The sequence below is a fragment of the Pterocles gutturalis genome, unplaced genomic scaffold, assembly GCF_000699245.1.
Source record: "Pterocles gutturalis isolate BGI_N339 unplaced genomic scaffold, ASM69924v1 scaffold16129, whole genome shotgun sequence".
NCBI lineage: Eukaryota > Metazoa > Chordata > Aves > Pterocliformes > Pteroclidae > Pterocles > Pterocles gutturalis.
The window spans coordinates 1-70,231 of NW_010130964.1; the positions used below are offsets into that span (position 1 = coordinate 1).

Genomic DNA, 70,231 nt, shown 5'->3' on the forward strand with positions numbered 1-70,231 from the left:
ATATATATATATTTTTTTTTAATTTCAGGGGCCCAAAGACATGAAGTGGCCTTAATGAATGGGCTAACCGTTAACTTACACCTCCAGATGGTACGTCTTTATAATGTATATGTAATGTTGTGTTGGAAATATTTTTTTCCTTTCTTTGTGAGTGTAAGCAAAATATTTTCTGAGGACCTCACAAAAGCTTTTTTTAAGCTTTGGGAGTTGTATCTTGAATGATGCTTTGGTTTGTGCAAGATCTGGCTCCACAATATTAAGCAGAAAATCTGGACAGAAAAAATATTTTCAAGGACTCTAGGGGAAGTCTGAGCTGTTCTCTCATGTGCTGCGTGTCAGTCCTCAGAGAGGAGATATTATTTAAGAAACATTTCCAAATAACCTCTCAATTTTGTATTTCACATCAAATTTCAAAGTGGAAGAAATGAGATCGACTGTGGGCAAGGCAAAGCTGTAATTTCAGTCAAATTTAAAATACAGCTGCATACAAAAGATGACATTTTGAGTTATGTTGTTTTACATACACCTCTAAAACTTGGTAAAACATCTGATTTTGATTTTTATGACACAGTGGCCATCAGTGTGCTTTCCCAAATGGTCTCTCGGCTGTTATATACAGCCTGTCTCAGGTTCTGTAGTGTTTCCAAAGACTTGGTTCAACTGAATAAACCCATGAAGCTTCATTTTGTGTGGTTCATCCAAAAAGATTTATGACTCAGATCCACTCCTCTGTGACATGTCTCTGACCTTTGTTAAATTAGGAAACCTGAAGGAGGGAAGGCTGGGGCTAAGTACAAGTCCAATTTACCCGGCTGCTCTGAATTACGTGCAACGCAGTCAGACTCATGCCAAAGGTGGGTACACAGCCCATACTGAGCTCTGTGTAACCCTGGCTAGCATGAACAGGAAGGTTTGTAAGTCTTCCAGTTCTCCCAGTATGGGGGCAAGCCCAACTTGCCTCCAGACAAGGAGTTGAGAAGGAAAGACCATTCATCTACAGGTGGTGAGATGGGTGAGAGCTAGGTCTTTGTAGAAGTCTTAGTCCTTTGGTCAGGCTTATTTCAGAGAAGGTGAGGATTTAACAACTAATGTTTTAGGGAAGGAATGGAAATTCAACTCCATTGCACTTTTTGCTACTCTTCAGCTGCTGCTTTTGCTTGTGGGATGGAGCCGGGTGAAATCCCAGCTTCCCCAGCCATAGTCAAAGCTTTTCCATTAACTCCTGTAAACGTAGTTTTTCGCTGCTGGATTTTGGTGGCTTTTGTTATGGATATATGAAACACAGTATTATAACACTTTCCGACTTTGATAAATGTTATATGGACAAAGAAATATTTATAATTCCTAGGGGATTCTCTGTAGTCTGCATGAAAGTAAAGCAGTCTTTATTAAGTTATACACTGGGAACATCTCTCTTATCTCTGCTTAGATCCATTTCAATATATCTTCTTTTTTTTTTCGTTTTTAACAGCTCTCTTTCTTTAAGCCTACTCCAAGACGTTGTAAAATTTTTCTAGAAGCCAGAGCCTTTCCCTCTGACCATGTAAGAAATTAATATTTCACCATATTTGTATTATTAATCATATTTTTCCAAAGAATATCAGTAGCCTGATTTGAATATTTATTACCTCATCTTGTCCGAGTAACATTACAATAAAAAAATCTGTCAGAAGCTTTGGAGCTCAGCGTATTTTACAGATTGTAGCTTTATTCCTTTTGTTCAAATAAAAAAATGTTACAAGAGGAAAAGATTGAATGAGTACATTGATTTATTAGTCTTTCTTAAAGACGTTGAGCAAACTACTGGCCTAAATCAACTGAAGTTGTAAATGTTTTATTAATTCTTGTTGCTGTTTTACTTTATGAAACCAAATCAATACAAACTCACAACATTAACACTTATATATCCCCAGATAGAGATGGAAATGTTTGTTCTTAGCACTTTAGATTACTAGTTCAAACATAATTTGTCTGCTATAAAATAGGAGACAATAGCCCGTGTGTCACAGCTTAGAGCAAATTAATCTTTGGGTTTGTGGCCCACTGCTGCTTTATCACCAATGCCATAAGCTCATGGAAATTGCTAAAAAATTTGATCTCTGAGGTGTGATAAAAATGAATCAAGTTACGAACAGGTTTATTTGTAATGAAAATGGTGGCACAGATGTATAAACCTCAAATTGCCTTTATTCGAAGTAATGTTCGTATTAATCCCCCGTTTGTTCCAGGCACACTTGTACATTTGGACTCCATCTTCTTAAATTTCTGCAGCACTTCAGTAATAACCTGCGCAACTGCCATCACTTCTGTTCCTGTCATATAATTTTAAACTATTTTATGCTGTGAATTGATGATTTTTATGTTATCTCCACAGCCATTATTTTTTAACAAAATCCATGGGTAAGATTTTCAGAATAACCTGAGAGTTTAGACCTCTCCTTTCTTCCCACCTGTGCAGCAAATCGAAGACATGAGAATAACATGGGACTGCATGTATGTGGTGGCCAAACCTCCTTTATGTTGACAGCAGTGTCCATGTGACAGCCTGGGAGTTAACATGTGCCACCAAGCAAAGTAGATACCCAGGGTCCCTAGAGAGGCAACGTTCAGTCTTCTCCTTGGCTGTCATCAACGCAGGCTTTGCTTGCTGGCAGGAGGTAAAACACATCCTCCACCACATTTCCACCCTCGTTCTGCTCTGTGAACTTGTCCTGTAGGATTTAGGCTTTGACTTTATCCTTGCTGTCTGATGATGTGAATTAAATTCTGATCTTTAAAGGAAAGGAAATCTAGAAAGTTTTTAATGGAATGATATTAGGCTTTAAAGTGTTAATTTAATGAAAAGCAGACATCTGAATCCCCTTTCTGAAGTTCTGATGTGTTTTTGTTTTAGTTGTTTTTATCGTGTAATTGTGCTAATGTTCTCTGCATGGAAATCTCTTCCAGTACGCTATTGAGTCCCAACTTCGACTTCACGGGCTTGACGTGGAGAAGTGCATGCTCATGATCCAGCCACGGGAGGTGGGTGAGAAATGCGTCAGTTCTGCTTGATAGCTGGCAAAGGCGGAAGATATTTCATATGAGAGGAGCATGCATTATCAAATACTCTTGTGTCTGCCTGCAGAAGTTGTAATCTGTTTGTTAATACTTTTAGGTAAAATTTATGAATTGGATATTCTGTTTCTGTGGTTTGTTTTTTTAATTTATTTTTATTTTAATTAGAGACCATTTTATAATTGTCTGGTTCAACTATTGCACTTGCATTAACAAAAAAAAATGAAATTATATATAATTTTACCCATTTTTTCCTGTGTGCAAAACCTGAGAGCATCTTTAGAGAGCTTCAAAACGTCGTAGATCATTGAGAAACCCCACCGTCCTTTTAATGTCCTTAAAGGTAAAAGCTTGCCGTAACACAAACAACTCTGTGTCCGCATCAGCACAGACGAAGGGAAAGGTCTGCTCTGAGCAATATGCAATTCAGATTAATTTGAAAGCCTGCCTTTCTTCGCTGTTGTGGTATTAAGAACTTTGCCACCTAACTGTAAACTGATGGTGACCTTTTGCTTCTGAGATCTGAGTCATCTTGTGAGTAAAGAGCCCGCTCCTGAACGCTTGATAGATTTGCAAAGATTGTTGAGATAATAACAGCTACTTGCAATGCAACAATCTTGCCCAAGCTCTTTTTGGTAACAAGTCCAATTTAATTCTAGGTTTTCACTGCCTAATTGATCCCTAGGTGGTGGTATGTTTTACATGACCCCTGGCTAGGAAGATGGGAGGAGGATGAGGCAGTAATTTTCCTATAAAGAATTAAGAATGAGGGTTGTGTGGTTTGGGGTTTTTTTTTTGTTTGTTTGTTATTGAAATTCCTCTATATTTAATGACCCCAGGTTTGGGGATTTTTGTACTTTTGATGATGTGGGACTTATTGTTTTTTGAAATATAATAACTTCCTATGGGGTACAAAGTTTATCAGAAAAGTAGAGAGTGTAGCTGATAGACAACTTTCAAGTCTTGTGCGTCTCACTAGTTTCAGATGCCACATAAAAAGCATTATATAAGATGTTTGCACCAGGATTTTTTTTTAGTGTAAATTAAAACTGTCTGAAATATTATAGAGTATGAAGCATGCTAGAGTATGAAGTGGATAGACTTTTTATAACTGAAACCTTCAAGATAAATTGGGTAATTTTTTTCTTTTTGGAAGTAACTTACTCATAGGCTAATTCATAGCGCTACCTTTGTGTATCATTACATGCTAAGGACTTGCTTTTGATCTCCTTATGCAAGCAGCCCAGCTCACTGTAAAATATAGATTATGAAATAAGAAATGACAGTTTCATTACTGCCAGAGTTGATGTAAAATGTGCATTTTAACTTTGTTTTAGGGGGAGGAGACCTTGAGGACTGAAGATATCCTTGCTGTAATTGAGAAGGAAGGGGACTCCATCGCTGTCATTCTGTTCAGTGGGGTGCAGTACTACACGGGACAGTTGTTTGACATCCCGAGAATAACAAAGGCTGGCCAAGAAAAGGTAGGATTCCTCCAGACACGTCCTTTTAACACTGATTTTTAGATCAGTTTTCTTTGTGAAATTTTTTTTTTTTTGATGTTTTGTGGAAGAGAATGGAGCACACGTGGAAATCTGTGGGGCTCTAATGAAAAGTAAAAGCACTCCGTGCCCAGTTCTTTTGGGGATGTGTGCTGCATGAAGAAATAGCCTTGTGAGAACAATCTTGCAGGTGTGACTTAAAGTACACAGAGAAGATAATTCAGAACTATTAACTTCTGTAGGGCTTTTCTTGAAGGATAGAATTTCAAGAGATTCAGTGGAGAAGGAGGAGGAGGTAATCACAGCTCTAATCTCTCTTTAAAAGTTTATTTTTAGATTTTTGCTTTTTTTGGGCAGATTTTCGTGGTTTTCCTCCTTTCCCACAATTTTTGCCCCCAAGCAAGCAGAGACGTGAGCTCCCCATGGAGTCAGCAGTGTTCAGACTCAGCTGATTGTTTTTTTGGAGACAGGCACAACACGGAGCACATGAACATCACCAGAGGGCTGTATTTTAGTGATGACTCAGCCTTCAGAGCTTGCAGCCAGTGCACTCTGTAGACATAGCTGTAAAAATTCTTTAACATCTCAATTGCCTCAGAAATCCTAGAGAAAATAGTTCTTAATTAAGTTGTTTGTTTTTTTTTTTTTTTTTTCTCAACAGGAGGTCACCAGATTTTTCTATAGGGGCAATCTTTCACTGGATGTACTTTAAAAGATTAAACCATTCAAGAAAAAACTTATTTAGTATCACTGGATTTTGGCAAACCAGTTAACTATTTAGATTTGTTGTTTTAACTCTCTGGAGCCTCACAAGAGGCTATGGATCTTCTGTTGCTGTAGGTTTGGCAGTGGAAATTTTTCTGGAGGTCAGGGAGTAAGTTATGCTGCTGGAAAGTGATCGTAAAGTCTCCCCTGGGAGAGCACAGCAGGTGCGAGAGTGAGAGTAGGGCCCATGGGATAGAAAAAGGGAATGTTCTCAGAGAGCAGCACCTGGCGACAAAATTAGTCCTGAACACAGCACGAAACAAGACCGATTCCTGACAGGGATGTAGAGAGCCAAGTGAAAAAAAGAAATGGAAGGAGTCAGCTGCAGGGGGAAATGGGTCTGTGTGTTAGCTCTAGAAGCAACACCCTCATGGTGTTTTCCCTGAGGCTCGTCCAGTACTTTGCTGACCACAAATAATCCAAAGGCAATGCTGAAATGTTTGAAAGGCAGGTTATTCATAGGAGGGTGCCACCCGCTGCTCTGTTCACTCTCACTCCTGGTGGCAGCAAAGCTTTCGCTCAGCTGCCGGCACCTACGTGCCTGTAGTGCTTCTTCCCCGAAATCCGCTCTGCGGTGCGTCTGAGAGGTGTCTGCGAGAGAAATCTTTGTTCTCTACTGTAAATATGAGCAACCTGGGGAAAGCCTAGCACTTTACTGCCTCTCTAAAGATGCTCTCTGGGCTGTGGGACATGTGCTTGGATGAGTGGAAGTGATGCAGTTTCACTGGAAGCTATAAACTACCCCCAAGTGGCTGAGAACCTGTGTTCTGGGGAAGAAGAGTCAGTGATAGATCATTACAAAGTGGATTTGATGTTTGTATTATTTAAGATAACCAGGACTTGGGGAAGAGAGCTTAAAATCTCTATAAGGCAGTGCAAATAATAATATTAACTCAGGGGGATGTGCTGCCACATGGGTATGCACAAAAAACGTTGCATACTTCATACAGAGACTGTATGGTATTACTGAAGTGGAGAGAAATTCCTGACAGCAGTTCAGCAGGCACGGATAGATGTCAAAGACCTTTTTCTACTTGTATGCCTGTTAGAAATGTCGTAATGCAGAGTGGCTCTCTTTTTCCGGAAATTTTTCAAAAGGGCGGAAAAGAAGAAATTAATTACCAGCTTCTTTGTGGTGAGAGCGGGTAGGACTGGGATCCAGGTAGATTCATGACCTAAAATACCATTAGTGTATTAAAAAAGAAAAATTAATTCAACCTGAAGAACTGCTTGAGTACCCATATGGCTTGACATGAGTGCCCATAAGGCTTGACCCATAAGGCCTGAGCCAGCCCTGTTTTCATTTCCTTACTGTCAGATACACTCAGCTCCATGTCCTTATGGATTCTGCCCCCCAGATTAAGAGATGTTCATACGTTTATACAAACCCACTGTGTAACGTACTGTTACACCACAATTAAACATCTCCATATGGCAAATATTTACTTGAACAGCTACAAAATCAGCCATTCATGAAGAATTTGCTCTCTTAATATTGGTAAGAGGTATTCCTCTATCCTGCTGCTTCTCTTCAGGGCTTCTGGTTCCCAAAAAGCCAAAAATGTTCTGTCTTCAAAAGCAATTGGCTCCTCTCCTCTCTTCCCAGGTCAGAGCTGATGTTGGGCTAGAGGAGAACAAAGAAACCAACAGGTGAACCAGAGTCATTAGCATCTATGTAACGTGCATGGGCTTCATTTCTGTTTGGTGGCACCCAACCAGTCCCTGTCCCCATGCTGACAAGCTTTCAGGACAGTCAGCTTGTGGACTTAGATCATACCGACTTCAAGAGCTTCTGGACCTGATGAAACCACTAATGGTTAGAATAATGGTTTTATACATAACATGTCACAGAAAGGCTGGAAGTCCTTTAAAATGTATATCAAAGGAGAATAAGCCCAAGAAGTCACATTCATAGCAAAAAATGGAAGGCTGCCCTTCCTGGTGATGAAGGGTGGTGAATGACCCCATGTCGTGAAGAGAAAATAAGTTGGGGAGAGCTGACAAGCAAGAAAGTCAGAAGGGGAAAATAGAACGTGAAAGTGTCATTTGAGAAGAGGAGGAAAAAAATCACTTGTCAGACAGTATAGCAGAGAGAAAAGTCCTACACAGATGGTCTTAATGATTCTTTTAATGTACAATTGAAATAAAATCCTGTAGCGTTGTGCCCTATCAGGGCTTGGCTGGAGACTTGAGCTGTCAGCTCAGGAGGTCTGGAAAATGTCCCAGGAATCTCGAGGTCAATCATTTATGAATTAAGTTACTGATTTCCTTTTACATTTTTTAAGCCAATTTCCTATGTTCTCGATGTACGTTAAGATTCCTCCCAGAGTGAAAGCTCTGCACATAGACAGCTTCATTAAGTCATTAAATATTAAATGAACTAAATTAAGCTTGAAAAATTACCTCAGGCTATTTTTCTATCTTGGGTCTCTCAGATAAATCAAAATTACTACATATTGTACAAGAGACTCATCAGCAGGCTGAAGAGGATGGAACAGTTTTCCTTGTTTCATACTTTTGCGCTTGTCCTGGAGGAAGGAGGGGGTTGATGTCGTTTTATTCTTCTACAAGGGAAGAAATGTCTGACTTTTAGGAGACTTGAGCTTTCAAATGCAATTTTCATTTCATAACTTATATTGTACTTTCCCCTGGCTCTGTGCTGTATGTAAAGTATTTTAATCTCTTGAGTCCCAGTAGGAAGAGCTTTAAGATCCTTCATCTTCCTTTCTTTTCCTGTCTTTTTTTTTTTTTTTTCTAAATGTCCCAGCTTGGCTGGTGTGAAGCTGTCATTTCTCTCCCTCTCTCCAAATGTCATTGTCCATGCTGAGCTGTTACCTGCTGGTTATCAGCAGCTACCCAGACACTTTGCAGAAATGACTTTTAGATGTTAGAATAAAACGGAAGAGGCAGGGGAGAGAGCACACCTCCTCTTCTCCTCCCGGAGCAGATGGAGAGCTCTGTTTTCCCCCTAGACTGGGGAAGCAACATTCCCACGCAGTCCTTGTTGCGTGAGGCTTGTGTGGGGAGAGCTGTTTCAGTTTGTTTTCCTTTTTCCCTGCAATCTGTGTGGCTAAACATTTGCTGTTTGTGCGACTCGAGTGCCAGACACCTCCCTGGGAAAGCAAACCAGCACCACCCATCTTGCAGATGACAACTTAAGCAAAATGGTACGAGTGGGTGTTTCCGAGACGATGCGGGAAACCTGCCAGCACTGGACTCGGATTTCCAGGCTATGCCTTGTTAGCGAGTTAAATAGCACCTAGCAGGATTTACCAACCAATTTCTATGTGTTGGGGAGCAGTCAAAGAAGTTCAGGAGTATGACCCATGGGTGGCTGAACTGTTTGAGAGCTACGAGTTGAGGTTACAGGTATGGATGTGGCTATGGAGCCTTGCTATACGAGCGTGACTGTGAAAGCATCCAACCTGCTGGTGCCCAAAGGAGTCTTGTCCTAACCCTCAACTGCTGTCTTTTCCCCATTTGTCATCTTGTGCTTGAACAGATTGTTTTGTGGAGTTTGTCGCTTACTGACAAGGAAAGGACGACTGATTTTAACACAAGACTTACCATAGATTTAATTTTCTCATGCACTTTTTTAAAAAAATTAAAAACTACTGTCTTTTTGGTTGTTTTAATTTTGTTAATACACTGCCAGACACATTCATTCTGCAAGACTCAGCATATCATGCTATTCCTGGTTTCCACTGCAACCAGTGAATCTCTCACAGCTGTTTTTCAAAAAAGTTTGTGCGCGACATATGAATAAAGGGATATCTATAAATGTTCAAATCCAGTCAACTGAAGTTTGGAAGTTAATGCCTTAAAACCCTGTGAAAACCTTCTCATTCAATACAGATTGGCTTTAGTTTGCTGGAGCTTATTCCTCTGAACCAAAGCCATTTTATCTCGGAATGAGAGCGTTCCCATGGGCATTCAGTGTGCTTCAGCTTCGCCATCTCAGTTGATTTGTCTTAATGCACTCCTGCGCATCCCTGTGAAGACAAACCACCAAGGGCTTGAAGGCTGGACTAGTTATTGGAACTTTGGTTCTGTTTAAGAGCAAATGTTTAGATCATGCAAATGCTAAGGCAGTGGGCTTTCTTCCCATCATTCTGGAGCAACTTCTCGAGCTGATAACTTCACCAGCTCCTCCATTAGAATTAGTATGTCACATCTTCTTAAAATGCTGCTTCATTCAAATTGTTATCTAGTTTATACAGGAGATTAAATACACCAAAGTACTGTTTAAATAATTTAGCTAAGGCTCCCTTTGTGCAAAAAACAGCAAGAGATCCTTAAAAAAAATCCTTTGCTTTATTACTGGATGTTGATTTTTCTGCAGCCTGTGTTCTCACTCTTATTCCTACCATGCTGCTTGCAAACAGGCCATTTGTGTTTTAAAAGCAAAATGCAAAATAACATTTAATTTGTAGTCCGGGCACAAAATACAGTTTTATATCTCTGCGCTTAAACAAATAGCAAAGCTTGGAAGAACTTTTTAGTTTAAAAATACTGCCATCCAGTGGTTATGCTGTGTGTGAAACTGCTGCTTTTTGATCCATACATCTGTGGTCCTCATATGCTTTTTTTTTTTTTTTTCTTCCCAGTGCCCTATACAAGTTGTGGTTATGAAAAATACAACACTTTTCATATTTTAGGGACAATTACAAGAGTCCATAAAGATCACTGTGTTGCACAGGATGCTATCTCACCCGTCTGGATTCCCAAAGAGCAAGATCCTCATAGTTTAACTCAAGTATAAGTACACAGTGGAACACAATTGTTCATGAGTGACTGGCATCATTATGTACATTATTTTTTTTCTGCCTAGGACTTGTCATGTGATACAATAGTTTGAAATATTGTGTTTGTTCTGAATACTTATTTCAAGTGATTCCACTTTACTGCATCAGAAAAAACTTACAAATCTAAACCATATCCAAGCATCCTTGAAGACAAGTCCACAAAACAACTCATGATTTCTGTATGTGTCTATGGTATAGAAAACTTGTTTCTAATAATAAGTCAAAGCATATGGGACTTAGTAGCATACAGAGAACAAGCCCATATAGCTCTAAATATCCTTCTTTTTCAAAATAATTTTCTAATTATCATTATCTTGTTAAGTATTACATTAAATGTGTGTTTCCTGCAGGGTTGCTTTGTTGGATTTGACCTGGCTCATGCTGTTGGGAACGTAGAACTTCATTTGCATGACTGGGGAGTAGATTTTGCTTGCTGGTGCTCTTACAAGGTAAAAATAGATTCGTTGTTTGAGACTAATTTCCATAATGTCGGTTATATGATGGGTCAGCAAACAGGTTAGATGAATAAGAACCGTACCTGAACTGTTGATCAAGACTTGGCTGAGTCTTTGAACCAGCCACAGTGCAGAGATGGACCCTGACTTTAGTGGTGGCTTTATTAAGAGAGGTTCCAAAAGCTAGTAGTGGCAATGACCTGCAAGGTCTGGTGGATGTGAGATGGATGTTAGTGGTGGTTAAACATGTGCTCTGAAGCACACTCCACTCTGCGGTCACAGCATCAGCAGCTCTTATTTCCCACACTAAAAAGGTCTTGTGGCTGTAGGATTTTCCTGGTGGACCCTAACTAAGAGAATATTCTTGCCTAAAGGTGAATAATTTCAGTCCGTAGAACAAGCTGCCTTTATTGCATTTGACTTCTCTCAAGATTAAGAATCGACAGATACAGTCAGATGAACGGTTTGATGACTTTGCTATATGTATTATGAATCTGTTTCAGTCATACCTCAGTTTTCTAGCCTTTTGTCTGTTAGACTTCAAATGTCGTACATAAGCCAAGAAAGATATTTTTAGAACTACTCTGAAAAAATAGATCTGCTTTTACCTACGTCAGCACTTTGAGATAAATGCTAAGATGTCCAGGTAAAAACCACTAGAAATGTTAAACTTGGTCTGTCTTACAGAGCGGGATGAGGGAAGGAAAGCTATGCTTTACAGATAATGAGCATGAAATGTGTATATGTTAATTTACTCTTTGCAGTATTTAAATTCTGGAGCAGGAGGCCTTGCCGCTGCCTACATTCATGAGAAGCATTCCCGGAGTATCAAACCAGCGTAAGTACATTTCTATACCCAAATAAAAGGTGCTGTGAAGTCTAAATGGGAACATATCTTCCCTTTGAGTTGAAATGTGAAAGTAAAGAAGTGTATAGCTTCCCAGTCATAGACTATGGACATGTATCTATGTATGTATAGATGCAGAAGAAATTCCCTGCTTCAAAAAAAGCCTTGTTGGGCTAATATTGTTACTGACTTACTGGGTCAATGGAAAAGGTAGTACAGGTTTAGATAATTTGGTTGTCTGATTTTTTTTTTTTTTTTTTACCTCAGATGGGTTATTTTATGTTAATTGTAGTAAATTTTGAAATTGCTAAGGTACACGGTCGCATCTTAAATACAATTCCTCCTTGGAGTCTGCTATCAGTTCTAAACTAAATATAATCATAAAAGAGAATGCTTATAACATTAAAAGCAAGCAACCTAAATCATGCCTATGAGACTGTTTAATGTAAAGAGAATATTTAACATCTTCCTTTAAAAATGGATTTTTAAAAAATCATTGAAGTCCTTGGTTGGTGAACAAAATCAAAGACAGTTTCAGCTCTGTGTCTAATAGCTCTTTAGTACTAGCATGTTTTCATTAAAATTATATCCACTGGTAAAACTAGGAAGCGTTACACGGAGATCTGTGTTTTCAGACTGTATAATCCAGGAAAAGATGTGCTATCGACTGAGGTTAGATGCATTAAAAAAAAATACCTGTTATTTAAAATGTTGTATGACTGTATTCTATGTATGTATATTGAGAACAGTAGGTTTAACACTTTTAATGCACCGACAAATGTAAACACTTCTTTTGGGGTGTAATGCTTGAAGAAATTGCTGGCACTTTTATTCTAGCTTGAAGAAGGAAAACTAAATCAGGTTTCAGAGAGAAATAATGTTATAATAAGTAGCTTCGCTGCACTACGTGCTGGATTCAGACTGTCTAGACTCCCAGGAGATAACAAAATAACACTGATAAGCTCTTCTCAGTCACCCATAGCAGAAAACTCATTAGGATGACATATGACCTGTTGTGAGCTGATTTGATCCTCACATGTGAACACTGGCAAAATATTCCCAATATCTGGATATTTCCTCTGGAAAGTTTTTGTTTTTTGGTTTGTGCTTTGGTTTTTTGTTTGTTTGTTTTTTCCTGCTTCCCTGTTAGCCAGATGCAGATGTTGCTCCGATGGCCAAACCTCTGGGCTCTGGCTGTGGGGAGCTGGGAAGATGCTGAGTAGCGAAAAAATCTGGGCCAGCTAGAAATCACAGAACAGCAATAGGAGAAATGAATAAAATCTCAAGGACTTTGAGTCTGTTTTCCTCCTTGATGAAATTTTGAAACTTCTGTAAGGGTACTAGCTTGGTATTGCAGGTAAAAGCTTAAATTAGTTTTTCCTGAACCAGCTTCTTCATACATAGTCATTAACTTGTGTACTGAATGTCTTAAATACAATTGCTTATATGAAATAGGCTTTTTCAGCCTGGGGCTCAATTAAGGATATAATTCCAAACTTCCTGCATAGACCCTTTGCATTATTTAGTCACAGTTATTTCATATTTCCTGAGATTTGATAATCGCTCATCAAATTGTTTGTAGTTAATGTGCCCTGGTTGCATTACCTTTCTTTCTTTTCCGCATCAACCAGCCATTTCAGGTCTCCAAATAAGGCAGTGAGACAAAGGAGAATTTGTCTATGTCAAAGTATTCAATTTTATAGCTGATTTAAATGCAGAGCAATTTGCTGTATGTTGTACAATCAAATAGAGTGGAATTTAACTGCTCGGGAAGTTGCAGGTTTTATGTTGTATCTAAAAAGTCCTTTGGCTGTCATCTGAATCAAGGATGACACCCAGTGGCCAGACAAATTCGTCCAAAAACAGAAGCACCAAACAGTTTTTGTTTCTTCACATCTCAGCCCATACCTAAGCGGGTAATTATGTTCCAGCCCAGCTGATATCCTTTTGTCGTTTAAACTGACATTGCTTTTAACTCATGGCCAATATTCTGCAAGTCACTTTACCCACCCATATAGATTTCTTTAATTTGTCTCATCCTTCATACCTTCTGACTAGATAGTTATTTTTATATTGAAATAATGTATTGTATTTTATTATAAAAATGTGTGTTCTGACCATAATTCAGAGAGGCAGAACCGGAATGTTTGCCAAGCACTTTTGCCTGGTACTGACTGAGGCTGGTGCAAAAAGGATGTAGGTACTTATTGAAAATTAAAAAGCTCGATCCAAAATTTTAATCTTAAACCCCCAAGCCCAGCTACTGCCCATCATCAAAGGCATTTAGGCATTTTACTTTAACTTTCCTCAGTTTCATGAGTATGCTTTTGTCCATGCCACCAGCATTGCTGACAAGAGCAATGTAAATGAAATGTAAGAGTAAAGTAAGTAGGAGCTGTCATTGCAGCTGAGCTCAGTTTTAGAAACTGGGTTTCCTCCAGCTGCTCCCCAGTTGTGTTGCTCCATCCAGAGCCTGCACCTTGGACAGCAAAATTCTTATTTGCTGGTGCTTTTTTTTGAAATGGAACTTGAGAAAGAGTTATTAATTTATTTAACAGCCTTGCTGCCAGTAGCTGGGGCCATGCTGAAACTGATTTCTGCTGGAAGTCTGCACAGTGAGGTTGTAGCTGACAAACTGTAAACCTACACAACCCAAACCTGGTGTTTATTCATAGAATCACAGAATGGTTTGGGTTGGAAGGGACCTCAAAGATCATGTTCCAACCCCCTGCCATGGGCAGGGACACCTCCCACTAGCCCAGGTTGCCCAAAGCCTCATCCAGCCTGGCCTTGAACCCCTCCAGGGATGGGGCATCCACAGCTGCTCTGGGCAACCTGGGCCACTGCCTCACCACCCACACAGGAAAACATTTCCTCACATCCCAGTAGACAAAAGGCAATACCAATCCCACTCCTTTATGGATATGCAAGCTTCCCACAAGATTTTTCAAAGTTGGTAATTCTCTGAGTTGGCAAAGGGTTGATGCCCAAGAGCAAGATTTGATCCTTGGGGCAGATGGCTGGCAGATGGAGGCTAAGGACAATACAAACTTTTATGTCCCCTTCTTGTGTTGTGTCACTGCAAACACCATCCTGCACTCCCTGGCTTAGCTAAGGATAATTCTCTAATTCACTACAAGGGCCATGGGTCTAAAAGTTACATGTAACCACCCTAATTAACATCCATACCTGAATATGTTGGGTAGTCCTTTGCTAGTCCCCTATCTTTCTTCGTAGAGCAGTAAAACTGACTCCATCTGACATATACGGGTCCAATATATCCCTATTCTCTCATGATCTCACCTCCTTTGAAGTATCTTTTTAATACTCAAATAGCTTTTTTAATACCTGCTCTATATATCACAATGCAATATATTCTTGGTTAATTGTGCCAGAGTGATTTCTCTAGGGGAACGTTTAAAATAATAATAATAATAATAAAAGACCTGGACAGGGCAGAGCTATGAAACACTGCTGAAACTGTTTGGTCAGTGCAAGCTGATCCTGTGCCACCATAAATGCAGTTTTATGTTGAGGATGGGAGGTTTCCAAGACACAGCACTAAGGTGACCTACTAACGCTGAAATTCTCCTTGAGGAGCTTTTTGATCACCAGAAAAGTTTTGGGATCCCTGCTGTCAGCTGGCATAAGGGACAGGAGGGGATGAACTTGCAGAGTCCTGAGATAGGAGAAGAAAAACGAGTCCTAGTCAAATCCCTGTAAGAAAAAGTAAGGTGGCATTTAAAAAGATGAAAGGGAAATAAATGCATGTAAAGCAGCCGGGAGAATAATAATAAGCCTTGACAGAGGATTAAATGAAAATTGTACACAGTCTTGTGTTTAAAATGAAAGGATTTATCAAGACTTAACTTTAGCACAGAATTAGAAGCAGGTAGAGTATAAAAAGAAAAAGTTTGTGTGATGTGAAGAAATGCTGTCTGTGCAGGAAGGAGCTGATGTCCAAGGACCATGTCAGCTTTTACTGTAGGATAAAAAAAAAACTATCAAAGAACAAGAAACAAAAAGGTAACTACTTCATACTAGCTTTGAGAAACAAAAGGTATCTTCAGAAAGTTTCCTCATAGAGGGAGGTAGGATATCAACCCTTTCTCTTAGATCGTTTTCCTTTTTGGTGTCTTAATTCCAGTGAAAATGCCAGAGCACAAATGGCTTCTTGCTACTCCGTTAGAGAGACCTGTGCAGGTTTTTTTTTTTTTTTGTATGTGAACTTTTACCCTGGCACAAGATAAACAAAAATATGCTATTCTAGCTCCATACATTGCCCCTTTCCCATTTTTCTGAGGTGCTCTGGGTCCCCACCCCACTCCAGTGCAGCCCTTCTCTGCCCAGTAACTTTGTTTTGCAAGAGGTTGCTCAACCCCTTCCAGGGCTGGTAGCTCCACCTGAGTTTTTCTTTAGTTATTTTCTTGATCTATGAGGAGATACCACATTATTCCTTTTTGAATTAGAGACCACGTAATCCCCAAACCAAATAGATGAAAATTCTATGAAATTGCTGAAAATATTGTTGCTTAGGAATGATGTGAGTCGGGAGCAAAAGACAGTAACGAAAAAATTGAGAAAGGTGGTTTTTTTTATATCTACTGTATCGGAAAGAACTAAAGCTGTTCTTGTTTAAAATGCTTTTAGGAATAATAGTCTAAGATTGTGTCTACATGGAACGAAACAAGGTGGAAAGTCATCAGTCACAGATGGAAGTGCGCACTCTGTTTGCAGGAGGGTTTGTCCCTGGTCCTAGTGGACTCAAACTGTGGATTAATGTACGGATAAACTATTTGTGGGGAGCAACATGTGTCCCCCGAGTGCATAAAGTATCCCGTATGAAGGTAGAAACGAAATGTTTCTTGGCCAAGGATATGAGAGCAGTTCAGCTCCTTGAGCTAATTTAGAAACCAAAAGTTAAAATCTCCCTTGGGAAGAGACTGTTTAGGAATAAAGGCATCGGCTAATTAGGCTTAATTGCATTGTCTTGGGACAAGTGATTTATTAGGCCAATCTAGACCCATGATGGGCCTGCAGGGGTGTGTTCTTGGATTCACCAACTGAATGGCAAATATCCAAGAGCATTTTCTAACTTTGGAGTGAATCTCCAGGAGAAAAAAAGAGAGAGGTTAATGTGTACTCACATCATCTGTTCCCATTCTCATTCTTCAGCTCTGTACGTCCTTTTATGTGGCTCTCGTGATTGTCTCCTTGTTCTCTCTCAAGCTTTTCTCTCTATCTTCCTTCAAATCCTCTCTTGTAATTAAGTTCTATCTTCAAGCAATCTTGCTTCTATTCTCATTATAATCTTTTCCTTCTTTCCTCCCTGAAGGCCTTCCCCTATGTTTGGTCATCTTTGCCCTTGTTTGATTTTTAAGGTCTTTGAGAGAGAGGTTGTATGTCTACTTGTAAACTTGTGGGACTATGTACAAGTCAATATTCTGTATATGAACTCTGTATCACCTGTAGGATAGTTGGAGTGCATGTGAAAATAACGTGCTGGTTTTGTTCCCTGTGTATACTTCCATGTTTCCTGGACACCTCCCTTAGTTTTCAAAACTCAAACCTTCAAATGGGGTACGTGGAAAATCAGAGACATGGTTCTCTACTTCATTTATAGCATAGGTGTGTTTGGCTGCAGATATCTTGGGGACAGATTTGGGGATTTTATGTGTATTTAAATCTTTGCCGTACAACTTGCTCTTTCTTTCATCCAAAACTCCACCAACAATATGAAGAAATGATACTTGTCACAGCCTTGTTTTTTAATCATTTTTATCTTAAGGCTTAGGCTGGTCACATTCTTGCAATAAGTCCTTAATGGCATTCATTCTTCAGTAATCAGTAAGCTAGTGACTTTCTGTGTTATATCTGAGCAGATCCAAATTGCTCATGCATCTCTCCTTCTGGACCGCGCTGATGGGACATACACCACGTAGTCTGCTCTGCTATGACCCTTTCCCAATCCCAACCTCGGAAACGAGAGGGAGGTGGCTGTGTTCCTAGCAGATGTGCTTTCCCATCTGTTGCCTCTAGTTTTTCTCGTCAGATGGCATAAGACACAATTGCTTCAACGCATGAAAGGAACCCAACGGGCTTAGCCTGATGGAAAGGTGAACGTAGCCTGGGGGCAACCCTCACATCCCTGTTAACTAGCAAGGAATTGATCCTGGGGCTCTCCTCCAAGTCTGTATGGTTGCTGTGATTTTTTTATTTTTTTTCTTCCCCCTTGCTTCAAAGGATGTGTGTTGTTAGCTGCCTGCTCTTTAAGCCTCAGTTCTCCACTTTGAGACAGGTAGCTTTGAAAGTGCTTTGCTGTGTCCTGACTTTTCCCAATAAGAGAAGGCAGTGAGTTAGTTTCTTTTCTGCTGAAGGAGCTTCCAGAGATGCAACACTGGAGCTGGTGTCACACTCCTCTAACAAAATGGAAAGAAAACTTTCTTTGCCTGCCTGTCAGAGAGAGACATTATCTCCCTTCTTATGCTTACCTCTTAATCTGTACTTTTCTGTATTCACTTCTCAGAACCTTTCTCTCTTGGGGAGGAAAAAGTTTAATTTCAACAAAAAGCATCAAGTAAATCTTTTGCCATTTCCACTAAGAGCTTGCTTACCTCTGCGCAGAAATGTGCTGGAACTAATGCAACTTTGCATTTGGGATTTTCTACTAGATGTTGACTCTCTTTCAGGATTTGATAATTTTTCACTTTTTTCTACTTCAGATTCCCACTTTTGGTACTTTCTATAAAGCTTACCTCCTAAGATTCTCAATTAAAGCTGTAGTCTACACGTCCTTTAAAAATGAGATTTGCTTATGCCTTTTTATTAGTTCATTAGCCCACAGTGGGGAATTGTTTCTAATTTTTCCTTCCTGGATGTGCTTCAGGATCACAGTATGCCTTGAATTTGCTCTAAGATGAAAATCCCAGCAATAGCCATTATGCTTTTGTGCCATTAATACAGTTACCTTTTTTTTCCTCTCACTTATGTCCCCTGGAGTATATTCCTATAATTGCCAGTTACCGGTTCAGATGGGGTCTCTTGCACTGCACGTATCCCGGAGGTATTCGTGTCCCTGTCCTGGCTGAATACCTCTGTGGCTTTGGCCCCAGCTCTGGGCATACAGCTCATATTGTGATTCATATCACAGCCAGTACCTGATTCAGACCATAAGCATTTTTAAAGGTAATTGGAAGGTCGGTGTCCAGGTTAAGGAAATAATTCAGCCTCACCTTGTATTCTGTGTGTGTGCACGAGGAGGCCGTGTGTGTGGGTTTTATTTTTCACTTGGTTTATCATTTCTGTTTATTTGTTTCCACTTGTTCATGGGGTTTCTGGTCCTCACACCCCCTCTTTCTCCTGGATGAACCTTCACCTCTCCAGCAATCAACCAGAGGAAGACAGTCTCACCAGGGAATACATCTTCATATTTTTCATTTTCTTGGACTTCCCTAGTCAAATCTATTTTATCTTCACTGTTGTTGTGGGAAAGCTAGATAATTTCTTTTGCCCCCACTCCAGCTCCTTTCTTGATAAGCCCAGCAAAGCAAGTCCACAGACTTCTTGTCCCTCTCCAACCAACTTTGCGTCAGGAGCTTCTTAGAGACCTTCCTGACATATATTCTTTCTTCTTTCCCTCTTGCTTTAAGCCATCCTTCCTCCCATTTTCCATCTGTGAAATATTTCTTTTCACAGCTGTTGCAGATAGTGAGTTCTTACTGTCACAGTTACTACTCCTCATTTGTCACTGAAGCCATTGGCAGTGCTTGCTGGCAGTGGTCTCTCCTACTATATGGAGACTATAGGGCAGTGACAGCAATATACTGCTCACTCAAGTGTCTAAGAGCAGTTTCCAGAGAGGTGCTGGAAGGGACACTGTATCCGTCTCTCTTCCCCTTCCTTCTCTCAGTTCCTCAGTCAGTGTGGCATCAAATCAGGGACTTAATTACACCAGTACAGGTGTTTTTGGGAAACTTGTAGGTTCTTTCTGTCCCATGGCATGAAAAACAGCTCCTCAAAAGGAAGAATTATTTATTAATTTCTTTAGCTGTGTGCAGTTTATTGAGCAAAAATCTGATCATTTCCTAACGTAGTTTTTCAGCATCCTTCTGTTTTCATTGACAGTTTTCCGAGTTGACTTTCTAGTAACCCACTGTAAGCAAGTGCAGAGAGATGTGGTCAGCATGTGTTGGTGGTCAACGTTGCAGGTACAGTTAGTTTGTGACACGAAAATAAGCATCCCTATGTGATGGTTTCTCACCTGCTTCTATAGTGAGAAGAGCCTTGGGGCTCCTGAAACCAGTGTTGGACCGCATGTCAAACATTTGACATGCTTACATTGGACATTGTGTCAAACATTTGACCTCCCATCAAACATATTTTTGGGCCCAAAATAATGGTAGTTTATGATCTACTGTAAATCAGGGCAACTACTGCCCTGTAAAGAAAGGTTCCCTGAATCATATTTCTCTCATCTTCTCTAGTTGTGGATAAAATTTCAGCTTTTTGAGGATGGACTCCTTAAAATAACTCTAAAGATACCCATTTCTGTTCTCCCTTAATGATTTCATGATGTAGACTTCAGCTCAACAGACTCGGTTTGAGCTCGGTTCTCCTTGAGTATCACTTAGTGTTAGTAAATGTTTTGTAACACAGCTGTTGGATTCTGTGGCAACTCTGCTGACACTTAAAACTTTGAATTCAATTAGTTCCAGCCACTGACATTAAAAAAAATAAAAAATCCCATTTAATGTGGATTTCTTATTGTTTCAGGCAAAGAGCAGAGGTGATGACTCTTACATTTTAACTAATAAGGATTCTAGTGTGATAAAGGTCTTGCATTAGTATTGTGATTACTATATTCAAAAACAACAAAGACTTGAGGAAGCCCAACTTCCCATATCTTAAAATTTTTATATTATAGTTCAGTCAGATGCATATATTATTTAGAAATCTGTCTAGATATCATCCCCTCAAAGAGTCATTCAAGGGATTGAGAAGACTGGATAGTTCAGTAAATGCATAGTAGTAATCAAAACTATCCAAGTCTCCTTTGAGTCAGAATTCACATTTAAAAGTACCTCTAGGAGGGATTGTTGCTTTTGCTTCTTGTTTAATTTAATCTGTTTGAAACAGCCTAGAAAAAAATTACTGAATTCTTAAGAATGTAATATGCTCTTTTTTGTCACCATAATGTAATTGGGAACTATTCAATACTTTATAAAAGTCGCTGAGAACTTTATTAATATCTCTATGAGTAAATTGGCTCCCTGCTTGATTTTTGATTTCTAGTGTTAGCCAGAATATTTGATTTCCTTTTACTAAATGCACTAACTTACCGTTGGCTGTATTCCCTCTTTTCATATATCTGATATTTGGCTGGTGGAAGTGATATATGAGCACTTTGTGATAATAGTTGTTCGTAAGCTGATCTAACAGTTTTTAATTCAACTTCATTAGCCTTAGAGGGGTTGGTTTTGTGAGATCTTTTCCTGGGATTTAATTTAGCCTCCAATTTTGTCTGCTGCTTGATCATACCTTTTTTTTTTTTTTTTTTTTTTTTCCTGATCATGGCGAATGAAATTATCATCCCTTATCGCAAGCACCTTTGAGATTTGGCGGAGAGCTCTGTGTGACTCCAAGGGGCCCTGATTGGATTCATGGCATTGCAGCTATTTCTCTTTCTTGTGCCCTCATCACAGCAACTTGTTTCCTCTTACAAAAGTGAACTCAATCTCCTTTTGTTTTGACCTGGAGGGATAATATGGAGGGACATGATGAAATTGGTGTATTCCCACTTGTGTTGAGTCTAAAAGACTAACAAGGAAAAAAATCAATTCAAGAAGAGCGTGTGTACCCTCTGTCTTCAAATACCTATCAGCTGTAAATCACCTTGCACTTGATTGACCAAACAGCTCAGGTTTTTCACCCAAAAGTCTCTCTAATTATGGCATTAAATTCCCCACCTTGAAGAACAATGAAACTCTGGGAGCTGAGAGCTGCCCAGCTACTTTTGGAAAAAGAATGATTACTCAGATCTAGAGATCCCTTAATTTCATCCATTGCAGCTACATAGTTAACTGTCACTGTTTAGATTATGGAATTGTTTTTCAGGATTTTTGCCTTTGCTTTTAAAATTTGCTGCTAGGCAGAAAGTGAATTTAGCTATTTTTTTTTTAACCAAGACAAGCCTCAAAATACAGGAGAAAAATTGTCTTTGTGTAGATGGTACTGAAAATGCAAGCTACTTAACAGAATAAAAATGTCATGCTATTAGCCTCTAATACAATTGTATTACTTTGGTCTTTTGATGAAGTAAAGCCTCATTGATATTAAAAATGAAATGTTACTGCTTTCACAGTAGCAACTTTTCATAAGGAGTTTGGATTTTTTTTTCCACTGAGTTCTAAGAGACTGGCCCATTAATAATGTATGGCATTGCTCACAAGTCACATATGCTTAATAATTAGGAAACATTTGTAATGAGTTGAAAAGGGCAAGGAAAGCACCAGAGTATGTGCAAGTCCAAAACTACAGAAGTCTGAAGCTAATAATTACCTGGGCTTCAAAAGCTTTTCAAATCCTAACAACAGATCCTACTTAAAATTAACAACAGGCATTGCAGAGAAAATAATAATGAAAGAAGTCCAATCTTACCATTTGGGATAAAGGATATCTAAATAGATATAAGGGAGGAAAAAAAAATAAGCTTTAAATATAGCTGCTGGCAATCTTGGCAAGATATTCTGAAGGAGACTGTGAGACTTAATTTTCCAAATATTGCTGGATTCTAACAGGGGCTAGCTGCTAATTCCCTTAACCCCCAATGCAAATCCTAGCCCATATATATATATATACACACACACACTATGAAGTACACTCCACAACTCACAATACATGAAGTATTTCCCCTACTCAGGGGGGTTAAAATCGTCTCATTCTGTATTTCAGTGATGAAACTGGGAGTCACTTTTCAATTATTCTTTGTTTTGATTAAACAGACCCCTCGTCACCACACCAAATATTCTTTGAAATATTTTTCTCCCTTCCAGCAAGCTGTCAGCAGGGGAGCCCCAGGTCAGATCAGGACCTTGCTGTGGTGCCCAGTATGGAGAGGATGGAGTTGCAGTGGAATAATATTGTCCATCCACTTGAGCTTCAGTTTTGCTTCAGCACAGCTGTAAAACACCATGTGGAATTAAGCTATAGAAATATTGATTTTAATTTTTTTTTTCTTGACATAAGTGCCAGTTAGGTGACGTGGATCAAGAAAAAAATATTAAATTCTGAACTCAACAGAAACCTGGCACTAGAAACAAATTCCGAGCCTGTGAGGATAATCTGGAGAAAGGCTGAGAGGAGGGGAAAAAAAACCCAGTGGCATCAACCGTTGCCTCCAAATCCCCTTTCCCTGTCTGTATTTCAAAAAGTCCAGTATAAGATACTCCAGGGAAATATTTTTCTCTCCATTCTAGCATGGTCCTCATCACTAAGTATGGGAAAATATTTTAACAAATGTATTCCCACCACTCACCAGAGAGTTAGGGCAGTACTGAGCAACATTTCTGGAGATGAGGGCTTCAGGCAGGGAAAGGCTAAATGACTCATCCGTGATCAGAGAAGTCTGTGATAGCAAAGAAAATTGAAACTCCTCAAACTACAGTCAGTGAGCCAAAAGTATGCTCTACAAAGCAATGAACAGCCTTTTCTGGTGTTGTGGTGCTTTGTTTTTTTTGTTGTTGTTTTGTTTTGTTTTTTGCAGTGGGGTTGGGGTGTGTGTCGTTTTTGCTATTTAGTCTCAATTTTGGCATGGAATCCAAAGTAGCACAATTCACGCTCATGTGTTTGCAATAAAAATTAATGAAATAAAAATTGAATTAAAACATATAAAAAGATTGCAAATAGAAAACTGCAACAAAATGAATGCAGGAGAGAATACAAAGACTGTGCCCCAGCTGTTGATCCTGGGTATCAGGTCTGGGCTCAGAGATTGTGGAGAGATCTTTGTAAATCCAGGTGAGAGTAAGGTGGCTTTGAGGGGGTGATACGACTGTTTATACGAGTTTGGCTTCTGGGATTGACCTTTGTCTGAGTGCAGGAGCATTAGGAGATGTTCCTGCTCAGGACCTGAGTCCTGGCTGTTTTTTCTATCTGTATTGTGCTATGTGGAGCCCAGACACTGGAAGAATGTACCTCAAGATCTGGAATTAAAGTTGTGGTTGAGCTGGAGGTTCACATAGGGGTGTAAGGGATGTTAAAGAATATTTTTGGTCTTTGGGAGCTGACTGAACCATTTGGTTTGGCTTGTTTTTGGTGTTTATCTTTTTTTTTTTTTTTTTTTTTTTTTTTTTTTACCTATAGTTTGGAATATGAAAGCAGGGCAGAGCTGGACTTTGGATGTGGGACCAGGCATGTGGTATCACCACGTTCTCCTGGGCAGCAGGATGCTGATCAAACGTGGTCATGTTGCTGTGACTGAGGTCAGATGTTGATTGTTTCTAGCTTCAGGCTGGCTCCAGCCTCCAGGTTTTCTGTATTCTTTTGTAGTCTAATTCCTGAGACCTCATGAGTTGTCTATTTAACATATTTTCCACTAATACTGGAGACACAGTTACTCCCTGTTCTCTAAATTTGTGTCACACTGTGCCCCTTGGTTGTCTCTTGTAGATCTTAAGGATGTCATGAGACACGAGCACAGGGAGTGGACATGCTCTTCAACCAGCCAGCTGTGTCATGGACATACAGGACTGCAAGAACCTGCGCTTAATGATTATTGTTGTCCCTTTCATTCTTTTTCCTGCGTGAGATTGCCTTTGCAGACAATAGCATAATACCTGCCTTAGTTCTGCGTCACATAATTTGGGAGCGGGGAGATCTCATTAAATCCTTCAAGCTGATTCTTACTCAGAACAGTAGCATGAAAACTCAGACAAATCTTTGCCAACATCTGGAAGTTTTTGCAAAAATAAGGCAATGTGTGAACAAAGAGCTTAGCTGCCACCCAGCAGCTACATCAGCTGCTTTGTGGACACAGTCTGCCCCAAACCTGCCTGTTTGTGATTAGGTTAATCCCTGGTTTCATAAACATCGTGTGCTTTGCTGGTATACACTCCTCATATAGAAATAATCTCAGTAATGAATAAGAAATTTCTAAATAGCGTTGTGACCCAATAACAGAGAGAAGACAAACTGTTCCATGCCCAGTGAGGCTGGCAAGTGTAATATAAAGTATTATTAATTTCACGCTGCATTCCTGTTGTAGCTTTCCAACATGATTTCTCATGGGCATGAAATTATCTCTCGCACACTATAATGACAGGACACTTCCAGCGTATTGCTCTGGACTGTAAAAGTTGGGCCACATTACTGGTATTTCCCTGCTTTCTGTTTCACTACTCAAGAGTTTATTTTTTTATTATTTTTTCTTGCCAAGAAGGGCAACGAGACCCATGTTGCTTCAGGCTGTAAATTGTAAATGAGTAGCATGATGATCTGTAACTTCGAAGCAAAGGTCAAAGGCTTTTTTTCTGTGTTTTTTCTGTGTTCTTTAACTGGATCTTCTTTGATGTTTACACTGCACATACATCATGATTATTATATCCCGCGCTCTGGCATTATTAATGCAACTACAAATGAGATGACTCAAGTTATGAACAGCCAGTGCTTCAGTCTAATGCAGACAGATATAAAAGAGGAAAATGAGCTAAATAAAAACACTTATTAAAGGGATTGTTCCCTGGTGTAAATGTGCTTAAAGAGAGTACGACTAAATGGGAGGATACTGTTCCTTTCTGGAGTCATTTTGCAACCCAGAAAATCTTTGTTCATTGATTTGAAAAATAAGAGAAGATTTTGGGGTAAAAATAAGGAATTTTAAATCCTCTCAGCAATATTTCATTATATGCCTACTTGTTTCATGAAATTAAGCTAGTGACGGTTTGCTTTACATTTTATGTGGCACATTTAAAAACCAGTTCTGTGCATAGACTGGAGAGCTGCAGAATTCCCAGGGAAAATCTCAGCGTTATCAAACCATGAGGACACAGCTTTTATTTGAGGCATAAAATAGAACAATGCCTTATCTGTTTTAAAAGCTATTTTCTTATAGAAGTAGGTTTGTAAGAACGTGCAATATCTCACAGAGAAACTTGCAGCTGATTTAGCACTAATTTACTCTCTTTTTTTTGATGTTATTGCAGTGGGTTTGGTGGATGCTTTTTCTGCTGGATGGAGAGATGTTACTCTAGAGGTGCTGCAGGAGCATCTCTGCAGAGCAGCCTTGGGATGCTGTGGGTACCTGGGGCTGGCAGCGGGATGCCATCCCAGTGCACATCCCAATGTTGGGTTAACCATTTTGATCAGTGTTGTGTTAAAAGAAAAGTGCTCCATTTGGATGCATTTACATGCAAAGGGCAGTGACCAGTAAAACATTATTCTCAAAGGTTTATAGTGGGACATTTGCAAAATTAAACCCTTTTCTCCCCAGCCATCGATTTTTAACGCACTTCACAAAATGGGTTTTGTCTTCAGTGAAAATGATGTAACTCCAGAGTCCTGTTACTAACAAGTTCAAAGTGTTCTTAAACACAAGCACATCATGTAAGGCTTTTCAGAGCCTTCCATGTTATGCATTTTGCAAAGATTGTGGTTTGGAATTTAATTTCAATTTTAATCCCATTTAGATCTCAGTGCCTTTGTCTTTGAAGCAGGAGTAGTCAAAATGGTGACTGCAGTTGAAAAATACTCATTTTGTATGCGGAGTAACAACTCTTTAATAAGAAATTTTACTGCAGTATCTTAATGTGCAGTTTTATTTGCCTATTATTTTTAGCGAGCATTAATAAAGCCTTATGTTTGGGGTTTAACACCTTAGCTATTTCCCATCATAACAGGTTGAAATTTGGCATAGCAGTGGCAAACTTCATTTCAAAATTCTCGCAGAAAATTGTAAACAGCGTATTGCTAATTCTTAAGGATTTTGTTAATTTCCACACTTTGAAGCCTGTCAACTTAAATGTCAGATAATGTGACATCCATATGGACCATTAGATCAATGAGAGCATAGGACCAGAGCTGCCTCAAAGTGCACATCCTGTAGTGACACTTCTGAAGTTCTCGAACAGCCAAAAAGAAGAAAAAAAAAAAAAAAAAAAGCAAATTGTCAGAGTTACAGTAGGAAAGGGCAAGACAGCTAAAACTGTCTTAAAAAAAAAAAAATCCTTCATTCTGTCATTTTGGAAAAGTTCTGAAATTTCAGTTTCCAAGTTGTGAATATGGTGCTGCAGCAGAGATCTGGTTTTAAGCCAGCTTCAGATTTAGCAAATTTTGAGCATTCAAAGTGCAAGCGGAATGCTTTCCACCAGGCTCTATCTGGGTATTAGTCTGGTTGATGTTTATTTTGACTTTATGTGGACCACGTCCTAACATTAGAACATCATATTTTTTTCTCCTTGCTACAGAGTAATAATCCAAATGTTCTAGTTCCCATGGATACTTTTCTCTCTAAAATTGTTCAGATTCATGGAATGTGAGTGCAATTGACATTAGTAGTATGTTGTAGTAACTTACAATATCCAGGGTTTATAGTAAAATATTCTATATATATTATACAGTTCATACTAAATAGCTGGAATATCTTTTATGATTAAAGCATCAGTAACGGTGTCACTTGGGCAGAAGCTGCATTACACTTCATTTGAGGTATATTCATTTTGGCAATGTAACATCTCATTTGACATGAACGCGTATTGCACTATTGATTTTCATGGGTACTAGAATAATAAAAACATCAGGCAGCAATAAAGAAAAAAATGTGCTTTTTCTGTATACACTATGTTCGGATGCAGCTCAGAGCCTTAGAAGTAAACATAAAACCCCTGTTGTTGTACAGAAATATGAAGCACTTTATTTTACACTATGCAATGTTCGTATAGCAAGATTTTAACTCAAATATTGTCTTAATTCTGCGGAGCTAAGCTCTCTTAAGCATACTGCACAGAAGTGCTCTTTCTTTAGAGAGGGTCAATGACTTTCTTTTTCCTTGCTTATTTCCAGGAAGGCTGATCTACTATAAGTTTTACTTATAGATTTATTTTTTTTTTTTTAACATTACAAATTTTGAGTGCTTGCCAGGCTTCACTCCTAAGCAACTCTGCTACTTGGTATAACCAAAATTGAGCAAAGCCTTGGAAGAAATGGTGTCCAGTATGTCCAGTCCTGGAGACCTTGGAAGGTCAGGAAGGAGCCTGTGACGGTGACCTCCTACTATTGTATTAGCATTGATACATGGGAAATTTCCAGTAGTGCTGACACTACCAGTTACCAATATTCCCATGGACTGAGTTAAGTGGTAGAGAACTCAGTGGAGGTGGGGAGAAACTCCTGATTTTACAGTATTGCCTTTATCTGCAGCGTCTTGGGCACTAGGTGTTCCAGTGCATCCAACCGCTTTGGAAAACTGTTTATTGCTATGTTCCTGAGCATATTTTTCAGGAAATATGAGTTAATAATGTGGTGTCATCTTAAGGTACAAGCTTGGGTAAATGATTTTCAAAGTAACTGATCTTTATTTTTTTCTTTTCTGGAGATGATCTTAAAAAATTATATTTGGATTAAACTGGTTTGGTTTTTATTTTAAAGAATTTTTTTTGAATAATAAGTTCAGTTCAGGTGCAGAAGAATCTACTGTCTCATGGTAAGGAAAAGGCAATGCCCACAAAATCCTTTGTCTGTCTGCTATCCATTGCTGACTCCTTTTCTTGGTGAAAGTAAGTCAGTTTTTATAACACCTTTTAGCTTTCAACATTCATTAAGCTAAGTTGAAGGTGGGGGTTTGAATTTAATGCCTTGGAACAAAACAGTGGAAATATTTCTCTTCTATTTTTCGTTTTGTGAAATGAATTCAGACAAAATGAGTTTTGTTAGAAATCAATAGTTAATTGAAAGATGTGGTATGTTTTATCATTAGTTGTTAAAAAGAAACTCCCAAATAGTAAAATTAAGTTTTTAGTGCAGGCTATTTATGGAGTTTATTGCATTTTTATGTCATTGTTAGAAATACAATGTGTTATTAGAAATGTGTATATTTCTTAATCTTACATATTTCTTAACTCTCAAATCTAAATTAAAAGATATTATACCAAGATTGCTATTAATTTACTTTCTTTACAAAATCTTAGGCTAATTGGCTGGTGGGGTCATGACTTCAAGACACGATTCCTCATGGAAAACAGTATGTACTTGTATAAATTTTCAGTTTTACCTTAATTGATGTGTTTATATAAAGCCAGCTTCACTTTTATAGTAGCTTGAGTAGAAAGGATAGAACTTTGCGTTTCCTCACTTAGGTTAAAGGTATTAAGCTAAACTCATCTCAAATATGGAATGGAATGGAGTTAAAATAAATGTGGGAAGAAATTTGGTCTCTGGGCATATGGGTCTGACTGTCTGCTTCTAGACATTTTGCTGAAATACCTTCCAAATGCAGCTATAGAATATGGATGAAACATTCAAAGTATCTCAGTGAATTAACCTCCTAAATCTCTAAGGAGCGAGGATCTGCTATCATTCGCTTGGGTAATACCTTACTTTAGGATTAACTCCACTGGAATTAATGAGAAATTACATAAATAAAGGTAAGGCAACCTGACATAAGTCATGAAATGCCACTAATGTTTCATCATCTCCAAATTCCTTGCACTGGTTGAGGATAAGTAAGACAAAACCCAACCTGCTCTGAAATAGCACTTTATTGTCCCAACATGAAATGAGGACTCCTTTCCAAATCTGACAGCTAGACTGCTCAGCTCCATTTTAGAGTATGACAGAGAGAATATCCTGAGGGATCAGGAGGAGAAAGGAGCTTTTGGGTTCACTTGGTTGTTTTGTTCTTAATATATTTTTAATTTTCCGTGGCAGAGCCCGCTGATGTGACTTTGGCTGGAGAGCACAGCTCTAATAGCCTCAGCCTGCTCTTTGTTTTCTGACCAAATGGAAGAGAGTGGCACTGCGGAAAGCCAGCAGGAGACACAAATTGCCCTGAAATACTGTTAGAAGAAGAAAAACGTTGTTGATTCCTTTCCATGGGCGGTTTATAGGGGAGAAGTTGGGTAACAGTCATGATGAAGTTAGCCAGTCTGCCGTGCAGGAAAAGCGTTTCCTCTACAGCATCCTCTTGCTCCGGTGCTGAAGCATGAAATATAAATGGTGACACAGAACTTACAGCGAAGTTTTATGGATTTATTAAAGACATTTTTGTGAAATTTCACAGCCTCAAGTCTACGCAGCTTCTCTAAGAGGCCTGAAGCTACACTTAGCTGCATATGCCGTCTCCCGCGTGTCTCGTCAGTTTAATAAAGTTAAGGAACGTGATTCCCTGCTCGTGGCAGCGCCGTGGCTCCGCGCGATTGTGCCTCTGCTGACTCGGGTTTTCTCTGGTTTGTGCCAGCGTTCAAAGAGATTCAAGTGTAAAGGTGGTTTTAACACACACCATTTAAACAAATTAATTGCCATTCTTTAGTTCCCGTGAAGCTGCTAATGAGGTCTTCCACTGGATAAAATTGGGCTTCTCTCGAAGTTGAAAGTATTAGCTGTGAACAGATTACCATTTCCTTTTAATGACCCATTCCTACAGGCCACGTTAGTGAAATATTTTATTGCATGAGGACGGACGTCAAGATAAGGTCCAATCCATTAAAAGCAAGAAATCAAAACCACTAATATGTTATTCCTTTTCCAGAATTACAACTAAGTGAAGGAATTAATGGATTTCGGTTATCGAATCCTCCAATTTTACTGGTCTGTGCTTTGCAAGCTAGCTTAGAGGTAAGTAATTTCTTTACTTTGAGCCTGAATTTAAGAGCATAAAAATGTTAAATGAATGTTATGCATTTTGTTGCTGCCTCCCTTCAAAAAAGTTTGTAAAACAGTTAGAAAGCAAAGGGGGGGAGGGAATGAGAAACAAACAAAATCACCCCACAACCCTGAGAGGCCAAGGCCTTTAATAAATGTGCTCATCCCTTCACTGTTCTCACAAACCTTGCTGCTGGACCCAGTATACATGAGGTTTGCACCTCCAAGCCTGACTGCTACCATTGTGTTTGTCCCAATTTTTAGTGGCTCGGTGTAAAGAGCAGCTTTTCCCACAGATGGATTCAGAGCTTGCCTCAGTGCAACTCATGGAACCATAGAATCACAGGATGGTTTGGGTTGGAAGGGATCATAGAGATCATTGAGTTCCACCCCCTGCCATGTCCAGGGACACCTCCCACTAGCCCAGGTTGCCCAAAGCCTCATCCAGCCTGGCCTTGAACCCCTCCAGGGATGGGGCATCCACAGCTTCTCTGGGCACCCTGGGCCGGGATAATTCCTTCCTGGCTCGGAAGGGGTGACCCATGTGCTGAAAGCCCTCCGATCCACCTTGGAGAGCACAATTCCACACTGTCTGACAGCATGCAGCTGTTCTCCAAACACCTTCTGTCACCCTGCATTTCATATTGAGACACAGCTGCATTTCTCTTACTGGTACTTCACTCCTGAAATGCAAGACTCTGGGTCTTTGGGACTGGAAAGGATCATTTTACATAGATTTCCCTACTACATGCTACTATATTAAAAAATTTTCCTGAGCTGTTTTTCAAGCCAGCCTTGGTTAGCATGTTTTTACCATCAGCAGAATGGGAGAAATGTATTTCTCCTAGAGTTCCATTAATGCTAGTGTAACAGCAAAACTGATGCTGGAACAAAGAGCAATGTCCATACACCGTAAGTCCCTATTTATTTACTGAAAAAAACAGCATCTTATGCAAACAAAGTTAGAAAATTGCCAATTGTGTTCTCTCCGGCTTACACGCAATGCTAAAGGACTGCAAAAGGCACAAGCAACGCTACTCATCCTGCATGACAATTTATTTTGTTAGTCCTTAAGCATCCAGTATATATTTTTTAAAAAACTTTATGTGACCTTCGAGACAAGCTGAAAGCTATTCTGCTATGACCCAGATTGTCAGCGTTCCAGTTTGTGTGGGTTGATGTCATTTAGCCCACTGCAGGGAGCCTCCGTCAATGAGGGCTGAGCAGTTTCCATCGCCTCCCCTTTCTGTGCCTGCATTACCTTTTGGCACAGCCAGGATTTCCCAGTGCTAATCACTCTAATACAGTGGGAAACAAAATAGTTTTCACGTCTGGCAAGAGATGGCTGGTGAAATTGCATGCCACCTTCACTGGGACACATTAAGCAGAAGGCAGTGTTTCCAATGGAAACGATGAAAACTGCAAGTGTTAATGCATGTTATTCCTCAATAATGCTTAAAGTGACTGTTATGGTGGTAGCTGCTCCCTTTTATGGAAAAAAAGGGAGTGCTCTACAGCCACATTTAAAAGATCTTTTTCCTAAAATTTCACCCAGGAGGCCAAATATTCCTTGCAGAAAGCCTGAGCAAACAGATTTTTGCATGCAGCCTAAGGAGATCCATCCGTCAGCCTGCTGCAAAGCCCAGAGGAGGCAGGTTCATAGAATCATAGGTTTTCATTTTACATCCAGTAACGTGCTGAGTGGTCGTGTGTGTGCTCTGCCTGCCCGTGTGGGGAGGGAAATGCCTCTAGATTTTTATTGACCTGCACAAATACCAACTGCTGGCGGTTCTGGTCCTGGTCACATTCATTTCCATGGCTGCACTGTCTCCGTGCAAAGTCTGTCTTGCAGCAGCCATATTTTTTGTTTCACAGGAAAAATAATAGAAGGCTTTTGGTTTTGTGCAGTGACTAGTGGTTGTGATAGAATCATGGAGTAATTCTTGGGATGTCCTACAAAAGAGTGATTTCCAGGTGCTGCTGGAAACTGGACCTTATTTTAAGTAGGATTCCTGAGTTACCTCTTTATATGCTCTTCCAAGTTCTATGATATAACCAAGCTTAAAAGTACTACTCCTTCAGTGTGGAGCAGTGATTTCTTGAGTGTGAAGACCCTGGACTTTCATACAGGACCTTCACCTTGCCTCTGATTTTGCAGCTGCAGTCAGTGGAGGCATACCTGTCCATGAGCAGTGAGATGGCATTTACGTGCCAGGATCTGATCTGAAGCGACCATCGGGTACTTGCGTGTCTATGTCTTGTCATCCTTCCCTGAAGCTACTTGCATGGGAAGAAGAAAAGGGGGTTTTGGGAAAGGCAGGGCTGAATTATTTCCGGGCTCACGTTTTCTGTTGTTCCCTGTAACTGAGCCTTTCTAGAGTACAAGCAGGAGCTGCCTGACCTCCTTCTGTTCCCCAACTCTTCTGCCGCACGTTTTGTTCTTGTTGGTGTGGCAAAGTAGTGCCATTTTTAAGGAGATTTTTAAACAATCACTTTTACGTGTTTCATGACATTTTGAGTTTCCGCAGCTCACCAGTCCTTGTAGCTGTGTAAGAGTGAAGAGCTATTAAAACAGAATCAAGCAAACATTTTTTTTCTAGCAGAGGAACAGAGACAGAGCCTGCAACCCTGCCTGTACAGGACTTAAAATGTTAAAATCAATACATTTATAGATATGTTATATTTTCAAAGACAAGAGTTTGCAGATCAGTCATGAAGTTTCAGCCTTGCCCTTGCCTTTTGTTACTAGAGCTACATACAAGGAAAATCTTGCATGTGATTTTGAGTTTCATGTGGCCCTACTGAATGTATAGAGAATGTATGGATCCTCTTCAGATATGCAAAAGACTACTCTCTCAGCAAACTGGTTTTGTGTGCAAATTCCTTTATGTAGATATGTCTACTTTAACAATAGACAGAAATGTCTTTCGTTATCTAAAGATGTTATCTAGAATGTCTATCTGATATTACCACGTGATTCCAATGATAATACATACAAATAAATCTGCTACCTAGTCAAGTAAGAATGATGGTTTGGTCCCTGCATTACCAAAACTGTTTAAAAAGCTCTGAAATAGCCTTAGACTTCTTCACTTTTTATTTTCCACAGCAGCGCGTTACCATTCTAATTATTTAAATTCGTTACAGGTTTTTGGTCAAACTACAATGAAAGCATTGAGGAGGAAATCTGTTCTACTCACTGGTTACTTGGAATACCTGATCAAGCATTACTACAGTGAGGATAAAACAAATCCAGAGAAGCCCTTTGTAAAAATAATCACGCCATCTCAGGTCGAGGAAAGAGGCTGCCAACTCACCCTATCTTTTTCCCTTCCAATCAAATCTGTGTTTAAAGAGCTGGAGAAGAGAGGAGTAGCTGTGAGTAAATCAGACTTCATCTTCTTGTACGCTGTTTTGTGAACCATACCAAAGTTATAGTATTTGCTTTTATTCAAATATAGCCTTGTATAAGCTCAGAAAAGACTGATGAAAATTGCTTACATAGCATCTTCAATTTATTAAGACAAGTTATTTTATAAGTCTAATAAGTAGAGTTATTTTATAAACTATTTGTTAGTCTGCAGATTGTCCTTTATTGATTTATTTCCAATAGTTCTGTGAATAGCACCTAGGAGTTGCTACTGAGGCTAGAGGCATTTTATGGGTGCGTTATGGTGGGAGGCATTGTGGATTTGAAGCTGATGGTCTGAACAGGAGTGATAAGGAGATGTTCTTTGCGAGGCATCGAGGTGGAGCAATTAAAAGGTGTCATTTCCTTAGAGATGAGTTTTAGCACTCAGAAAAAGAGGCCACTGAATGGCAATGCCACGTAACGGCACAGTTATAGGTGAGCACTGCTCAAAAAGAATACAAGCTAAATTTGAGGCTGTACATCTGGTGATTTAGAAGTTCTCGGAGGTAAAGCGGATAGCGTAATGCCATATAAATGATATATGGGTTTTATTTCTGCTCGTGACTTGTGTCCCCAAAGGGCAGCTCTTCTAGGCTAAATCTGCTGCTGTTTTTGTGCTGCCAGGGAATTCCAGGAACTGCTGCTTTTAAGAGGGCAGGGGGCCCTACTCCTTTGGCTTGTCTTCACGATGCAGTAATATGCTTCCAATGCGAGAGATTATCTTATTCAGCAAAATGTCCAAAGCCACAGATGGGGGTAAAAAAAATACTGCAAGCCCTGTGACATTGTCCCTCTAGTACCAGACACTATCATACTGGCACGTGTCTGCTTTGTGGGGGCTTTTTTGCCACCAGTGTGCCTCTTCAACTATGGTTGCTATAGGTGCTAAGTTAAATTATGGGGATACATAGCTGGTTTGGAGACCCTCAGTGGCACTGCTAGAGTCCTGCCCCTCCTGAGCCTTGCATCCTTTTTTAGGGAACACACCACTCTTTTTGCTATGTTCTTCACAATAATGCTCCTTGGAGTAGTTTCTCGGTGGTCCCAAATGTTTCACATGTGTTTCCTTCTTGGTCTAGTCATTCTTCCTTGAAGACAAGAATGACATTTGAAAAACATAATCTGACAGATAAATATGAAGTGACCTGAATTTACTAAACGTTCCCTTTCTATTTTGCAGTGTGACATGCGAGAACCGAATGCTCTTCGCGTTGCCCCGGTTCCTCTCTACAATTCTTTCCGTGATGTGCACAGATTTATTGAAATCTTGGGATCTGCAATTACATCTTCAAAACAAACAGCAAACAATACTCCGCTATCTGCTTCTTATTGATGGCTCAGCTGTATCTTTTAATCTATTTCTGACTAAGATGCATTTATCCCGCTGAGCAATTCTTTGCTTCGAGTAGACTGAGCTATATCCTATGCAATTTGCAAAAAAAATGACTGTGCTTGAATAGTTATTTACAACAGACATAGTTTTATTAAAGCTCATATTTCCACTCTGCTTTGACTTTGACTTAATGAATTAGTATGCTTTGTATATTTTAATGGGGCTTTTCTTAAACATGTTATGTACTTTCATTACATTAGCTTTGAGAAGCATGGAAGAATTGCTATCCACTAGAACAGGAATGAGAAAAAAAAACTCATCTTTATTGTAAAAGTGATGCATAATAAAAAGTGGAAAATAGACAAATCACCAACGGTTAAAAGATACAGTCCAATTTACATTTTTAATTTATCAGTTCTATTTAAAGTACATAGTATACTTGAAAAGTAGAAGTTGAACAATTAGTTGTTTAAAAACTGTTAGCTACTGCATACAGAATTTTTCAAAGGGCCCAACATTTTGGAATTCTAGTTTAATGGTTTAATTGAAGAATGAATTTGTGTTGTGGATACCTTCTTTAGTGTGATACAGTTGGCTAAAACAAAACATTTACTCTTTATCTTTCCAGTTAGTCATCTTGGAGGTGATCTGCTTGTAAAGCTGAGAACAATGTTAAACTGGTGTAAGCCAGTATCAAGGACTGTAGGAGCACTTGCTGCGGTTTTACCAAGGCTTATTTTGGATTAGGCAAAATGAACGCTGGCCTGGTTAAGCAGCAGCAAAATATCTTATTGTTAACTTACAGCGTGGCCCAAATTTTTACAGAGATTTGAAGTAGACAGCTACAAGCAATGAAGAGAAACTGCTTACAGTTAACCAGCGCTTTACTCAGTGTTGGATTAAGACATTAATAACACCTTGGCATAAATGGCAACGAAGCTCCTAAGTCTGTAGCTATTCAGCGCTCTCACTTTTTCAAGAACCAACTAAAACTTTCTCTCTGATGATACTCAGTGTGTCTGAATTTCAGTATGAAACACTTAGAAAATTACTTTTGGTAATACTTATTTTTATTTGACTTCAAGATTGAGGAAGGATTGGGGGGAAGAAGGGAGGACTACTCCATTTTGGCTCAAGGGCATTTTTGCTGGTTGAAATTTTCACACTCTTTAAGCATCTCCTGCTGCACAGGGAAACCCAAGGGACTTCACAGTGTCTACTTTGTGCTCTAAAATTCCCTAAAAATGGGTAATTTTAAAATCCCTGCTGCAGCAATATCTATTTCATTGGTCGTAATGTGTAGGGGAAAGCTGAAAGAAGTGCAAATAAATCCTTTGTTGGTATTTTTAACACCTGTGAAGAGTCAGAACAGCTTCTTAAACTAGAATATTGTTCTAAAGATGAGCAGAGGAGTCTTAATCAGTTGGAAAGCTCTGGCTCACTCAAGAGGTTTTGATTACACTGACGTCAGAGCTCTTTAATTCATCTGAGACTGTGTCATTGTATTGCAGACCAGGTATCTGTACTCCAGTGGCTGCTGTTTTATTTTTATTCTTACAGCTGCAGCACAGCTACTTTCATCCGTCAAGTGACACGATGTTAGAAAAGGACCATTTTCCATAAAGTGACTGTTGATGAAAAAAGCACTGAATATAAAACTGACAGTCCACAGTGTTGAAAAGGGATTTAATTCACCGCCAGTGCCTTTGAAGGACTTGTGCTGGGGTACAGCTCTGGCTAACACTTATGTCTTCTCTGTAAAGTTAGGCAAGCTTAATATAAATCCAGATGTGACACTAGGTGCTAACCTTATTGTGCTATCAGCTGAAACTCGGTTGTGTGACAAACCCAGGGAGAGTAAGAACCTCAAAATCTCTTTCTAAATAACAGGTGGACATCAGGTTCGGACTGTCTTGGAAGTGACAGGGAGAGAAATGGTGAGTGTTGAGGTGGCAGTTTGGCCTCTGCAGTAAATTCACAAACTGTAAAGACAATTCCTTGTGGTTCTGATTGAGGAAAGTGAACCAAGCAGGGCAGGTAAAGTGCTTGCTGAATCTGTACAGTCCTGGTTTCAAAAGATAACAGATTATTAATAAGTGTTTAATATTATTTTGTCTTTCAGCAACACTTCAGGCTATAGGTACAAATATTGACTTTAGAAATAAGCATTTGTGTTCTATTTGATGGATTTGATTAAATTCAGTGTGTCAAACCTCACTTATTTCAACTTTTCTGAACTACTCTTTTGCCAGCTAGCTGTGAAGATAAACATGAAAGCTCCTTGCTTTGACAGTCATATATATAAATTCAGAAAATTATTTTCCAAAAAGTGATGGAAGCCTATATTGCATTTTACCAACATAAAATTGCAGCATAAGCACCAGTTTCACATGGTCGTTCTCTACTTGTAGTAAAAGTTTTGCAAAATGAATAATACTGAAAGTTAACATTAGGTGTCAGTATTTTACATATTATTTAGTGAGAGAATATCAAGTGAAAGAGCTTCTGTGCAACAAAAAAAAAAAAAAAAGAGGAATATTAAAATTTGCTTCAAATGCTCTAAGTTATCTCAGTTAGAGTAATACCAGGAATAATTATGTGTGAAATAATTAATTGTATATACCCCGAATGCTTCTTGCTAGTTACAGCTCTGATTTAAAATTCTGTATTAAATACTCCTGCTTTCTAATTGTAAAACCACGACACATTTAGTTCTTTGATTGTCTGAAGAAATTACATTTTTCAAGTTAAACTGCAAGACATGAGTGTCTGTAGATGACAAAAAATTGATACCCAGGTAGAGTGATAAAATGCCTATAAAATGAAAGAAGATAAACATGAAGATCCCTGGTTCTATGTGATCTTTCTCACCACAACAAAATTTAATACTGTACAGACCTCTTAAACTCACTACAACTGTTGAAAATGCAAGGGAAAAATACTATAGGATCCACTTGTGCATTTTTTTTTCCCTGTTCGTCATGGGAAGATAAGAGAGAAGGAGAAGTCCTCTTGCACAAGCAGAAAAGGATGCTTGTGTTTTCCAAAAGAACAGTACAGTCTGAGTGGGGGGGGGAAGACATTATTATCTCATCTGAGCTTCTTGCATGATTGAGAAGGGGAAGGACGTGACCTGTTGGAAGAACTTAAGTTACAAAATGTTGGGAGCCCTTGGTCTGACTACTGCAGAATCCACCTTGCTTTCATTTTATCAGCACAGTATTATACATTGGTAAATTAAGAAAGATGATAGAGAGGGAGAAAACCCAACCTAATCTGACCCTGTGAAGTGTTACGTTCTACAAAAAGCAAGGATGGAAGATAATGAAACAAAATAATTAACTTTTTAAGCTATGTTGCTTTACATGATGGTCAGGTTCCCAAATAGGACTGGGTGCAGGTGGGAATTGCCTGTGAAAATCCAGCCCCAAGGGTAGGGATGGGCCTTGGTTGTGTTCAAAAAAGTGAAAATAAGCATCTAGGGCTAAATCTACAGTGGTCTTACAGGGTATGTAGACATCAAAGCAGCAACAGCAATATAATGAAGACATGACTGAGGCAAGTGCGTTATTTCATATACTCACTTATAAAACCCAATAATTCCAGAAGCAATTAACGGATCATGATCCACGATATTTCAGAGGGAGCTGACCTGCTTTGAGACCCTTCCAAATCTCAGCAGGTTTCCATCTGAACCTCTGGGCATCCAAACTGATGAAAATGTATTTCTGAAAAGCTAGTCACTCTTTATGACCAGCTGAGGGACAGTTTTGCTTCGTAAGCTTAAACTTTTGTCAATATTTGTGAAATATATTTAGAAACTTGTTCAGAAATGAATAAGTTATAGATCAGTAATTCATACTTCTTTATATTCCAAGTTTTTTATTACCTAATCTTACTCTTCTAAGCATCATTTTATGTTTCTAGTTAAATATAAGTGAGAATTGATTGGGGTATTTCTCAATGGAATTCTATCTTTATTTCATCGTAATTGCTTCATATTTGAATAATGACAGATGAACTACTTCATTCAATTGCAGTTTTAAGGCTTTGAAGTCACAATAGCAGCAAAGGATTTAAATCCTGAAGCCATTATTATGGCAGAGAAGACATCAGGGAAAAGGAAAACTTATGATTGTGTTAATTTTCTAGACAGAAAAATACTTCTGTGGTTGCACTTTATTTTTTCTTTTCCTGGACATTTTACTAACACCAAAGGATCCACTAAACTTCAACAAAATGAAGTAGCTGCAACTTCTAGCAAAACAAATGGCTTCCATCTACCCTGAGAGAAGACATTAGAAATGCTGAATGAGAGTCCGCGCTGTAAGTAAACTTCTGTAGTTATTTTGCTTTGGAGCTAGTTACAAACCATTTAAAATTCTAGGCAGCTGCAATACTGTATTTCACCAATAAAGAGTTCATTAGATCTTTTTTCTCTCTGACATTTACATCTAGTCCTGAGTACATGTTAATACTCCAAGGTATGAATTTCAAAGTTCCCTTTATCTTTATGTACAGTTTTAAGCAATTAATCAAATGATAAAAAAATAGCTTTAAAAATAAGAAACGAATTGTGAATTTAAAGTATATGTTCAAAAAGTTTCTATATTATAATTTGTGGAAGACGGGGCCTCTTATCAACTGAGCAAAGTGCAGAAGTTCTTTTTTTTAAAAACAAAACAAAACACCCTTCCATTTTATTGAAGGAGTTTGAAGAGATCGTCAAATTGTTAAAACATGACCAAGTCATATATCCAGGATAGTTCTTTCTCTTAGGAGGCTACATCAAAGTGGGAGAGACATAGGAAAATCATTATTTAATACGTTCAAAATGACTCCCACGTGGGGCAAGATTTATCCAGGCTTCTGTAATAAGCATGGGGGCAAGCAGCATTGAAACCCCTTCATTTGAAATAAAAGCAAATGGCAGTTTTATCATCGCAGTGCCAAGTATAAAGATGAAGATATATATGAAAACTTTTCCAATTCTTTCTTTCAAAGCATGTTCTGAATGAAAAAAAAAGTATCTGAGTGCTAGAAATACCACTGCAACTTGAAAGGAATGATGTCTTCTGGGATGCCACCTGCCCAGCAGCATATAGATTGTGTAGGTACCCCTAGAGATTGCAGGAGAAGTCATGGTCTCACCTGTTGGAACACAGAGCAAGTTCTCTGCTGCTGGTGTTCCTCACCTCTTCCCCAGCCAGCGGGGAACTAAGGACACAGCTCGATTTCTATGGTTCACCGTCCTGGTTTTCAGTTTTACTGATGATGAAGTTCTACTGAAGTGTATTTCGAGACCTCACATTTGTTTTTCTAGAGTCTAATGGTTGATTACGCTTCCTGCTTTCCTAGATCATACCCTGTTTAATATACAGTTGTGCAAAAATGGCTTATTGAGATAATGGCATACAACATGTATAGTGGCGTACTGAAAAATAGTGGAATTTGGCTCTTAAATTGATGTGAAAAATCCCATTTGTTATTTTTGTTTGACTTCCAACTTGAATATGGTTCAGTGACAAATTAATTTAACAAATTTGTAATCCTCTTTATAGCATCTAAGCTTTATCTGTTGTCGAAAGAACTTGAGTTAGATAAAGTAAACTCCTTGTGGACCAAAGCAGGAGTGACAAATACATTGAATTTTGGTAAGAAATTACTCTCGACTTCTCAAATTTAACTAAGAAAATCAAAAGCTATTGCTCTGTATCAGTATGGATGAAGGATAATGCTATGGGTCGATTTTTGAAATATCCTTAATTCTGTGAAGTCTGGACATAGCATACGATTGCTTCATTATTTTAGTATTCTTATTTTGTTCAAACTTTCTTGCTTTAACTGGATATTAAAACTGAAGTGATAAAATACCAGAAAAAGTATGAATCACCAAAATTACATGCTGAAGTCTGTTATCTTGACATTTTTCTGAATGAATATTGAAATACTTAGCAAAAAAATAAAAAGATCTTGAAGTTCCTCCATCAGTAATCAGACCCAGACTTTACTTGAAAAAAAATCCTGCTCGTATTTAGTTATGAAAAGAACACTCTTCATTATAATGATGTTCATTAAAACAAATGCCTTGAAAGACTACCATTTTCAATCCAAAGGCTCTTCAAAAAAACCTCTGAAAAAACCCATAATCTACAATAAATCTACCCTGGAAAAATCTTAAGACAGGAAAACATACCGATTGAATGTATATGATATATATGTGCATCTGTATGCGTATATAGGTCTGCTCTTTTTTCAGAGAATCAGGAGGTTTTGTTCTGTTTTCTCTTTTTTTTTTTTTTTCACATTTATAGAAAGTGTAAGAAGTGATTTAAATTGATGAAATCAAACATTCAATGAAAACAAAGCCGTTAGCTCTGAAATAATACATCAGTTTTGCGGGGCTATGGATCCTTTGAACTTGGATGACGTTGTCTCTGAGGACAAGATGTTTGATGAGTTTTAGACTTTAAAGCCTTTAGTAGGAAAAATTAGTCTAGAATCTGTTCCTGTAGGATGGGAAAAAAAATCATTCACTCTTCAAAAGCTCAGGGAAAAAAATGATGTCATTTTCTATTTCCCTTAAGTACCTTTCCTTCAGATGCTTATATTGGAAGAGGCTCAACAGCCATGAATTTAGTGGCTTATGCTTCTAGTGATCTGGGCATTTATGTTCTCTCTGCACAGATTATTGAGGAGAAAAAAAGAAACAGAACCCTTAGAATATAAGGATAAAGGGATCTATGGGTAAGATGGTTTTAAAAAGCATTGCTGACTAATTTTAATCTATTAATTTAATATAATGAACATAACGATTTGTGTAAAATTACGTTACCCCTGTTATATGCCAAATCTGTTAGGAACAGCTGCTTTGCATTCAGTATATCATAATGACATATACTGTGGAGTTATGTTTTAATTTTTTTTCATTAAGGTCCTTTTTTAGCCTTACAAGCTTGTGCATGAGGAGAGGAGGTCTGGTGCTGTTAAAGGTTATCCAAAAAACCTCTCGGCTCTGTGAAGAAATGAGTAACGAGTGCAAGTTAGTTTGGAGACCCTGTTCTACGGGAAGAAAAAACAGGGTTAAAAAGTCTCATGAAGAATATTCTTCCTAACAGGCCTAATGTTTACCGCTTCTTTGCTCAGAAGAACTAGAAGGGTCATGATAACTGAAACTTGAAAGAAAGGTGAGGGAACAACACAAGTGGGGAGGTGGGCTAAAGGGACTATAATTGATGGACTCTCTATAAACACAAGGGCTGCAGAAGAGATGTGGTTCTGGTGCCATTCCCATCTGTGTGCATGACAAAGAGTGGGGGCTGCTGCCTGCAATGACACACCTAACGTCTTAAACTCTCTCTCTCCCTCTTTCCTAAGTCCAAAATTCTCCTAAAAACCTAAAAATATTCTCTAACACTAAGTACCACTTGCCTTTTAAACTGCTTAATGAGACCCTTTTTCCTATTGTAGAATCATAGAATCATTAAGGTTGAAAAAGACCTCAAGGATCATCATTAGCTTGTCTGGGCTAATAGAAGTAATGGATCTGGATGAATGCTTTTCACAGCTCAGAAGGTATAATTCTGGCTGATAAGATATTAGCTTTCTAATATTTTTACTAAACACATCCCCACATCAGGCAAGAGTGGAGATGTTGTAAGCATGGCACTAGGCACCTGCTGTCATAGTGATTCTTCTATGATAACCTACAGAGGTAACAACAGCAGCAGAATTGCATGTAGATGTGGTGCTTAGGGACATGATTTAGGGGGAGTGTTGGGTGTTGGCAGTGTTAGGTCAATGGCTGGACTCAGTTATCTTAAAGGTCTTTTCCAACCTAAACACTTCTATGGTTCTACTATGACAATGCTGTGTACCTGCTTTAGGAGAGTCCCTATCAAGTTTGGCAATTATAGAGTGTAAAGGTGCTCATAAAAGCAAGGTTACAAGCATGTAGCAGAGGAAAGTGAAGGACAGAATGGTCTTGAGAAACAAGGGAAAAGGAAATATATGACTTCAGAGACCACAGACTATAGAGATTAGAAGGAACCGAAAACTGGAACAATCTCAAAAGCTATAGAATGAGGGCCATCAGTTTTCTATTTTTGCCTGCTTGAAGCAAGCTGAAATAAAAGGTGTTTGTGTGGATGTGGTGGAGAGGCATGAGTAAAGACCTCCTTATTTTCTGTAGGTGACTGCTGTGAAGAAGTCTTCCAAGGAATGCACACAGACAGCATATCTAATACTGAACCTGGTGGCTATTCGTTGCACTGGTGGTACATTTGTTTTCTTTTGTTTTGTTTTGTTTTTCCTCCCCTCTGGATACCCCCATTCACCAATAGCTAGTAAGATTTCCTGACATCTCCCAGATCGTAAGTGAGTGTACAATAGAAGTTGCCTGTCCGAAGGAAGGAGCTGGGGAAAAGGGCAATGGAGTATAGACATACAAAAACTAGAAATATCCTTGTATCACGTGGGCAAATAAAATCATATGAAGAGATTGGAACTAACATACTGAACTATTTAATTCAATTAACTGCTTCAATTCTTTGATAAACTGATTCATTTTCTGTTTCATTGTCCGTTTCAGGCAGCACAGTCTACCCTGAAAGCTTCTGGACATGAGAAGAGGACAATAGCCTGTCCTCAGAGGAGTTTTACTTCCTGCATCTGACTTTCTCTTGTTTTTATTGACTTCTTTCTTCTGGCACATCTGCCCGGGCTGTTCTGACTCACTCTGCGATGGCAGCGTGGGAGGGAGCAGAGCGACAGCAGAGCCTACGACACAGATGAATGCTGTATAAGGAAGAGACAAGCAATGACTTCAGCAATTCTTATTTCCACTAGATCTGGTGGGGGCTGTGTTATTTTTGTGAATGGCTTATGTCGCTGTATGTTTACATTTATCTTTTTGTGAATGTGGACCTTCATACTCTTCCTCCTCAAAGGCTGAAGCAAAAGAAGAGAATATCCCAGAACATCTCAGCTTTCTTCTGCATTCATCCTCACCATGGGATTTTGCACAGCTTGGTACTTTCCCACTGTTGTTCACCATGTAGGCAACAATCAAATAAACACAAAAATAAGAGTTTAAGCTGAGGTTCCCAGCTGAAGCTTTTTTAAGAGGTAGAAACAACACTGACTGGAGTGTCAGTTTGATATCAAGGACAACAGCCACTTCATACTTCCTGAACTGTGAAAACATTGATGGTTTTTGGAACATCTCCAGTCAACAAGCTCTTGGTGTGAAGAGGTTGGGCAACACCTGAGGCCAGTTCTTGAACACCAGAGAGAAGAGAAGGGCTTTGAAGAGGGTTTTGTTAGCACTACATTGTAACTCTGACTTGATCATGAGTGCATAGATTAAGATATTCTCCGTCACCCAAAGTGCATGACTCATCTGTCTTTTTAAGGTCCGTTATTGTGTGATGTCAAACCACCTTTTTGGCAGTTCAGTGTTGTAGCACTTTAAACACTTGGAGGCCTAACACTCCAGAAAATGCATTTACACTGCATTTAAAGCTTGCATGTAACTGAATCCTGTCAAGGAAAGTCTTTACATAATGCATCAACATATGCTGGGTTTTGTCTCTTTTTAGTACAGTAGAGCTGCACAATGGGTTGGATGTCTTTTCTAAGTTATTAAAATAGCCCTAGGCGAGGCTGGCCTGTAGAATAGGTGACAAGATCCCTAAAACATCTGGGAAAGAGAGAGGAAATGACCAGTTTGGATTTATGTAGATCTTTCTTACTTAGTGGTTTTCATTAACATCACTGTACTATTTTTTTTATTTATTTTTTTTTAGACAGTGAAAAATTACATTAGGTAGTCTTGAAAAATGATGAGTGTAAAAATAAATGTTATTTCCTTGGTTATTAACATTTCTAAATAAAACCTCATTATAAGGCAAAATGATCTTTATTAGTAAGTAAACATCCAGAGAATTCTGTCCTATACTTCTCTGCTGCTTTGTAAAGTATATCTCTAATCAAAACTTTAGCAGCTCAGCTATTAAGAGACGTTTTAATGCAAGATCGTTTGCTTCCTAAAATTTGAATGCTGCGAGTTTTAGACCTCAAGTCACAGCACATATGTTCCTTCCATATAGCCAACATTAAACTGCTGGAGAATCTCTAAAGATCTATTTTCTGCCACCTGTGACAATTTAAAAAAAAATATCTTTTGTACTTTTAAGACTGTGTTAAGCAAAATGAGTTGTTTAAGGGAAAAAGCAGCTCAAAGTAAAAGTTGTTGGAGGATGACACCAGGATGTTTATAATACATGTAGTGGTTGAGAGGGTTGTGTGAATTTAGCCATTACTGTATATTTACATTGACATTTATGTACAAGCTCCCAAATAATAATAATTTATTGCCTAAGCAGGTGATATTAGAGACTGCTGTTAACTTGGACTAAAACTATGGGAGCTGTTACATGGCCATGTGCGTGGCCTTCTCAATACGTAAGAATGTGCTCTTAGAAATGTTTTTACTGGGATTAAATATTCAAAGCCCTTAAGGAGAAAAAATAATGGCTACTGAATGGACATCAGCTCTCTGAGCAAAACCTTGGTGTGAGCAAGAATATGAGTTACTATCTATACAGACAGAATTCTTTGTTCTTCTTTATTTAAATAATTTAAAACCTACTACAAATATGAAAAATATAATTTCTCTGGTGAAGAATGTGGGAAACAGTTCATTATTTCTTCATTATCCCATAGTCTACTAGTTTCCTAGGGTTTTTCCTAGTGAGTTGCAATGTTTTGAAACTTTATCAATTTTCATTAATAAAAAAGTATTTTTTTCTGGAACCAGCCATTGCATGCACAGTTGGTCTTCCAAGCTTGTGCCTCCATACTATCCAAGTTTAGATTTTCTATTCTGGCTTGATTTAGATTACTGAACTAGATTTGCCACTTGGTTCCTGCCATACAAGCCAGGCTATGGGTCACCTGTCAGTTATTCCGACAGGGAGTAAAAGCTGAATGAAGCAAAATGAAAAAAAGGTCAAGTTTTCTTTCCTCTTCAGAAGACTGCTGGTCCAGAACAAGTCCTGTTCAAGCACCTAATGAAACTTATGATATTTCTTGAATTTATCGTAACAGAGTTGGTAACAGCTGCTGGGCATCCAGCACCCTCAGTCAATAGCGATTTTTAAAACTCTGTTTTAGCCTTAATGCCCTGTGCTTTCAGTTATGAGATGCTGAAATCTGGATGTTCACCAACTTGATGACATGTCTCAGAAGCAATGACGCCATGAGACACTGAAATAGGGATGAGAAAATCTGAGCTGCAGAAATGGTGTTCCATCTTCGACGTGCACAGCAAACGCACAAAGACCAACCTATAGACCAGCAATCTGCTCCAGGTAACGTCTGTGCACTTTCTGTTTCCTGTTTAGTTTTACTTAGATTAAACGAGCTCTTAGATTTTACTAAACTGTTTTGATTTTTTGGGGGTTTTTTTGTTTTTTTTTCAGATCTAAAGTATTTTCAGCCTTCCAGAGATCACACAGGAAGCTTGTGCTGCATAAGTTGAAGCAGTATGCAAAGCTGCCATCCTTTTATAGAATTTTGTCACTGCTGACATACTGTCAAATGGATGCAAAGGAAATCAGACGGAGTACGCATTTTGACTTGAAATGTTAGGTGTACAGTGAAAGACATTTTCACGAAAAATGTCACGTCCCCAGTAATCTAGGTTTTGGACAAGGTAGCATAGGCACGTTCTGCTGCAGTATTTTACAGGTTTGCTGATGGTTTCTTCACATTTTAGTGATGAAGTTATGTTGTCCACCCTGTTCACAAATATTTTGTAATTGTAAAAATGCTTTTGACGATTTTACGTGAGGAAAATCTTAAAATCTACATGGCTAAAACAGCTTTTTCAATTAAATTTTATTCCGTATGATAAAATTAGTTAAAACATTCTGGTTTTAAGAGCTAGCAATTATTTAGTGCTGCTGCAGGTTCTTTAAGCACTAGCAGTTGTTGGTTTACAGAAAAACACAGTATTGCTTTCTTACCTCCTCACATCTGGAAGAAGCAACTCATCACCATTCATACGCAACTTCCACTTCTTTTTTACAAAAGTCCATCTTTAAAATACATCCCTAAAATGCAGTGCCTACAAAGAAATTATATTTTAGTTTAGAATGGTGAAGGCAAGCTCTCATGTTGTTCAACTCCCTCTCCTGTCTGTACGTGTGTGTTACCTCTTGGCTTACGTAGTAAGCAAAGTGGAACATGAGTGGTCTTGGTTCTGGTTTTGGATGGCCTTTAGCATAATTGGATCTTTGGCCATGAAATAGAGGTTGCAGAAGTTACTATAAAATCAATAATAGTAATGTGAGGGTCACTCTGTAGCTTAATAGCTCTGCCATTCCTTCAGCGGTTCCCCCTTTGGCTTTCTGTTACTCTTCTTGAGTCCCTGAAGGTCTTGCTTCCCCTGTGCTTCAATAAGTGCGTGATGTACCAAAGCTGTCCTCTACAGGAACCTTCTTGCATCTTTTTTAGCTGCAGTAGAGAATGATCTGCCTGCAAATCAGTCTTTTCCTTACAGCCTTGTACAGTTTGTCACAATCCCTTTCTAGACCTTAAACTCTACTCTAGCATCAGCCCCAGTCCTTGTTTCCTATCACAGCCCTTTCTCCATGGGATGTTCTGCAGTATCCTCCTTTAGGAATTGTTTGCTGGACATCTGCCCAGGCAGAGCACATCTTGAGGAGCTCCATTGGCAACCTCTGTCGATAGGATTCATTTTACAGCACTGTTGGGACAAATCCTTAAATGGCCTTGATTTTCTCAGGTCATATGGCAGCTCTTTGCTTTCTTGTGGGAGACAACCAACCAAGAAAATTCCCCTATTCTGCTAAATGATCAACAGAGGGCTCTGCAGCCTGACCAGCACCATAGCAGTACACGCAGCACAACCACCCTGCCCTGCTAGGGAACCCCCACCGCACCGGGGAGATGAGTCTTCCTTCTCTAAGTCAAGCTAGAAATACCAGAAAGATACTATTGTTCTTTGCTGAAAAAAAGCCACGGGGAAGATGCTGGTGAAGGTGTATGCAAGGGGTTTTTCTAGAGCCTTGAAGGCACAGAGTTGTGTCTGAATCTGCTGGTTCTCTGGGTTCTCCCTTCCTGAGAAGGACTGCGAGGGTGTGAGATGCTGCAGGAAGTGAAACGGGGCAGCAGCTGTGTGTGCCTGTGCTCCTCCAAGGGCTGCTGCGTGGAGGAGTGTTAGAACAGAAAATCAAAGAAACAGGAGTGTTTATCCAAGAGACCTTCATCAGGCAATAGTACAAGCCGTAATTTTTTTTTTTTTTTTTCAGTAGCAAGCTCTCTGGCTGGCCAGGATTTGCTGTTTTATAAAACTACAGTAATGGCATGGTGTCACTTTTGCTAAAGCTACATTTCAAAATAGCAAAGCAGATTTGTTGCAAGCTATTTATTTCAGTACTCAAAGGGTTTCATTGAAGGTAAGAAAAGGGAAGTTGTCTTGAGGCTTAGAATCGTAATTCCTTTCAGCATTTCCTTTTAAACCTCATGTTTACCTTCTGCAACAACTAACCCTCCCTGCTTGTTGCAATCGTAACAGCAGATCTGCTTTCATACTTTAAAATTTTGCTTTTTATCCAATCCGGAAGAGTTTTACACTAAACCTGGGCGTAAGTTGCTCACTGGTGAGATGGTTAGCTTCTGCTGTTGCAGGAAGTGGTTTTATTTTACTTTTTTTCCTGTTTTCTTTCTATCTTTGTGAGCTGTGGGAGATTAACCCAAACTCTGTCTATAGACATGTGACCTAGATGTTTTCCGTTTTTTGAAATAGTTAAAACTGTTGCTGGTTGATGGCAGTTTGAGATGAGACAACAACGTCTGTGACGCTGTAGGTAAGGAGCCTTAAATTTGTCTTAATGCAGTTCAGGAAACCTGTTGCTAAAGATTCTTAAAATCAACATAACTGCATGTATTTTGTATGTGTTCAATATGATGATGTTAGTTCCACAATTACTTTATTTCTATTGGTGTTTGTAAACTTGACGGCAATGAGTAACAACGTAGAGGGTACAGATGTGAAATGATGTTTTAACAGCAGAATTAGTATTCAGAATCTAGCAAATCTGTTGCATCCTATGCAAGATGCAACTGTATCTGAACCTCTCTAGTATCCCAAACCACTAATCACTTCTCATATCCTTGCAGGTACTAACTGCTTGGCCCAGAAAGGTAGAAAAGGCTGGTGGCATTGGCTGGGAAATGAGATTAGATCATGTTTCTCAGCATTTGTTTTTGCTGGGTGTAATTTAGCGCTGTTTGATTAACTGGCTTTCCTGCTGGCAACCACGAGGGAGGTGATAAGTAGCACTGGATACTATAGGAGTGGTAAGGGTAGGCATCTAGTTGGTACTCGGTATCACCAGAGACTGAAGAGATTGCTAGAGAGGTCTCTTGTCCTGCTTGGTATCCAAAAGTCTGGTACTAGCCTATTATTTGTCAGTGATGCTAACAGGAATAGGACACAGGATGTTGTACAAAAACTGTCCTTGGTCTGTCTACGGGCACTCTCAATGCTGTTCCTGGTGGAGCTGTTCAATGGAAATGTGATGGGAGCATGTTTCCTGCATGGGGTTGTTTAGATCCAGACTAATTTCTCCTCTGCTTTGGAGTTGGCCAGGAAAAGGTTGTGTGTCCTGAATCTCCATCTCACTCAAGGCTTTCTATCAGAAAGGATCCCTTTGCATTGCCGACAGTGGGCAAACACTGCTTGCTGGCCCTCAGGGCCTGACAAGGAAACAGTAATTTAGGAAGATGTTCAAATAACACAATATAATGCTTTGATCGTGGGCCACATAAAGGAGAGCCAGAATTAGCAAGATTTGTTCTATGGTAAAGATTTATTTTTCTGGTAATGTGTAGTTTGTTGCAAACTTTGTGACACGAATTCATGTTTGTAACCGATAGCCTTATCGAAAGAAGCAATTTGTTTTTCTTTTGGATATATGGGTCAGAGTTGAAAGATCTCACACGTGGCTTGAAGCTCATTTTGGAATTGTGCATACTAATTGGAGACAGATTTTAGCATAACGTTGTAAGATTACATTTCAAGTTTTCTGTACTTTTTGGAGAAAAAAAAGCTGTCCCGCCTGCATACCCAAATCAGCACAGACAGCGAAATTGTATAAAAAGAACATGTTCTCTTCCTGGGCTGTGTTTGTAGTGGTTTTTATGTTACTGCTGCAACATCTTAGAGTAATTTGAAATGCATTTTCCACAGAGCTGTGAGATTTGGTAAAGTAGTTTGAATTCTCCAAGTTATTTTTCTTTATTTTCTCCCTTCCCTGCAACTTACCTCTTTCTGTCCAAAGGAAATTCATTTAAAAGCAGCATCTCTTGTTCACTTTCCTCTCAATCCGATTACATCTGCAACGTACATTTGTTCACTTTCTTTTTCAAATAGAGTGAACAGCTGAAGCACTCTCTGTATTTTAAAGCTCCTGCTGTACACTATTATTGAATTACAAAAAAAAAAAAAAATCCCTTTTCCTTTTTGGCAGCATTTGTTGCAGAAACGTCCTCTTGCTTTGATACAAGAGATACCCTCTCTTGGAAGAGATACTCCATCTTCTGGCCAAGCATGAGTACGTGGTCCCCTTTGGTGGTCCCTCTAAACTGGGGCTGGGATTGGATATATATATATATATATATATACTGGGTCTGTATTGGACCATGGTCTCAGACACCTTCCTCCCCACCTGGAATGAGCCAGGAATCAGAAACTAAAATATTGACGGAGACACATTTTGATTTTTCTGCTGATGTTTGGGTTGCAACACAACCTTAGATGTGGTGCCAGCTCAATTGAAACAACTGTACACAGCTCTCCTTGGGTTTCTCTATCTGTTTCTGGTCCCAGAAGTTATGACTTCTTTGCAGTGAAAAGCTTCGGGCCAGGCTCTGTGTAGGGGGATGGAGCACCCATCACGGTCTCTAGTGAGGATGGCTTTTGCTGTGCTGCTCGGAGACTTCAGTTTGCTTCTCTGCTGAGCAGTCCCAGAGACTTTTAGCAGTGGGAAATGCTGTATTATGGCCTAATTCTACCGAGTCACATGGGGCTTAGCGGGTTATAGCCAGCGTCTTCTGAATTTTTTGAGGCTCACCATGTGTAATTCTGATACTTGCCTACTTTTCTTGGCTTTTTTTTTTTAAGAAGCCTCTGTGCTGTGTCAGCTCAATCAGTGTGAGCTGCTAACCATTTAATGAGTTGTTAAAGCCTGCATGCTGATAAAAACTGCCTCTTGATTTTGCACAAGTCTGTTAGTGCTTAAGTGTGGTCTTCGTTAGAAACCTGAAACACAGCAGCTGTACAGAATGAATCCTAATCCTGTATATGTAGGAGGTGTTTGGGCTGATCTCTTTTAAAGACAAAATGAAGCATCACTTGAGCTCTAGCTCAAGTCTCTATGCTTCAAAAAAAAAAAAAAAAATAGGTAAGGCTTCTATATGGAAGCATCAAACCTATTTCTCAGTGCTACTTGGTACTCGTGGACACCATCTATATGAAGATGCTTTGATCATTTTCCTCATTTCATTTGTCAACACCTTTAATCCTGAAGAAAACAGATGGGACAAATTTTTGGCACACTTTCCTATTGGGTGCGTGTCTGGGAACCTGTGGGCTTGGTCTAGGTAGCATTGGTGTCACCTGCTTCTGAAACCTTCTCATAAGGCTGCTCTGCTTCAGCCAGCGGTGTCAATGAATCTTAATTTCACTGACACCTCTCTTACCAACATCTGAAGGACAGAGGTGGTTGTTCTTTTCCTATGCTGGATGTTAGGGTTGTGCCTTCACACACTCGACATGCCTCTGTCAGTCCTCCCTGCTTTCAAGAATACTATAAAAAGATTGTTTTGGAGACTCACTACAAAACAAACACTGCTAGCTCCTCATTTGCAGATGGACTTCCTCAATGCAGATCTATTTTTATTTTAAGAGTGAGACCTCTTATCACAGAGTCGATGGACTCACATCATCTTTATTGCAACTTGAAACACTTTCAGGTTGGCTGAAATAGGAGAAAAAGAAATGTTATTGGATTTTTATTTTATTTTATTTTATTTTATTTATATAATTTTCTGGGCATGGCTATTTAGATGTTGCAAACTGACCATGGGGCAAATGTAACTCCTGCTAGAGCTCAGGCTGTGGACAGAGCCAGGTCACGCTGGAGCAGATTTTTGGTGCATTATTTCCTCATGCTGAAGTCACCTGGAAGTGTTGACGTCTGGCATGTGTACAAAATGAGTCCTGTTTGCCAGAAACTAGGAACCCACAGTTCATAGATGCTTGAAAAAAAATTGGCCTTTTCTCCATCATTTCTCTGTATTTTCATTCACCTTACTTAGTGTGAGAAAGAACTGTTTTGGGAATTAAGTAGGAAAGGTATCAGAGGGTTACTTAACAGATATTGGTATTCTCCAAATTAGCTTCTAAACTTCTGGGGGTATGTGTAATTTACATAGTAAAATACTAACTCAGTGCCCAGATACCTACTGAAACATTTCTTCAATAAATTAACTAAGCAAGTTTGATATTGCGATGGTTAGTGGTTTAAGGTTGTTTAAGACACAATATGACGCTTCCTGCCATTTGAGATTGACAGGTATTAGATCATTCACTTGTAGTTATGGGTTTGTACTGTGGTTTTTCATGAATATTTCTTCCAAAGCCTGTGCCTGATGTCCTAAATAATCTTTGAACAAATGAACTTAAAGTGACTTCTGATTCCTTCTCCAAGACATCCATCAGCTTTCAGTACAACCGCAGCATGATAAGAGGAGAGGGGGAGAAAAGGAGGCAGAAAAAACAGAAGTGAATGTGGCTGAGAGCTGAAGAGATGTGCTTTAATTAAGCGCTTGCTCTTTGTTTCTTATTTCTTTTCCTGCCACACCCTGAGCAAGGCCACCACTGTATTTGGTGCTGAATCAGATAGCAAAGCACTCATCTGAGCCAGAAACAAAGCTCCTCTTAGGCAAGGCACAGTGCTTAGCACCTGTACTTCTTTGCCTGCTGCTCAGGATGTTACTAAACTCTCTTCCTTTGTGGGTGAGGAGGGAAATGACACAGATATTTTGTGAAGACAGTTGAAGCTCTGGAGTTCTGTCTCCAAGAGAGGCACCTCCACGGCTGGTGGGACTGTCATCAGCCTGCTGGGTGTCAGGATTATCTCCGCATTTCTGGTGTTTTTGCTGCAGGTCCATCTGGCTAATCAGATGGATTTGGAGGAACTGAGCAGTCCATGGTAGGTGAAGGGACCCAGCCCTGGCAGCATGTCCCACTGGTTGGGGAATCCCCAGCCCACATGGTGATGCTGGACAGAGCAAAACCCCCGCCCGCATTGCAGGAGAGCCTGGTGGTGACACCAGAGACATCCACAGCAAACCCCAAGAGAAGCCTCCCAGGGCTCTCTCAAACAAAATGCATTTCTAGTGAATGGCTTTCTACAAATGAATCAACATTTTCCACCTGGAAGGTGTTGCATCAGACTTTCCAAATGGCCGACGTGCTCTGACTCATGTTGCCTTTTGTGCTTTGGGCTGAGTAGTGCAGAGGCTTGATCTAGAAAGATTAATATTTCTGTTATCAGCAGGACATTGCATACTTGGTTACTTTATGAGCAAAAAAAGGGAAGTACAGTAACCAGTATTAATGAGCAATCAAATTATTGTGATGATTTTTGGACTAGGACGTGGCATTAATCTGTTCACTCTTCTTGGAGTGGCAAAGGAAATGGAAACACTATAAACAAAAACATCTCAGTTCCTCATCATTTATTAATCCTAGGCCCTGACAAAGGCAAGGAGTGCCCCCAGTCTTAGCACAGGCTTAGAGAAACTGAGCTCTTCAACCCATTCTTGAATTTCCTTTGGACAGTTTAGCACTGGCTCTGGATTGAGTAGTATGCAGTCATAAAGAGACTTTAATTGGAAAACTTATTTCCTAGTTTTAATTTTCATATAAAGTTTGTGTCTTTTTATAAAATCTTTCCTGGACTGTGAATAAGTGAAGAGAGGGAATCTATTAAGATGTGGAGCAAAAAATTGTGTAAAGTAAAAGAATGAAAAAAGTTAAATACAGAAGATTTCTTACAAGACTTGTATCATGCACCAAAATACAGATTTTTAGGGAATAGTGTTGGTGCACTGTAGGGACATTTTAACTCAGGTACGTGGGACTGCTGATTGCAGTAATTTCAGCCAGCAAGGGATTTGAGGAGTCCATCAGCTCCGCATGTTACCTAAAAAACCCACAGCGGATATAATACTTGTTAAGTATTTTTGCTTTTAACAGCGTTGGGGGCAGATGAATAGCTGCCACTCTTCTCCCCATGGCTGTTGGTGTTCTCAGGTGGATCTGGCACTGCCGTGCTCCTGCTGTCACTGCTGCTGACTCTGGGGCTGCTACCAAGTACAGTACGTCTGCGGTGGGACTGGTGGTGCAGGTGGGCTCTCGTCCCCTGGCCTGCAGAAAAAGCATGCATGCAAGGTTTCTGGAGTCAGCTTGCACCACCTTAGTGAAATAAAGTTTTCATAATACACATTTGCCTTAGAAATTTTAGGTATCATTAACAGAGCCTATGCTCAAACTTCTTGCATAACCAAAGAAATTATATTTTTGACTCCACAGTGCCCTTGGTGTTTCCCCTGTGCTGAAAGCAGACATCTTAGCTACACAATATGATATCAGATACTATCACATAAACCAAAAGTCTTTGTCTTCTCCCCGCTTTGCCACGGGGTGTCGAAGAGCAGCGCAGTGGGGCGGGCGCTCCTGCTGCCTTCTGCGCCGCTCGGGGCCACGCAGAGGTGCTGGGGAAGAAAGCAAAGCAGAGGCCCCATGAAATGCAGAAAAGGGGCTTGCTCAGTGCAAACCACAAAGAATTTCCCTTTCTAGTTCCTGCTGTAACTTAAAAGTTTTCTCCTACGATTGTAGGTGCTGGTTCTGCTGTGTTTTGCAGCAGCATCTCTTACAGGAGCTCTGCAAAGGAGAGTGGAGATGGAGTGTGGGAACAGACCAAAAGTGCCTGGAGCTGTCCCCCCCCAGATGGGAAGTGGGAGCACTGAGAAGTGAGGGAGCAGCTGCAGGATCACAGCACAAAAACTGCTGCAGATACGTCTGGAGGAAGATTGAGAGAGTGTAGGAGGGACTGTTTCATGTGCACAGCATGGAGAACTGAACGTTATCCTGGGAGTGGGAGGGAGGGGGTCTTGCTGTCTGAATAAGGGATAAGCCTCTTGTTATTGACACTATTGAGACAGGTAGTGTCAGGAATAGATAGTTTTATTGTAAGTTTACTGTATATTTTCATTTGTTTTTAAAGGCTGAGAAGGTTTAAAACCTTTCCTATTCAATTATCTCAGTTTGACAGGCTTGTCTTCTGCAGGATGCTGGGTTCAAGGAACTGCAAAATAGATTAAGACATCACAAATGTGCATTTAAACTACTAAGTTGAGGGACTCTAAGATACTCTAAGGGGTTAAAACAACTGCCGCTGCTTTACCGAAGGCTTAACAGAGATCAAGAAGGCATTTTTTTCTAGTGAAGGGGATACTGAAGCAAACTGATGCATGGCTTGCAACTGCTCCAAGTGCTCAGCAGGGCATAACTGATTTAGAGAGAGAATAGGAGAGAACTTGTGTGCAGTCTTACTCAGTGATGAACATGAGGGGCTTCCTCCACCATGGATCAACCAGTGGAGTGTGTGCACATACATGAACATGGTGCAGGTCACAAAGGGGCCATAACGTCCTACTCGAGCTGGCCTTGTGATAGCTTGTTCATATAGCTGCTGACAAACTGAAACTGAAATTTCTGTTGGCAAAGCTGTGAAATGTAGAACTTATAGGAAGTTTGTTTCTTTGGCTTTTTTTGCAGCAAGCTTTCAGGCGTTTAAAAAATATTTTTCTAATACATCAGTTTGTCTTGCGGTACTAACTCTTCCACTTCTCCAGGGAGTTTGGGCTGTTCCAAAATTACCATCACCACATGTCTAGTTCAGGTAAGCATGGCAAGTTTGGATGAATATCTGAATCTCTGTGAGGAGAAGTTCTGCAAAATTGAGCTGGAAGTATTTCAAGCAGTCTTACTTTGAAATTTCTGTCACTTCTGCTTCTGCTTGTATCTGTAAATACTGCAAGAATAACCTTTCCCGTAGTATCTCATCACTTCAGAGCTGGCAACATTAAAAGTAACAACACTTTTCTGAACATTTAGGCTATAGGAACAGATTTCTTTCAAGCACCAGAGAAAAATTTGTGATTCTTATGTGATCTTCCTAGAGAAAACATTGGATTCTTTTTCTTCAGAATTAGACAGCTTTAAACTCAAAAGTCCCCATGTGACAAGCATCATACGCAGGTGTAAAATGAGTTTAGAGGTGGTCAGTCTTATGGAAAGATGTGAATATAATCTGTACTTATCTGCAGTACATAAATGCATAGCAGAAAAGAAGGAGGTGGAAGGAAATTATCTTTTCCCCACCTGACCTCACGTGCAGGTGAGGAGTAACCAAGCAGTACTCCTCTGGGCACTTCTAGCACTTCTCAGTTTTTATTTGGTGTTAACAATTAAATTATTGTGAACTTTTATGATGCTGGGAACAGTTTGCTGACATAGGTCTAATGGCTAAACCATACTCCTTCTGCTATTCAGTGTTGTAGGATGCGTTAGAAGGGTTATATATCACACAATATTCCTATTTTTAATAGTTTTTTTTAATACTGTGTATATATGACCAATATTCATCATTTGAAGGATCGTAGTCTAGATTGCACAGCATGGCAAATGGAGGCAGGTGTCGCGGATCAGATGCACTCCAGAAAGAAATGAAACACGCTGCCAGCAGGAAGACCTAGAAGCAGCAATTTTTTTCCCAGGCATGTTCTTTTACATATTCAGCTGAATTTCTACTATGGACAACAGTTCCCAGAACATATGCAGGCCAAATGGTACACAAAGGGTACTTTTAGCTTCAAGTTCTACTTGAGGCTGAGATATTAAATTGACATAGGAATGCTGAAAATAGACTCCATTATGCTATCCCATATGATATATAGGGACAGATGAACTTTTGAAACAACTGCTACCTTTCCTGAGACCTTCACTTGTAATATAATGGAGAAACTAAGTGATGCAAGAAGTGACATGACCATATGCAGTCACTTGCTGATTTGAAGACGCTCTTTTACCCTAATATATATTTGCTGTTTCCAATAATATCCTGGTGATATTTCCTAGCAAGCTTTTATTTGTGCAAGGAAGTTCTGTAGATAACAGGTCATGGAGGATTACAGGATCAGAGTGGGCTCTGTAGTCATTAAATATGGATATGAAGTGTTTGTCATTGTATCTGCACAACTTTGGCATAGTGACTCTCTCCTATTCTCTTCTCTTTCTAATTCTCAGGTAGTTTCCATCCAGACAGGAAAGCATTTCCAGACATAGCTCATCTCTGCCCTAAAGGGTACAAGTAGCTTTTCCAGATCCCTGTTTTCCTTCATCACCTGATCCTGCAATTTTTAAAGGTCTATGTACAGCAGGGAACAGACCCTGGGGCTTTCAGCGATCATTTTCTACTAAATTTCAGAATGACACAGAGGAGGACCTTAGCCCCCCTGCTTAAATCCTCATTGATAGGCATTGCACAGCTATTCACATTTTCTGTCTTCATGTCTCTTTTCATCCAATCCTTGAGACAAACCAAACAACAATTTATAAAGATTAATAATATTTCTATTGAAGCTATATATTTGGTTAAGATATTTTGCTGCCATCTGGTAGAAAGTGGGACTCAATATCAACCATTCTACTATTTTATTTTATCCTTTTAATTTTTTATCTTGTAAAGTGCTATTACTTGTTGAAAAAAAATAGAAAAAAAACCCCTCAAGTCAATCTTCATAGCAGTAAGCCACTCCTCATATTTTTAGCGCTGCGGTCGATGGGCAGGAAATCACTGAAGAATCAAACTGTAACAGTCTGTAAGGTATTGTGCTGTGTAGACTCCGCACCCCTGGGAGCCTGTGACGTACTGGCCGTGGAGAATCACATATTCCTAACATGTGTGGTAATTATCAGGAATGAGACAGGAAGTACTGCATTTGAACACTTTGATTCTTAGGAACTCAGTCATCCAAACAACTTCAGAGTGTGTTCTTAGACCCAAAATTAAAGAACATAGTTCCTGCTGTGCAGTGGTGCAGTCTGTGTGTCCTTCCCTCTTGCAGCCTGTTGTAAAGTACATTCCCATTTCCACTCCTGACCCCATAATGCAATAAACACTTTCCTCCTTGGGCATACTTAATGTTACTTTTGCATTCTTGGAACTCCACTAACTTCAGTGGGTTCACTGTGAACCTAAGATCAGGATCAGGCCTTTGAGACCTCTCTGGAACCACCTGTTCTGTATTGTACAAACTAGGAAGAAAATATTTTAAATTATAACACACTTTGTTCTTATTGGATATTAAGTTGTGAGATTTCAGTTGTAAGAATTATGTAACTATTAGCCAAGAGTTATTGTAAAATATAACCTTGTCTTAATATAAGAGAATAAACCAAAAAGTTTGAAATGGTCATCATAACAAGAATCAAGTTAAAATCTCAAGGATAAAATATTATGTAGCCTAAGAGCTGTTTAACAATGATGCTTGAAAATGCTTTACTTCTTGTATTGCACTACTGCCTAGGAAGTCTGCCATGGTTCGGTCCAAGTCATGTCAAGAATTTTGACTCTAAGTGCATCCTTCATGAAGACTGGATTATATATCTCAGTGGATAAACAGAATTATGAATACTGTGCTGAGCAGTGTATTCCACACATGGTAACAGAGGAATGCTGGGCAGTGAGCTATTGCTACAAACAAAACAGAAAAGATGTTTTACTCTTCTCTGTGACCACAGGAGAGGCATGGGTAACTGTACATGTCAGAGTCGCCTGAAGAGTTCTGTGGGCCCTTTCTGCTTTTATTTGCAGGAAGTCCTCAAATACTGGACTAGAAAAGAGTGACTATAAAGCCAGCCTTTACACATACGAGGTAAGATGACCTCTGTCATCCTGGCTCAGTGTGTTGTCTGTTCTGAGAGACACCACCAAAAGTCTAATATGGCTGCAACAGGTAAATAAATAAATAAATAAATAAATAAATAAATAAATAAAAGGGGTTGTGAATTAATATTGACAAGCGTGGCTTTGTAGGAGTTAGAATGTACCAGCTAACTGGTATTTGCTGATGGGAGTGCAGTTTTGGTTGATCAGGGTTAATGTGTGCTGCTGAGTTTAGGACATTTACCATTTTACAGCAGACTGAACTGGTACAAAATTCTGTTTTATTGTCTATCTGATGTAAAAGGATAAAACTAGAGTAAAGACCCAGGCAATGGTGATGCAGTGTCATTTCTGATCTCCTACTTTGACTGGAGATATGACTGATGGTTGAAATTAGTGCTACTTCCTATGTACAAGTTATTCCAGGCTGGACAACACCTTTCTGCAAAGGAAAAGGCAGAGGAATGCTACATCTGCTCTGTATTTTCATTACAATGAATTTTTCTGTTTTTCTAGTACTCAGATAATCTGGCTTCAGGACTCTTCTGGGCACCAGCCCAGGACACTGTCTATCCCTCGGCAGCCTGTGCTGTTTGTGTCCATGCCCTGGGCACAGATGTGTGATGTGTTAGCTGTAAGAGCAATGTGGTGGGGATGGCTGAAAAAAAGAAATAAAGACAGAGGAGAGTGCAGATAAGAATAGTTGAAAAAAGCTGTGGGGCAGTTTACTTATTATCCCCTCTCCTTACCTACATTATTTTCATCTGTCCCCCGTTATTTCCATCAGTTGGGTGTTTAAGCAGTTGCTGCCCCTGACCTGTACTTCTGCAGGGATCATGGTGCAACAGAGGCTTAGAAATATTTACAGAGGTGTGTTGATTTTAAACACTTCTTTCACAAACAAAGCAATATGTTCTCTCCTTTACAAGAACTCCCTGACTCACCACGTGTGTGGCATTAGCTTGTTTTTTTTCATTTAACTCTTACTTCCTCTTCCATTTTTAAGGTTTTTTTCAAGCTCACAGGTCCAGTGTAGTGGTGAACCTAGTGTTGATTTTTATTCTTCTGAAATATTGTTGCATTAGGTTTCAATGGATGCTCTTCATGTACAGCATGCTCCTCAGCAGAAGAATGGAATTAGTGAATGTCACAAGATGCACTTTAATTTTGCAGTGTTTTCAGGTTACTATGTGGAGCACTTTCATGTTCATTATGCTTCTGACTTGACAGTGATGCATGTGTCATAAGGAGTGAAGCTGGAAGAAATTAAAAGTTTATTTTGATAAATGCTGAAAAATATGTACAACATTTTTAATCTCATAATCCTGAATAACAAATGCAACAAATTATATTAATCATGGATAGCTTTTTTTCTTTCCTTAGATAAAAGTACCTGCTACAACTACAACATGGTACAAGTTGGTAATGAATTAACATTTGCATTCTGTCTTTCTCTGTATGTAGTTGTAGGAAACATAGGCATAGCTCAAGCCAAAATTTAGAAATACTGCTTTGTTTCTTGAAGAACTAATGATTTGCTCTGCTTTGTAGAAAACCCATATGCTAACTTTACTGATACTTGATCAAAACCCATGAAATAAAGTTCTTGGGTAATACCAGTCAGTCCACTTAATTATATGATCCATTTCTGGACAAAGCAACATGCCAAGATGGATTAAAAACCTGATAAATGCAATATGAATCTTCCTCTAGCTGCATGAGCTTCTGTAGGAGGGGAAGAATTACTGGTTTTCATCGTGTGACAGAAACCATAATTAAGCTACCAGAGGCATAAGAATGGCAGTGAGATGAACTGTTCACTTTCTTAATTTTTTCAAAAAGCTAAAAAGTATATTTTTCTTTTTTTTAGTGGAAATTACAAATAGCAAAAGGAAAGTTTGTTTTGTTCATTTTTGTTTTTCATTGGGAAGTTAAAAATGTTCCTTTGTGTCCTTTATCGTCTCTTTTTTCTTTTTGAAAAGAAAAGGCAGAAAAGAACTTTCCCCATCAAAGGAAAATGCCGTTATCAAACATCAAGGTTTTGTGAAAGCACTATTTTTAAAAGAAATGTTGCAGAAAATGTTCTTTAAGATACTTTTGCTAAGACCCGGCACTTTGTGAGAAAACCTGGTATCTGATCTCTGCAATTTGCTGCCTTACTCTCCTAACCTGTGCCTGGTTCTCAGAAATGGGATGCCTTTCCTGCCTGTACGGATTTGCATCTACAATAACCTTTCTGTTTTTCACCTCTGTAATACTCATTACTTCCACACCACGTGTTTGAAAGTCAACTGTACAGTTAGAAATCGGGGTTTTAAGATCTTAACCGTTGATCTGCCAGATACATAAAATGTCACTTGACTTCTTAGCAGCCACCTCACACTTGTAGATGTTGTCTGAGCTCCGGATTCAGTTTAACCCGATTCACTATGGAGATGCTGTGCTATCTGCTGGAGCTTGTCTCTTCTCCGAACATCCCAAACACATCAACAAATTTGTGGGTAAAGTGACTGCAAGTGTTGACCCGCTGAGGGTGTGAATTTCATTTGAAGTTTGAACCACTTCTTCCTTCAGTGAGGGCTTTTGAACTCCTAGGGTATCTCCAAAAGTGTCTGTCTGTGTAGGACTGATTTGGTTTTGCTGTCCCAGCCAGGTCAGTGGTGTTTCTTACCCTATAAGTAAGTTGATCTATCCAATCTCCAGAAATTAAAGTACTCCTTTCTCACATCCAGTGTAATCTTTTTTCCCCACTCTATGAATCCATTTTCCCTTTCTGTATCATCCATCCAAAATCATGTCAAGGATTTTTCATATATCTGTACTGTTCTCTGATTTTTTTCCCACCTTTATCCAACCTACAGCTTCTGTTCCACAGTGCCCCAAAAATGGTACTTCCAAGAGGATTTTTTGGTGTTCCCCTGTCCCTCTTCTCTTAGATTAATACCTTAAAGTTCTGCTGCCCTTTGGCTCCAGGAACCCTATAAACAACAGGGAGGGGAGGGGCAGAAAGTCTGTCTTGCTTTGATGCCTCTCTCCAACAAATCAACTGTAGGAAGTTTCAGAACCAAAATTTATATCCAGATGCTAACTATTTGCCAAAAGGCAAATTAGCTAATTGTATAAGGCACATGGAGTGCCTCACAAGCAGTTGCACGGGGCTTGGCAGCTCTGCCTTCCAAAGGCACTGAACAGAATTCCCCTGCACAACCAACCCAAACTTGGCCCTCTTGTTGCTAATAACACTTTGGAAGCATCAAATGATAAAAGCATCAGACAGGATCCTTTTTCTGTTTTCTGCTAGTATTTTGTCTGTTTCCTGATTGTCTGATATTTTTTAAAAGGGGGTTAAAAAAAAAAAAAAAAAAAAAGGCCAGAGTGTAAGTACTACCATACCAAATTCTTCTTGCAAAAGCCAGTGCATTTGTGGAGCTCATATTCAGGGTGCCATCTACTGGCATGCCAAGCCAACAGCACTGTCAGGAGTTTTGATGGAGTTTGGGCAGCAAAGGATTTTTCTACCTGTAAATCCCAAGGGAGCAATTTTTGTAAGGTGTGCATTTCCTTCATATTCTTCAAGACGTCCTCCCTATTCTGCCGGATCTCACTACGCTGTACACTAAGACAAATAAATCTGATGGAGGAAATGTTGAGGTTTGGGGTTTTTCTCTTTTCTTTTATGGTAGTTCTCATAATTTTAGTGCCTCAGAAAGTCTCCTTGTGATACTCTGATGTGTGTGAATTAGTTCCAATTTGGGGGAAAATTAACTAAGGTTCAACAAGATTAGAATAAAAATTTTCAGAAGTCTTTGTAGACTTGTCATTTATGCTCCTACCTGAGATCCACTATTAACATTTTTTGTAGCACGTCATGTACTGACAACACCAGAGAGATTACCTAATTAAGCCTCATAATCCTCACAAGTAGAGATATGGCATAGTTTTATAGGTGGGAGATTTCAGAAGAAAATCTGAGAGATGTGCTCAAGCCAAAGATTGGATCAGTGACAGAACCAGTGTTGCTCTTGTCTCTCAAGTCTGATCAGCTTTCCAGCCTGGAGCCTACTGAAAACCTGTTGAGAAGCAATTTTGGTTTGATACCAACACGAAATACAAAATGATTTGACTCTCCAAGTTTGGAAGGAGGAAAAATCATTTCCTGCTTAGCGGTGCTGTAGGCCTTGTTGCCAAAATGGCAAAATGTCCCTGCGACATGAGTTTGAGTGGTGACTGCTCCGAAGAGTAGTGAGAAGTGTCTCAGGGAGGAAGAACACACAGTGTCCTCTACCAAAGGTCCATGTGAAGAGCTTTCCCCAATGTCATACCCCAGCTCTGCATCAGAAATAGATCTACATAGTTCTGAGTGATAGGAGACTATTTTAGCCTAATTTTTCTCCTCTTTTTCTCTGGTTCAACTTCTGAAGGGATCCTTGAGTAACTAATCAATGCAGGAAACAGCCAACGAGCAGAAACTTTACTGTTGCTTTTACTAAAGTTGGTGCTTCTATCATGGCACATAATGTTGAGTGAGTAATGACTAATTTTGAAGCACTTTCTTCTTCTCGTTTCTCTCTTCAAGAATGCTGTTTTTCCTCACTGTTCCATATCTATGTCTGTATGAGTTGAAATGCCCCTGAAGGTATTCAAAAGCTGTCTGGACATGGCCGTGGACAACCAGCTCGAAATGGTCCTGCTTGAGCAGGGGGGTTGGAGCAGATGACTTCCAGAGGTCTCTTCCAACCTCAACCATTCTGTTCTCTCTCATTATTGTCCTCAACATCTAAGGCAGTTTTCTGTAGATTTATCTGGGCTGGGAGAGGGTGAAGCTATGAGACCTGTGGTCCTGCTCAGAGGCATGCAGTAGTGCTTCTCATCTCCCACTCCCACCTTGTCACTGGTACCATATCTTCCTCTGCTCTGATGCTTTCATAGAAATAGACTTTCTTGAAATCAGGGAATTTAATCTTTTAGAGTCTTCAGAGGCTGGGGAGACATTGCTAGAAAAAAAACTATGTTTTTCAAACTCATTTGGAAAATGCTGATTTTCAAGAATTTCTGTGATAAATGCACTTAAATGGGTTTCCATTTCACTGGCTCTATCATTGGGAAACCAGCAAGTCCAGTTTATATATCTCTTTCTTACACATTTTCTCATACAGTTATGAAGCAACCTAAAAAGCAAGATTTATTGTGACTCTTCCCATATTACTTTATCCACAACTTACATACAGTAGTGCCAGGGTGAACCAGGGGGAGGACAGTAGAACAGATGTTGGACTCCATCCTGATGTTTTGTACATCATTGTCCTGATGTTTAGTACAGGAGATATAAAACTACTCTTGCTGATGGAAAATGTTTTGGGAATTTGGATATCTAGAATGTAGTTTGTTGAGTTGCACTAACGCCGAGACAGGAGGTTGAACAGCATCACTGCTAGAGAAGGCGATCATTCTGTACAAGTTCCCCTGGTCCCTCTGAAGGTGTGAAAGCTGAGGTGCATGGCCATTTTCTCATTTCCAAATTTAAAAATTGAACAGAGAAACAAAAATCCCATCCAAATGAACCAAGAAGCAAAAACCCCATCCATGATGTTGGTAGAATTGTAAAAATGAAGGGAAATGTTATTAGATCTGAGTTTGACTCTAGGACTTTAGCAGGGTTGCAGTGTGGTCCTGTAATGCACTTGTAACATGCGTGTATGGAACTGCGGAGGTAAGATATGTTAATTGGCTTCACAGCATGTCGTTTTCCTTTGCAAGATGTGTAGCTTAAGCAGGGCCAAAGACAAAGTGTAGTGGCTGCCAGCTGGACGGGACAGCGGCTTGCAGGGAGATTACACCACGGAGGAGAATGGCTTTTGAGATAAGGATAATCTTTTACATAAACTAACTCTTCCAGGGCAGTTTGGATGGGCGAGTGATAAGGACAATAATAAAACTACAGGCTCACACAGCCGATAGTTATCCTGGTGTTCAAAGATGATCAAGATCTTGCCAGCAGATAACTCAGCTTCTTCTCCTTACTACAGTGACATATAACTGGCATGGACACATTTTTCTATAAAGGGTCCCTAGATTAATACTCTTATTTTATTTTCTTCAGGTTAACCCACTAACCATGGAAAGGTCTATGACTTCTGATACAGCCTCTGAAAAGCCAAATCCTTCCCATCACAGTACAGGGGCTGTTCAAATGAGGATCAAAAATGCCAACAGTCACCACGACAGACTGAGCCAAAGCAAATCGATGATTCTGTCTGAGAACGTGAAAGTCGCTGAGCCTGTAAGTAAAATACTCTTGATATTTTCTGAGTCTTCCAATTTTTTAAAAACTACAGAATGATCTTAAGGTATGGTTGAGATGCTCATTTCATGATCACCGCTTGCAGGGAGAGATTAAATACCACTATATACATTTTTAGGACTATGCCTAGGCATTGGAATAACAATTTTCCTTCAATGAAAGTCAGACTTTGGCTTTGGTGGCCAGGACCATAGCAGCTACTCAGCCTTTCAACTACCAAATGTTACAGTACTTAAGTATGGCTGCTGTAGAGAGTAGTACTTACAGTATCAGGTATATGCCACCATTCCTCAAAAGGCAAACATTAAAACCAGACAAAAGAAAAGAAATTGCAATTTCAACTCTGTACATAGAGGACAACTTTGTCAGTTAAAAAAAAAAAAAAAAGTCTTGCTGTAAGAATGAATGAATTGTAAAAGTCAGACACTGAAGTTATCTTATTATTTTAATAATTGACAGAGTCAAAACAGTCGAGTCATTTTTTTCTCCATTACCGTTTTTTTTTAAATTAAATAGTTACTGATGAACTCTATCGCCAGTTGTGTCCCTGCCCCTGTACTCCTTCTGAGCTACTAAACAAACTGATTGGTATGAGTCTCCCCTGGTTAATTTTCTTCCATAATGGTGGCAACTTGCAGCTGAGGCCATATGATGTTACAAAATTATTTATGCAATGTTAGCCACTTTTTGGACTCCAGATCCATTTTGTTCTCGGAGCATGCAAATGAGGGAGAAAACTCTGTTAGCTGGGGACAGAGTCCCAGGTCTCCATCACTTCTCACAATCATGCCAGCATTAATTTTTTGTTTTGTTGATATAATGGAATTCTATGAAATATTGAGCTTTCTAACAAAGTTATTAAATGGAGGATTTTTTGTTTTGTTGATATAATGGATTTCTATGAAATATTCAGCTTTCTAACAAAGTTATTAAATGGAGGAAGCCAACAATAACAGCTGTATTTTCTTCCCTTTTGACTCAAAGTTCAAAATCAAAATTCTGATTTATTTATAAATACATTATTTTAATTACTAATTTCTCTCATATAGAGATATAACTCATTTCACCTTATATTTCTGGAGAGAAAAATCTGTTTAGATCTTAGCATCTGATAAGATACTAATTTACCTTCCATTCAAACGATGTTGTTTGACCCACTGTACACATTTCTTCCTTTTTATCTGAAAAGTTCCTCCATTACAAACCTGAAACGATGCTTACAGTAATTTACTGGGAATATTATAATGTATTATCAGGAAGAACCGTACCTTTGAAAAAGTTTAAAAGTTAAGTACATTTAATGATGCCTAACATATTTTATTGGCTGTGTTTAACAAAAGGCACTAGGCTGCAGTTGTTTTTGACAAGCATGAAAACATCACAGCGTGAGACTGCAAAAGGAATTATGTAGAGAAATTACAAGTGATCCATCTCTCAATGAATTATCCACCTCAATAGCCTGCAGAACTCAGCTACCAATTAACACCTACTTTATTACATGTTGGGATGTACTTAATAACTTTCATGTGTTTATGCACTATTACCTTGACTGATGCCTCTTGTACAATTAGGCATAATTGGCATATCAATATGCAAAAGTTAAAAGGATTAACCCTCTTAAAACTAATGAGCATTTCTGTATCCAGCTGCTAAATGAGACAAAATTAGCATTTTTCACTTTTGGGCAGGATTTTATCATGCAGTTTCTCATTGTTGATATTACCTTGTTACATAACTTTAGTTTGGGGGATACTATGCTGGACTGTTACAGAGCAAGGGCTCTAAAAAGTTAAATTAGACATAAATATTCACCGCCGCATTCCCATAACCATAGCAGGTACAATATATGTTCATTGGCTGAGAGCGAAAAAGTTGCTTTGTGTTACATTTGTTTAGTAGCTAATTATATAAAAGCGGAATTTTACTGAGTATATGTCATTTTACCCAGCAAACTTGGCTCCGACATAATAGATTGAAAGCTTGCCATGCTACTAATTTCCTTTCTATTTCCATTCTTTTCATCTCTCTTCGCCATGCAGAATTTTCTGACTCGATATTGACAGACTGAAAGTGTTTTGGCGTATTTACTTGAATAAGCCTCTTAAAGTTGTTTGCTGACGCCCAGACTAAAAGCAGAATTCCTAAGGATCCAAACATTTTCAAATACGTGCTAACAACGCGGTGAGATTCGAGTTAAAAGAGCGGCGAAATATCAATTGCACGTGTCAATGGCATGCTGACATGTCTGAGTCTGTGCATGTGACTTGTGAAGGATCTTCAGGAAAGTGATGGAGCAGAGTAGTCTCTGTCCAAGACTCTTGAAAAAGCAGGGTCCAACTGATATAGACACACACACACATATATATGTATATATATGTGTGTACATATACATATATATGTTTAGTAAACTTGTTTTAAAATTTGTGATGCTCTTTTCCCGTACATTTACATATGCCGTCTTCACTTTTGCATTTCAAGGCACACAGATCCCTGTTAAAAGGAACATATTAAGCAAAGTTAATGATTTTTGTGCTAGAAGATAGAAAAGATTTATCCTGCTCTTTCTATTTGGAAATTTTCTGTTTGCATCAGTCTGCCCCTGTTTAGATGATGGATATAATCTATAAGGTATCCACTGATTATGCTTATTTTCTAGTTTACATTTACTGAATATTTTTGTCCTATCGTGGAAGAGATTTTTCTTTTTGAAAACTAGAAATACTTGAATAAGGGACTCCAGATTACTCTTTTGCCACCTATATTCGGCATGTGCACTATATTCTGTGTTCTATTAATAAACGGGTCAAATCCTCTTTACCGAACTCATGCAAAACCTACTGACTTCAGTGGATGAAGGCAATCAGCATTTGGCACATTTTGGACAACCAATATAAACATATCTTTCTAAAACATGTTTGGGAAAAAATAGTATTCTGGACAATAAAAGACAAAAAACAGGCACAAAATTAGAAGGAATATTGGTGATTTATAGAGAAGAAACTACATAATTTTCTCTAAGGGATTTGTTGTATTCTCAAGCATTTGCTGTGATGCTCGCAAGCACACCTGGGGCTATACTTTTAAAGGTGGATAGATTATTTTCTATAGTGTGACAGAGGATATGCATCATCTATCAGCAGGGCCATATGCACTTGTGCATTTTGTAGCAGTGAAGATGCAAATGCAGAATGCATAAGCTAACTGATGCAAAGGCTAAATGTAGATTCTTGGGGGTTTACGTTATTTATTTACGATTGAAGTGCTTGAGCTTTGTGTAAAGGTTGAAATTGATATTAATGTAGAGTTTAAAAAGCACAAATCACGAAGATGGACACAGACGGTGGTAACCAAGGGCTCTTTTTGTGCTTAATGTTAGTGTCTGAACTAGCAATGGAAATGAATATTTGCTATTTTCATCTATTTACCCCAGGGAAGTGCATTTTACTTCATTCAGAACAACTTCGAACAATGAAATGTCTTTTTTTATTGATATCTATATTAAGAATTAGAACCTATGTAGACATTCCCAAATGTTAATGTATTAGAGCTTTTTCTGATCAGGTTAAACAAACTGGTAGTTTTTTTTTTTTCCTCTCTCTAATATATTATCAGGGAAACGGGACGCAATCTTCTTTTGTTTCTTACTCTCGTGATCATCGAACACTTGCCAAAGTTATGGCTAGCCAAAGAGACAGAAATAAAATTGCTAAAAATATAAGCCTTCTGTTTAGCAGAGTTTTTGAGCCATGTTTTGCAATTGCAGGGCTTGTACATGTTTACTTCAAATCAAGCTTATAGTCAAGTTTGAGGCTTTGTTTGTATAGATTGTCCTGAAGTAGATCCTGATATTTAATTAAAATGACACTAAATCACATTGAATTGATAAGACTTGGCATCTCAAACAAAGGTAATTGCCCGTATTGGTTTTGTACAAAAATAGAGCTGCTTGGAAAATGTGCAGCCAACACAGACTGTCAACTCCATTTATAGATCAATATGTGAAAACCATTGATCAGGCAGGCATGTGTAACAGTAACACTTTGCATTTATTTGTTGTTTTTATACCGTGTTAAGGCTTACAGGATTATCAGCTTCCCAAATATTTTGACTTCCTCATAAATATGTTATCTGTTTAATGTTAATTACAAGACAGTCTCCAGCCCTCTTTTAGAGAATTTTCAGTTTCATTGCTATGGGTAGTTTGAGTTGAAAATGGATTATTTCAATTTCTGAGAGATCATCAGAGCTTCTTTTATAGCATAGTTTATTTAGGGAAAGTTTTTGAGGATTTTTTTTTTTTTTACCTTAGTTTACTTTTTTTTTTTTTTTTTTTTTTACACTGCTGGAGGAAAAGACCAAATCTTGACAAAATATCTCTAAAAGCAGAAAACCTTCTCCCGTCATAGTTGTGTACACTTGAGGCAAAAGGGAAAAATATTCTCTTTCTTGTGTTGTAATAGCGGCTGCCCAGGCTTTATTCTCTGCAAATTTTATTGTCATACTCTAGTTCATTATGGATACATCTACTTTTATCACTGTAACAAACTAGCTGTTTTCCTTTCTAGGTGTTACATAAATTATATAATAGCACTGGGATAGATGTAGAAAAATATATGACAAGATATGACCATGACAAGGGTGGCAATTGTCAATAAATGCAAGCGTAAACGTTGCTCACCCCAAATATTTCAGGGTAGGTGTGAAAGAAACAGATCTGAGGGACAGCAGTGAGTCCATAACTCAGGTCCAGTTTTACTTGTGGAACATGAATATTGTCCAAAAAAAAAAAAAAAAATCA

General features: G+C 39.1%; 1 protein-coding gene across 1 annotated transcript; it reads left to right on the forward strand.

Moving 5' to 3' along the window:
- Positions 1–24: 24 nt before the first annotated feature.
- KYNU (kynureninase) lies at positions 25–35,190 on the forward strand (the record flags this gene model as incomplete). The annotated part of the gene is made up of 10 exons (XM_010080429.1): positions 25–90; positions 1,472–1,543; positions 2,947–3,021; positions 4,392–4,538; positions 10,477–10,575; positions 11,346–11,419; positions 28,606–28,658; positions 30,165–30,250; positions 33,425–33,655; positions 34,870–35,190. Coding segments are annotated over 10 exons (1,056 nt in total), but the record flags the coding sequence as incomplete, so codon positions are not given.
- Positions 35,191–70,231: the final 35,041 nt, after the last annotated feature.